Genomic DNA, 72,089 nt, shown 5'->3' with positions numbered 1-72,089 from the left:
ATTAGAAACAGCGGAAGACAAAGGAAAAATTGTCATTATTTTTTTAAAAATTAAATACTTGAATAAACCACTTAATGAGTTTTATTTTTATATACGACTTGTTTCGAAAACTTACAAATGTTTTCATCTTCTGGTAAAAATTAAAACAAACGAACAAAAAATACTAAGGGATATATATAGGTTAATAAATATAGGGAAGGGGAGGGTTAAGGAACAATTTTTTTTAAAGGAAACATAGATAATAATGGTGACGTATTTTGAAACAGTTTATTCTTAACGTTTTATCTGATTTTAATTTTTTATGTAGTAATTTTAACTAGTCGTATATATATAAATAAAACTCATTAGTAGTATATTCAAGAGTTAAATTTTTTTTAATAATCAACATGTCATTCCACAAAGTTAATACCGAATCAATAAATAAAAATTGTCATGATTAAGTATTTTAAATACTTTGACATGATAGCTAAGGAGTCGGAATAATCGGCAAATGTGTATGAGGAGATACATGAAAGTAGACCAGTCAATTGTTTGCAAAGACAGATAAGCATGGCGTTCTATTTTCTCTGCCTAAGTCAGCGGAAACAGGCGTGATGGTAAGTAAATTATTAAGTTTTGAGTCTGTAGACATATTGACAGTCGGAATTTTGCCATACCGTAAGTCGGGATTATGATAAGAATTTTAGCATTGTGATTTTTTACCATCTACTGTTCAGCTAAGATCTGACAAATTAACGATGAATTTCAAAAATAATTATCGCAAACCTGTCTTCGTGAGCCAGAATAATGTTTTAATTAATTATTACCAATACACTGACATATCGCTCACTCCTTTCAAGAACGTCATAAATCGAAATTCGTAAATTTTTAGTTGTACATGTTTTCGGAATGCCCAGAAAATGTACTATATCCCAGCAAAAGAGACATATTTTTAACTTAATATTTACCCGCCACAGGGCAGAAAGTGTTGTTTTTGCATTTTGAAGAAAAGGTATTGTTTAAGATTTTTTTTTAAATATACTAAATATTTTTCAAACGGAGAAAAAACATTCAGGTTTTACCTAAAAAGATCGGTTGCACAGTAAAAAGTTCAATGAGTGCCTTGATATTTATTTTTAATACATTGTATTATATTTTTAAACTTTAAAAACGTTCTCCTGAAAAATCAAGTTTTTTGATTTATGACGTTCTTGGAAGGAGTGAGCGATATAATGTACCAGCTAAGTTGGCTTCCATTATCTTTTGGACTAAGTACGTAGAGATGTTTATTCGCGTCAATTGTTTTTTTTTTAATGGTTAACTTCTAAAGCCTGATAGCTCTAATCAAAACGCGGTGGGTCTAAAAGGACCCAGTAGAAAAATCCCAATTTTCACTTTTTTCCTTTTTTTATTTATTTTTTGGTTAAAACAAAGTTATTTTATTTTATGAAGTTTAAAAGAAATTAAATTCAAATAACACATTTGTAAAATGTATAATTTCACTTTGATTTTGACGCCGAGTTGTAGTTGGGTGAACGCTCGACTGCGAAACGGGTTCGCAGGTACGATTCTCGCCAATTGCAAGATAAATTCAAGGATAAAAATTCAATAAGTCTGGATGTTTGTGATGTATTTTTAACATTTACCGTCCATATCCTTACTATCCTACCTGCAGAAAGGTTTTAAAAATTAGGGGCTTTTCGGGATAATCCTTTTTTTTAAGTAATAAAAATCATACTAAATTACAGCACCTGTCAAGAAGCACGCTGTTCACCATAAGCAATATTAATTATCAAGTGTATTGCTGTAACGTTCAACAGGTGTTACTGTCATCGTGATTAAATAAGATGTAAAAAACATGACACTATTTATTGCCAAATTCGTTATCTTCATATTCACATACCTCCGGGTCAAATCGTACCCATAATAGGAGAGTAAGAGTTAAACAAAATCAACACTTACGGCTGTATACAAAAAAAAGGTAGCTAGAAAAGCTAATTACTGACATTTCCTGCTCAAAAACACTTAATGCAAATCAAAAGCTTTGCTTATCACTTCACACTTTAAACCGTTATGGATTATTATAAAATCAATTACCCCTCACTTCTTCGAAGACTATAGCGCCCGTGTTACAAACCCCATTTGAATTAAGCACAATATACCATATAAAAAAAATACATTTGAGATCTTTAAGATTCTTCATATAAGCAAAAGCTGAACTGGCAGTACACAACGAAGCATTTTATGTGAATATTCAGATATAATTATTAAAGATATGGTATAGGGATATTATGCTTGATTGGAGTAAGCTTTTAATTTGGCAGAGATCCTTATTAAAGACACACTTAAAATGTTGCAAAAAACACGTATTTTTCACGTCTATAAGAATATTATGAGCAGATAATGAAAAAATATACCTTATCAACGAAGAATTAAGATAAAAGCATAATTAACACTGGTGTGAAAGGTATATAATGTGTGCAAGGAAAGTGATTTGCTGATGAATGTACAGCAATACCAAATGCATGGTTTTTGAAAGAGATTAATGTTTTATGATAGAGATGAACGTAGATCTGGATGTAAAATAGTAGTAAATGGGGAAATTTTGGAACAGGAAGATGATTTCGTTTATTTGAGAATTATATTTTCTAGCTATGGAAAAACTGATAAACAAATGGAAAAGAAAGTGAATGCTTGAAACATAGTAAATGACGCATTGAAATCAGTTATATGTATGTAGCACATGGTTTAAAAGCCTATCAGGGAAAGCTCAACTAGCAGTGCATAATGAAGTTCTGGACTAACTCCAATGTATAAAATGTGAAACATGTAGTTTGGAAACAAAGAACGGAAGTAAACTGAATCCAGTCAAAATGGTTTCTCTTAGACAACTATGCGGCAAAACGATGTATGGTAGATGTTCGAACAGCGAAAGAAGGAAAGATTGTAAGACTGAGATAAGCATAATCGATAAAATTATGTAAGGTGTGTTGAGATGGTTTGGGCATGAGAATTGAATAAGGGAAGAAAAAACAGTAAAAACAAATTTATGAGGCCATTGTAGTTGGTAATCAAAGGGTAGAAAGACTTGACATGATCAAGTATTACAAATACGTAAAAGTGTATTTTGGATATTAAAAGCATTGTTAACATTGTGGTATGGTAATATAACACTCTCCTTACATTTATCGTTCACTTTGTGTAACAATATTAATGATGAATGATAAGGAGAGTGTTACATTACTTAAAAATGTATTTTTGGAGTTAGTTGGTAGAATTACATTGAAAGTTTTTTGATCATGTATCCAAAATAAAACAAAATTATTGGCAACATTTTGAGTAAATAAATTATTAACACTCAAAATGTTGTAAATAAATTATCTGGTCAAATTATAAGCTAAATAATAAAAATTGAAATGATATTTTCTGGCATTTCTCATGTGTGTGATTATAATCCAGGATTCAGACCTCACATACTACATATAAGGGTTTCTGCTTATAAAAAGCTTCTTTACATCTCACCAATAGATGTCTCTAGTGAAGTTCTAGTGATTCAAGAACAAGGTTTCTAAATTGGTTCATATGTACAGAACTTCCAAGAATTTGAGTAGTGTCGTTGTCAATAATGGGTAGAATTGGTGAATGTTACACGTGTGTAAAGTGATCACTTAAACCAGCCTATGACGGTCGTCAGCCCCGTAAATGCCCAGACTTCCATATTCCTCTTCATCTTTGATGAGATGTTAAAAAATGAAATTATTGGATCGAATTCAACTTTAATTTTAATGTATACAATAATTTATTATGTGACGCGTTTCGTCATATCAAGACATTATCAAACTCAACTAGAAAGTGATAAGGTTAGAAGTACGTAGATACTAGCGGTAAAAGGATGTACAAACTTTTTTCAACTTCTTGTATGAAATATCACTTTGTTTTTTTTTTCTGTGTTTTTTTGGTTTAAATCAAACCAAAATCACAACCATCAAGATGGCCAGGATGTGCCCAGATTGATTATTATTATTGTCAACATCATCTTGTCCGATAACCTATTATTATGCGGGTCGTGTGAGGGCGAAGAATGGTCCGAGCCAACATAAGTTTAAGGGTTATGTGAAGATTGGGATCACAGGAGACGGAGGAGGTATAAAGAAACTTTACAACTATGGAGGGTCTAGGGTTGGTGTTTTATTTTTCTAATAATAGGCGTATATTGCGATGTTTTAGCGACTTTTAGCCGTAAAATGTAAAGTAAAAAGATAGAATCCGAATTGTCGCATTAAGAAGTAGTACTTTGTATAATGCTGGGGAAAATATATTATTATTATTATTATCATCATTTTATGCTTTAAGAAATTTACTATTTTATCCTTGTTTGTATTTTTCTATAAAACTTAAATTAATAGTACATAGTATGTCGGCATATCTAAAATATATCGCATCATTCGGATATGTAGTATTTTATTGTATCATAAACAATTTTCTTTCAAAACACTCTCCTTATCATTCATCGTTCACTTTGTGTAATACCACTTTTATTTCATAGCATTTTAATTTTTAAAAAAAATGTTTTGATAAATGTGCCCTCGGCACGGGAAAACTCAGTTTGTACGTAATAAATTACAAATTATAATACATATTATTGTAATTTGTATTTTTTTATTATATGTTTGAGAAAATAAATAAAAGTTCCTTATTTATTTCAAAACCGATAGATATAATTTGATATTCGTACATACTGGTACATTGATAACGAGAAATGTGTAATTTTACAAATGTTTAATAAAGGTTTCTGCAAATTAAAAAAGAAAACTAATTTCAACCACATATCTTATTGAAGAAGTAGTACTTTCAAAATGTTTTCAATTAAAGCACACATACCAAACCGTAGTTGTCAAAGGGATAATGTTAAATATTACACGTGCATAAAGTGATCACTTAAACCAACCAGCTCATAACAAGTCGTAAACCCCGTTAATACCCAGACTTTCATATTCTTCATGTATGTTGTTATACCAATATAATTAACACCTAAGTGGATAAGCCCAGATTTGTGGGCAATATTTGAGTACACAAAATATTGTGGATTGATTGTTTATTTAAGAGTGCTTTTATTCTAATATTTTGATTAAAAAAAACCACAATAATTATAAAAGTTTTTTCCACTTTTATTAATGACCAGTGACAGAATATTTGTAGTAATTGGTATCATTTCGCTTACTCCTTTCAAAAACGTCATAAATCTAAAAACTTGATTTTTCAGGAGAACGTTTTTTAAGTTAAAAAATATAATACAATGTATTAAAAATACATATCAAGCCACTTATTGAACTTTTTACTGTGCAACAGATCTTTTTAGGTAAAACCTGAAGGTTTTTTCTCCATTTGAAAGATATTTAGTATATTTAAAAAAAAAATTAAACAATACCTTTTCTTCAAAATGTAAAAACAACACTTTCTGCCCTGTAGCGGGTAAATATTAAGTTTAAAATATGCCGCTTTTGCTGGGATATAATACATTTTCTGGGCATTTCGAAAACATGCACAACTGAAAATTGTCGATTTTTTATTTATGACGTTCATGTTTAAGTGATCACTAGGTCAGGTATTATATGATAAATCGTAAGTCCTATAAATAAATATTGAGATAAATATCAATATAAATTATTCGATAAATCGTTCAAAAGGAATATCTCATTTGCAAAAGGTTCTGTAAAACCGCCTTCGGGGTACTTATACACATCATATCCGCGGCAGATTTCACGGTGAATTCGGTATCTGTAGTCGCTACATTCCTAGAGCAGTCTAGCCCGTTTTCAGTAAGTAATTAGGCCCAATTGACCGCGTCTCGACCATCGGACGTGACAACACAGCGCTGGAGCTGAAATGCCTCTCGGAATATCACAAAAAGCGATAAACGCTCGCGAATACCGCTTGCGCAATACCAGGGGAGCAGATGGCAGAAGAGGCTAACGAGACACGACTGCGGACGATAGATATGGCCACACAATCGTCAATGGCCACACAACCGCACGATGATGGGTAAATTACTGGTCGCCTAATAGCAAATACGCTTTCAATGCGGACAATTAATATAAGAAATTTGATTTAATAATATGAAGTAAAAAATGTAAGAAACGTGTGCTGCTTTAATGAATAAAAAAAATATTGCTTCATCCGTCTTAACTAACAATAAACACACTTTTTGAGTATACATAGATTTACAAGATGCGAAAGAAGATATAGAATTAAAAGATGGAATAAGAGTGATTCTCCTCTTCTGGATGTGATGGTAGTTCAAAATGTTTTATGATTCTGAATTGGCAAAATAATATCTCAAGTAATTGCATTGGAATGACGACAAAACGAGTGTGCGCGTATATACACACACGTATATATATATATATATATATATATATACATATATATATTTATATATATATATATATATATATATATATATATATATATATATATATATATATATATTTATATATATATATATATATATATATATTTATATATATATATATATATATATATATATATATATATATATATATATATATATATATATATATATATATATATATATATATATATATATATATATATATATATATATATATATATATATATATATATATATATATATATATATATATATATATATATATATATATATATATATATATATATATATATATATATATATATATATATATATATATATATATATATATATATATATATATATATATATATATATATATATATATATATATATATATATATATGTTTATGTATTAATTTTAAATCAAACACAGATTTTTTGAGTCTACTAAGTTGTATTTTATTAACAAAAAACACATAAAAAATCATATTGTGACAATTGTTTCGCCTTGTTAGGGCATTATCAAACGAATGACATTCGTTTGATAATGCCCTAACAAGGCTAACAATTGTCACAATATAATTTTTTATGTGTTTTTTGTTACTAAAATACAACTTAGTAGACTCAAAAAATCTGTGTTTGATTTAAAATTAATACATAAATTAAATTGGAGTTCTATAAATTAAACGCCAAGTCAATATATATATATATATATATATATATATATATATATATATATATATATATATATATATATATATATATATATATATATATATATATACATATATATATACATATATATATATGTATATATATATATATATATATATATATATAAATGTATATATATATATATATATATATATATATATATATATATACATACATATATTAACTATTCCAACAGAACTCAAAATACTTAGGAATCAAATGTTTCAATCACCAGGTTCAATCTTCAGTTAAAAAAAAGGTACAGGTAAAAAAGTATATTTATATAAGCATATTAATATTCTAAAAAATAAATTAAATGCTTTTTATTTATGACAAAAAACACCAAAAAAACGGAAAAATAATATTAAGCAAAGAACACTCTCCTTATCATTCATCGTTCACTTTGTGTAATTCCAGTTTAAAAAAAAAACTTTTTGAGTGGCATTACACAAAGTAAATGATGAATGGTAATAAAAGTGTTTTATTACGTTTACCATACCAAAACGTTAACAATGCTTTTAATATACAACGTTTTTAAATCACCTTTTCTGTTTCTATACAAAGAGATTGATCGGAAAATCAACTTTGTCGTATACGAGTAGGAATCGATCTCGCGACCCCTATTATGGCAGTTGACACGACCCCACGTTGCATGTTTTGCGCCCCAATTTTACAAACTCTCCCCCTCCAATAATGATGTTGATTTTATTCAACGGAAAACCAAAACAAGGCTTCATAATTCGTCGAGAAAGTTCTGAAAAACATAGAGCCACTCTGTCAGGATAACATTTATTTTGTTTGAACAAGCGGAAAGTTGAAAAGCAAACAAAGAACGGCCCCAGAATAGGATGTATCCGCAAGTCTTATGGCTAAAGTTTCAGGGATATAACTTGTGGGAGTTTATTATTTACATAAGAGAGAACTATAAATGAACATTTCCTTTCTAGACGGCTCTTGAAATAATGCTGTATCGATTCCATTCACAGGAGCACGAATAACATGTACATCAAATATATGAAAAAATGTTATTTTTTTATTTATATTTTACTTGGTAAATACAACTTTTTCTCCAAATCTATTTTGATACGTATTTCGATGCATTCCGCATAAATGAACATTTCCTTACTAAACACCTTTTGAAATAATACTGTATCGGTTCTTTTCACAGTTAATAATATAATAAAACCCTTAGCGCACCCCAATGGTGCATAGGGCACTGCTTCATATAAACGCAGTGTTATCTCGATCGATTACACATGAAGGAAAGGTGATCAGCCCTCCACTTCAGGTACCGTCCAGTGTAATATTGAATAAATATTAGAGTGAAAAAATCACTTATATTTATTAAACCCCCCTTTGGGAATCGAACCCGGAACCTCCAGAACGGTAGGAGAGTATGCTGACCATTACACTACGGAGACGGACAAGTTACACGAATAAATTCACAGTTACACGAATAAAATGTACATCAATTACTTGAAAAAGTGTTGCTTTTATTTGTTTTTTATTTAAGTTTTACTTGGTAAATACCACTATTTCTTAAAATCTATTGTAACACGTGTTTCGATGCATTCCGCATAATTTTTAAACACCTTTTCACACATTAACAAGTCTAAATTTTAGAATTGTGTGTAAATAAATTGAAAAGTAGAGATGAAGAGGGGATAGGAGATCTTTCTGGTGTATTTATATTAACTTTATCAATTATAATTTTTAAAAACATCAAAATACGTATTACAAGAGATTTTAAGAAATGGTGGTATTTACCAAGTAAAACTTAAATGGATATATATTACCATAAAGTGACATAAATAAGTATTTGTATATTTTTTATTCTTTACTTTTCAACAACTTTGCTTTTCAAAACCATATATTTCTTTCGAAGAAAAACTTATTTTATACAAAAAAAAATTAAGAAAAAAATTCAATTACGTTAAATGTTACCTGGGTTTGAACAAAGTTATGTTTCTTTTTCACGTATGTAGGGTTTTTATACATTTTGAGATATCGATAAAAATGATATTCAATGTTATCCTGGACTGGTACCTAAAGCTCAGGGCAGATCACCTTTCCTTCAAGTATTCAACGATCAAGATAACGCTGCTTTTACGATGCAGTACCCTATACACTAATGGTTGCATATCAAGGTAAGAACTAAGATATTAAATATGTCATTTTTTCATAAATGTATTTGGATAAGCAAAAAAACGTATTTACTCAAAGCATGCTGTATCCTCTATAAAACATCTTCCACTTCAAAATATTCCTTTACAATTTATTGTTATTTTAATGGTCGATTTTTTATGTGATTTTAATTAGTGGAATGATTTCTCGGTTTGAAATAAATAAAGCAATTACATCTTAAGGTGTTTTTAATGAGATTTACAAATTTATTATATGGTAAATGCTCCAAATAACTATCAAGACATTTGATTGGAATTCCAGATTATTATAATCCAATTAACGCCAACTTGTACGTCCTAATTTAACTGACAGCCTGGTATAAATTATTAGCGTTTTAAAGAAATAATATTTTATGAACTAAGCACATATAACAAAATGGTATCATAACTTTATTAAAATAAAATAGATTATCTGGAGGAACTAAAAACACTTATAAAATAATAATAAAAAATACATTTAATTTTTGACATCATTGCAATATATACTATGTAGATGAACGAATATGGAATACTCTCCTTATCATTCATCGTTCACTTTTTGAAATACAACTTTAAAACGCTGCTTCATGACTACCAGTTTCAGAATAACCATTCCATCGTCAGGTTGAATGTAGAAATGTAGACTCTAAATTTAACCTAATGATGGAATGATTATTTCAAAACCGCTAGTCATGAAGTAATGTTTTAAAGTGGTAATACACAAAGATGAATGATAAGGAGAGTGTGTTATTACCATACCAAAAAGTTAAAAAAAACATAAACGAATTTGGAATTTTGGATATTAACAGGACTTATAGGCTGATTAAGTGATCACTTTACATAAGTGTAATATTCACCATTCAATTCATAAAAGAGAACCACACCACTCAAATTTCTGGAATTCCTACATATATAATTTATCTCATGACACAGTTCATATGAGTTCGCAAGAGCCATCTTTGTTGAATTGAAAAAGCTTGTATATAGTGGAGACCCTTTTTTGGATGTATGCAAGTTCCGAACCCCAGATTATTTTTACATACTGGGAAACGTCTAAAAACACGATTTTGAATTTTATGCAGCTCTTAATTTTACCAGTTATTTTCATAAATTGGAGAACACCCAGATTTTTAAATAACTCCTTAGTGGAGAAACCCAGATTTGTGACCAAGTATTTTGACACACTCAAAATGCTGTAAATACTTATCATTTTTCACGGCTATAATTATAAATGTCAGATGATGCAGAGAGATATACCTAATTGTGTTTGATAATGTCCTAAGAAGACGAAACGCGTCACGTATTAACATATACATAAATAAATGTAGAATTCAATCCAACAAACCTTGTTTTATTTTAGATATATTACCCAACGATTAGATATACCTAATACTTGAAATTGGTAGGAGTCGGAATAATAGGCGGGTGTGTACATATAAAGAGATGCATGAATGTAGAAGAGGCAAAGATTGTTTGCCTAGACAGATTGGTGTGGCGTTCTATAATCTCAGCCTACCCCTGCGGGCATGATGGTAAGCTAGTTAGTTAGTTAGTTTAATTTGATAGCAATTTCAAATTACAATATTTTGATCTTACACCTCGGCGTTTTGATTGCTTATAGAGGGGCGGTTGAAAAGTCAACTCTATAGTTTATAACCTAAAATGATAGTAAATTTAAATAAAATAATATTGCCTGAGCGGCAACATCAAGGCTTTGATATTTTGGTTACGACGATCTTGGAATTTCTATGATAATTTTTTGACTATATTATTTTTAAACGTAGGTACAAATTAATTAAATGACAGCAAAAAATGACACAATTTGCCTCTTAACCATTTAAGAAAATATACAGGGTGTACATCTTAACATAGATGTTCAATCTAGGAGTTCCGAAAATTTGAGTAGTGTGGTTGACAATCATGGATAAAATTAAGAATGTTACACGAGTGTTAAGTAATCAAAAAGTAACCAGCCTTTGACAGGTCGTAAGCCCTGTAAATTCCCAGACTCTCATATTCTTATTCGTCTATGTTGAGATGTCAAAATGTAAAATAACTCTTAAGTTGAGAAACCCAGATTTGTAAACAAGTATTTGGACTCGCTCAAAATGTATTTTTTATAATTAGATTAATTTATTTTTTTCTTACTGAATTTCATATTCATATGGTACATATCGCTCACTCCTTTCAAGAACGTCATAAATCAAAAATCGTCAGTTTTCAGTTGTGCGTGTTTTCGGAATGCCCAGAAAATGTACTATATCCCAGCAAAAGAGGCATATTTTTAACTTAATATTTACCCGCTACAGGGCAGAAAGTGTTTTTTTTGCATTTTGAAGAAAAGGTATTGTTTGATTATTTTTTAAAATAAAGTAAATATTTTTCAAATGGAGAAAAAACCTTCAGGTTTTACCTAAAAAGATCTTTTTCACATTAAAAAGTTCACTATGTAGTTTGATATTTATTTTTAATAAATTGTATCATATTTTTAATCTTTAAAAACGTTCTCCTGAAAAATCAAGTTTATTTTATTTATGACGTTCTTGAAAGGAGTGAGCGATATGTGTAATTCTTTCGCAGTATATTATATTCATTTCGCATCGTTTAGACAATGAACTCGACGTTTTCATTGGGTTCAGCGAATTTGATGAAAAAAAAGGCCAGATAAGCTTTTTCCTTTGAATTTCAGCACAATGTTGGTAAAATCGATTGGAGCAAAAAACCACGAATACGCATACAACAATGCCTGCCGAAAGTTTATTTTTACAATCAAATAAAACAACTGTTTTTTGTTTTTTTTTACAAACAACTCAATGTTACTTCAACCACATATCGTAAAAATAAAAATATGTTTTCATTAATCAATTCGGCAGTCACTTTGTGGTAATATCTATCTATATTTAAGATATAAAAAATAGTGTTATTTACCGAGTTTAACTTAAATTAAAAATAATAGAGAAATCTGTTTATTTTTATTTTAAGATTTACTAAGAAATGGTAAAAATTTGAAGCAGATCTAACATATCGTAAGTATACTGGAAAAAAAACGTTAACACTAAAATCCCAGTTGTTTAAAATGTAAAAAATATAACTAACTAACTAACTAACTAACCATCACGCCGCTTCCCCGCAGGGGTAGGCAGAGAGAATTGAGCGCCACACCACTCTGTCCTTGCAAACATTCTTCGCCTCTTCCACGTTCATGCATCCCCTCATACATACCCGCCGATTGTTACGACTCCTAACCTGACCACTTTCAAGTATGTTACGACTCCTAACCTGACCACTTTCAAGTATTTGGCATACCTGATCGTGCCATGTTTTTCTCGGTCTTCCTCTGTTTCTTTTCCCACTAACATTCGCCTCATAAAATTGTTTTACCGTTCTTTCGTCACTCATTCGTTCCACATGTCCAAACCATCTCAACACACCTTTCTTAATTTTATCGATAATGCTTATCTCAGCTTTGCATTCCTTCCTTATTTCACTATTCGCACATCTATCATACATCGTTTTGTCGCACATTCTTCTGAGAGATCGCATTTCGACTGCATTCAGTCTACTTTCATCCTTCTTTTGCCAACTCCATGTTTCACTTCCATACATTAGAGTTGGAACCAGGACTCCGTTGTGCACTGCCAGTTGAGCTTCCGCTGATAGGTTCCGCTGTAAAAAAAAGATATATGTATATATATATATATATATATATATATATATATATATATATATATATATATATATATATATATATATATATATATATATATATATATATATATATATATATATATATATATATATATATATATATATATATATATATATATATATATATATATATATATATATATATATATATATATATATATATATATATATATATATATATATATATATATATATATATATATATATATATATATATATATATATATATATATATATATATATATATATATATATATATATATATATATATATATATATATATATATATATATATATATATATATATATGTATATATATATATATATATATATATATATATATATATATATATATATATATATATATATATATATATATATATATATATATATATATATATATATATATATATATATATATATATATATATATGACATTCAAACTACTTGTATTTGGCCAGTTTATAGAACGTCGAAAACTTTATAATATGCATCATTAAGTCAAAATTGCATATTTTCGTTTTTTGTCTGTACACCCATGATATGTACGTACACATACGTACTTCTATGATATTTTTGACGTGAAATGTACTGCCGCCAATCTTAGCGTGTTGGCCGCCTCTGATCAATTGTCACGTGTTCGCTTCTGTTGAGATATCTATAATATATGAGATATCTATAAATGTACACATCCTTTTCCAATAAAAAAAACTTCATACAGTATTAGTCAAAGCCCCCTTAAAAAAGGAATAACTTTTATTCCAATCCCGACGTGTGAAGAATGATGCTGATATACCATCTTCCCGAACACTTAGGGTAATTGTTCGTCTGTCAGGCATTGTAGCAAATGTTGGAGATGCAATCCGTTTCTCAGTATTCGATACGTCAGATAAGATTCTATCTTTGGATTGAAGATGGTATCTCTGCCTTGAAAATGACGCTGCAAATATCCAATTAAATGCACCGAATTAAAACGTACGATACCATGAAGATAACACATCAGAATTCATGATTTTAGATGTTCAATAATGGGCAGAGTAGTGAACGTTACACTGTCTAAAGTGATCACTCTGGCTCGTCTATAGTTTATCGTAAGCTCTATAATCGCCGAGTCGAATTGATGTGAAAATAATTATAAATGTATGTCGTTTCAAATGTTAAAATTATTTTGAATTTAAGTTTTATTTAGTAAATACCAATATTTAAGTAAAACTTTAATTAAAAATGGATAGATTTTATCACAAAATGACTGCCGAATCAATTAACGAATAAGAAAATCAATAAATAAACCAATTAATGAAAATGATTTTAAAGCACTCTTAGGGCGTTTGTCCACTACACGGAATCACACGGAATGTTACCGTCCGGCACGTCAGTTTACAACGACGATTGGCTATGATTGGTATGTGCTTTTGTGCATATTATTTCGAATCGGTGCTCTTAATCGGCGTGTGAACACGTTGCGCGTAAATTCGATCATGCTAAACTGTCGTAGTTGCTTTCATTTTTCAAAACCGGACTGCCGGACGGTCAAATTACGGGTAGTGGATAATCGCCCTTAAGGTGATTTTTCACGAAAATGTAAGTATTCAAATTGGCCATTATTATTATTTATATCGTTTCCATCAATTGACAAAAAAACGACCAAACACGATTTCAATCTTCTTTATAAAGAGTTGTCTTGTATCTGAAAAATCAATCTGTCAAATTTAGATCAATAATGTAATAAAAATTTCTTTTTATCGCTCAACATAAAGTCTTTGTTTGCAAAGAACCATATAAGTCTCAAAAGTACAATTATTTAAGTAATAAAAATGATATACGGATCGTGTGAATTATTTATTGTTGTGTAAAAATATTTTCAAATTTGATTGTTTTCTTTGAGTTGTTTTGTTTTTATTTGAAAAATCATTGTCGAAATTAAACTATAATTCAAAATATTTTGAGTGCGTTGGAATTTTCGTTTGTATATATTGTAGATTAAATCCACTCAAAATATTGGATACTCTTAAAATATAAGTGGGCTTAAAAATAAAAATAACTAAAAGTGCTATTTTCAGGCATTATTATTTTAAGTAAAATAATTGTAACATTTTGAGTGTGTCCAAATACTTGTTCACAAAATCTGGATTATCTCCAATTACACGAGTTATTTTCATATTATTTTTTGACATCTCATCAACGATGAAGAAGAATATGGAAATATAAGAGTTTCTGCTTAGTAAAAAGCTTCTTTACATCTTACCAATAGATGTCTCTAGTGAAGTTCTAGTGATTCAAGAACAAGGTTTCTAAATTTGTTCATATATATAGAACTTCCGAGAATTTGAGTAGTGTGGTAGTCAATAATGGGTAGAATTAGTGAATGTTACACATGTGTAAAGTGATCACTTAAACCAGTCTATGACGGTCGTCAGCCCCGTAAATGCCCAGACTTCCATATTCTTCTTCATCTTTGATGAGATGTCAAAAAATAATATGAAAATAATTGTATGTATACAAAATATATACAATTCATGAAGGTTTCTGGCCATAATACACTCACTTATTTAAACCATAGATGTTACATTCGAGTTTTTCATTCAGTTGTTATTTTTCTCAATCATGCATACAACCGAAATTTGAGAAGTGTGGCTGTTAATCGTATGCAGAAAGGTGACCAAATCCACACTCGATTTATTTATATTTTTATTGAAACTAATATGAAGATGTCGATAGAGATGAAAATATATAAATCTGGACATTTACAAGCCATACGATATGTCATTGACTGATATGAGAAATCACAATATATACTGTGCAACATTCACCATTCTTCCCATACATGTATAATATTTGCAGTAAAATAATTCGCAAAAAAATACCAACTTACGATTATTTCGTAAAAGTTTCTAATAACCTATAATTTTAAACCTAAATCTATAAATTTTCATTTTTTTTGTTTTTGTTTATAAAGTTTTGTCCGCCTTCGTAGTGTTATGGTCAGCACGCTCGGCTACCGTTCTGGAGGTCCCGGGTTCGATTCCCAGGGGGGTCAAATAATTATAAGTGATTGTTTCATAATAATATTTATTCAATATTACCCTGGACTGGTACTTGAAGCGGAGGGCTGATCACCTTTTCTTCATGTGTAAAACGATCAAGATAACACTGCGTTCATATGAAGCAGTGCCCTGTGCACCATTGGGGTGCGGATAAGGGTTTATTATTATTATTATAAAGTTTAAATAAAAAAATGTTACTGATATTTTCAATTGAAGCTCTTTCATACAATTTATTGATTCGGCATTAACTTGGTGAAACGTCATGTCGATTATTTAAAAATTAAACACTTGTATAATAGCACTTATTGAGCTTTTATACACTTGTTATGACGCCGTTAGCTGCGTGGGTAGGCATAGAAAATAGAATGCCCCTCTCGTCGTCATTTCAACCTAAAACTCAGAAAATTGTAAAGTATTTTACCATTCCTAGTTTCTTAGAGCGTAGATTTCACTTTGTAACAGTATAAACTTGGCAAAATATTTCAAGAGACCAAAGGAATTCTTTTTCCTTTTTTTTAACTAAGGCGAATTTCCCTGCATCTTTTAATTACTCGACGAAATCATGATAAACCTCCCCTATTTTCGCTACAGAAAGAAGCACTTATATGTTTATGGGGTTCTATTTAAATAAGCCACCGCTAAGCCAAAGGAACCTCACTTGATGAATTGCCTATAAAGCGGAAGATATAATTTATATGGGATTTTCCAACTCTCGTTTTTAGGGTGGCCCTTTTACGATACATTTTTTTTTTCAACAATACGAAAACTAAATTCAGCTTTTTGCGTGTCTTGATACCTTGATAAGGCCATTATTTATGGTTACTTAGATTTTTAGGTAGGTACAATTTTCAATTAAAATAAAATATTATTAAACAGTAAATACTTAATAATAATAATAATAAAACCCTTATTCGCACCCCAATGGTGCATAGGGCACTGCATCATATAAACGGAGTGTTATCTTAATCGTTTACACATGAAGGAAAGGTGATCAGCCCTCCGCTTCAGGTACCAGTCCAGGGTAATATTGAATAAATATGATAGTGAAAAAAATCACTTATATTTATTTTACCCCCCTTGGGAATCGAACCCGGGACCTCCAGAACGGTAGCCGAGCGTGCTGACCATTACACTACGGAGGCGGACGAACTTAATATAACAAATACTTAATACTCGTTTTATTAATAAAATATTTTTTCGTGGCTCTCTTTTTTATATAAAAATTTTCAAATAATTATTAGATATTGTACAGTTTGTCCGCCTTCATAGTATAATGGTCAACACGCACGTCTGGAGGTCACGGTTTCGATTCCCAGAGGGGGAGGGGGGCAAATAAATATATGTTATTCGTTCACTCTAATATTTGTTCAATATTACCCTGGACTGGTAATATTGAATAAATATACGAGTAAAAGGGTATGTACAATCAGGTAGAAAGTTGTGGAAATGGTATGTAACTCTATGATGTACCCTTATACATATGTATCTTCTTCAAACCCTTATCCGTACACCAATGGTGCATTAGGAACTGCATCATATAAACGCAGTATTATCTTGATCGTTAACACATGAAGGAAAAGTGATCAGCCCTCCGTTTCAGGTACCAGTCCAGGGTAATATTAAATAAATATTTGGGTGTAAAAATCCCTTATATTTATTTTACACCCCGGGATCAAACCCGGGACCTCTGGAACGGAAACCGAACGTGCTGACCATTACACTACGGAGGCGGAAATATGTATAATAATATTATATATCTTCTATATGCCACTATCAGCACTCAATAACAGAAAAGCTTTTTCATTTATGGTACGGTATTTTCAGTCTTCCCTTTCAGCTTCATTCAGTGAATTGGACGCTGAAATGCATTGACGAATACTAATTTTTGCGTTTTGTCTACGTTTTCAGAATAATTCAATAAGGAAGGGGAAAGTCGAGAAAAATAATAATTATTACTTACGACGTGATCGGAAATATGGAATATATATTTTGTACCAACATGTCTTGGTATAACTGCATTTAACTAAGTAACTAACCGTCACGACGAGAGAATAGAACGCTAAAACACTACGCCTTTATAAACATTTTACACCGTTTCCACATTCATGCATCTTCTCATACATACCCGCCGATTATTTTGACTCCTGGCCTGACCACTTTCTAATATTTGACATATCTGCATTTTATATATTGTATTGTATTAAAATAAACTCTATATAGTTTTTCCACGTTATTTTCTTTCACCAGTGATCGAGTTTTGTAGTTACCAATTTCATCAAACAGGTGGGAGGCTAGACAAAATTTTATGTTATATACATAACAAGGCTGTGGTTGAAAACCAGGATTTGAAGTAGTGTATTAAAATAATAATTACGTTTATGTTGAAGTAAGGGTGTCAAGTATGATTTTTACATAAAATGAATTATTTTATTCTTCTTCATTGATAAGAAAATATTTAAAATATTCTTTGCAAATACCTACACCTACTTAATAAACTAGTTGTACTTAGGTAGATCATTTCCCATCTTTTTATTTTCGTTAATGATAAGAAAATATTTAAAATGTTAAATGCAAGTACCTACCTTACTTAAAAAAAAATCAGAATTGATTCTTAAATACATATTTGAATTTTTCTTACTAATAAATAAGTTTAGTGCAGGTATTTAGGTAGAACATTTTAAATCTCTTCTCCCTTTTCTCATAATTGACAGTAAAATATTAAAATGTACTACTTATGTAAGTACCTAAACTTACCTAATAAATTACTTAGGTGCAGGTACCTACATTCTTCTTCAAACCCTCATCCGCACCCGATGGTGCATAGGGCACTGCATAATATAAATGCAATGTTATCTCGATCGTTAACACATGAAGGGAAAGTGATCAGCCCTCCGCTTTAGGTACCAGTCCAGGGTAATATTGAATAAACATTAGATTGAAAAAATTCCTTATATTTATTGGACCCCCCGGGGATCAAACCCGGAACCTCCAGTACGGTAGCTGAGCGAGCTGACCATTACACTACAGAGGCGGAGTCGTACTGAAATAGGACATTTCCAATCTTATCTTCCTAATAGTTAATACTAACATATTTTAAACGTTCTACATATTTAAATACCTACGTCAACTTAAAAAATTATTAAGGTGTAGGTACTAACATAAAACATATTAAATCGTTTCTTCCTTAACCTTTTCATAGCCGCAAATAAATTACGCCGCAGTGCTCAACAGGCCAAGTATTTTTTTTTTTTTGTTTTTATTGAATTATAATTTACTTACCAAATATTATATCCCGCATCGATTGTTGGAGTTTTATTCTTGAAGTTAAACCAGTTTCAAATTTTCAGGGTTGTCACACTAAGTCGCACACGAAAGTTTTTATTAAATTTAATATTAACACACAACTATTATTTATCAATGGAATATTTTAAAATAATAAGATAAACACAAAAAAATTGAGCAAAATAAAAACCCCTGGCGTTCAAAACAATCGATTAAAATAATCAATATTTCAAGTGGTTTGAGTGGTAGCCCTAATGACATCTGTCAACTGTCAGCTGAAAGTGATACCGATAAATCACTTAAAAGTATTTAAAAACTTTATAAAATATTTTGTGATAACTTCAACTGATGGCAATGTATGTTCCGTTTTTGACAGATTGTCAATATGAGTTAAAACTGCGGAGTAATACGTCATCAAAAGTACTGACGAGATATCTCGTCTCTGGCCATACGGGCACTCCGCCATTTGCCGAGATATCTCGTCTCTGGCAACCATCGGGTTAAAATTGAAAAGAAAATATCAAAAAAATCCATGTAAGTACCTACCTACGCCTTGCTTATAAATAAATAAGTTGCAGGTACTTACATAGAGCATTTCAAATCCATTCTTCTCTATAAAAAATAATCTAAAAACATTTTGGACTGTCACTGAACCCGATACAGCGGAAGGCGCTCATCTTCTCGTCCTATCAGTATACAAACATATCGATGAAGAATTTAATTTCAACTGATATCCATTCAAACTGGAGATCGGTTCGCTCATTGTCCGACGAACGAATCGCCGGAACGAATCTTTCTAAGAATCGGCTGACAGACGCGGTTGGTAAAGGAACAAAATAGTTTACACGGGTAACACGTTATGTGTGCATACAGGAGAAAAAAACTTAATAATTGATAAGTCAGACTGGCTTATCGTATAACTGGTCCGAAAATAATAAGAGTGGAATTTCGAAATTCGTCCGCATCGCTATTCGTCCAATCTATACTATAATACATAATGTAATACATTATAGTATAGATTGGACGTTAATTTGATAGATAGGATGATAATGTAGTTTATAACGATTATAGTATTTACTAAACAATATTTTGAGTGTGTTCAGTTCCTTGTTTGTTAATTTGGGTTCCTAACTAACTAACTAACTAACCATCACGCCGCTTCCCCGCAGGGGTAGGCGGAGGGAATCGAACGCCACACCACTCTGAATTTGCAAACATTCTTTCCCTATTCTACATTCATGCATCTCCTCATACATACCCGACGATTATTACGACTCCTGACCCGGCCGCTTTCAAGTATTTGACATACCTGATTGTGCCAAGTTTTCCTCGGTCATCCTCTGCTTCTTTGCCAAATACATTTGCCTCATAAATTTGTTTAACCGTTCTTTCTTCACTCATACGTTCCACATGTCCAAACCATCTCAATACACCTTTCTTAATTTGATCGATAATGCTTATCTCAGCCTTACATTCTTTCCTTATTTCATCATTCGAACATCTATCAAACATCGTATTACCACACATTCGTCTGAGGGATCGCATTTCGAGTGCATTCAGTCTGCTTTCATCCTTCTTTTGCCAACCCCATGCTTCGCTTCCATACATAAGGGTACTAATTCATTTTACTAATTCATTTTACTTTTTTTTATAAAACATGCCGTGAACTCAAGCATAAAGCGACTAGTGAATGAAATTTTTTTTAATTATCAATTTAACAATCATTTTGCGGTCCTAATCTTTATCGCCAAATAATGACAAAACTGTTCTACCATAAAACATTAGAACGCTCTCATTTGCTCGGTTCATATTTTGTATAAAATTAACGGTAAAATTGCTAATACCAAAAAACTCTTCTGTGAAATTCACGCCAGTAGAGAAATGATATTAGTTATTGATTCGGCATTAACTTTGTGGAATGACTTAAATTATTACACTCTGTTACAAATAAAGGTCAAGTCATAAATAATTTAGAAAATTTAGAAATACATAAAAATTTAAATTAAGATAAAACAATAATCAATAATATATTGTTTCAAAATACGTCACCATTATTATCAATGTTTCCTTTTACAAAAAATGTTGTTCCTTAACCCCCCTACCTATATTTATTAACCTAAATATATACACCTAAATATATTTTTATTCGTTAGTTTTAATTTGTACCAGAAGATGAAAACAATTGTCGTTTTCAAACTAGTCGTAAATACAAATAAAACTCGATTAAGTGGATTATTCAAGTGTTTAATTTTAATAAAATAAAATGATATTAGGTTATTAGTACCCTATCTGAAAATATCGTTTAGTTATTTCGTGTTTAATTACTTTTTTGTATATTTTTTAAAAATTACGGTACATAATTGTATATTTCGTCATTGAAATACAGTGAATGATTGTTTATTTTGTGTGTTTATATTGTATTGGAAATATAGTAAATAATTGTTGGTTTTTCCTTTGTTACAGGTAACTTATACAGTATAGTACTATATAAACCAAACAAACCGTGAAAGATGTAAAATACATTCATTTTTCGTACACCAGAATGGGTAAGTCTGTTTTTTTCGATACATTCGTGTTACTGTCCGGTACCCTGAGTTTTACTAAAGGCGCGTAATAAAAAAAAATTATCGCTTTTATTGTACTCAAACAAATAATGTATTAATAAATTTACTTGTTGAAGTCCACTGTTTATTAAAATCTCTTTAAAAATTATTGAAATTATAATTATGGTGTTTACCAAGTAATATTTTATTTTAAAATGGATATGTATCACCATACTGTGACTGCTGAATCAATTTATGAAAGAATTGTATCCATTTAAAAAAAAATACATTGGATTTAATTGATGAATTAAGATAAAACAAAAAAAAACGAATTTTCAGTTTTTTTTTTTAAATCTATTATTTTAAATGTACAAATATTTTATATTTATTTGAAATCTGTGGGAATCGTATGTACATCGCTTATACAAATTATTACCTTTTATGTTTATTTATTAATTTATTTTACAAAAATAGCCATAACAATAAAATATGGCCATGAGACTAATCATTTATGTATAATGCAAGAAAATCAATGTTTTCTACTATATAAATATACAATTGGAAAATATTAAATTGAATTTCTATAATAAGTTAAAAATTAAATTTCTTTAAGAAATTAAACAACCTTAGAAAATATTATCATATGATAAGTCTTGTCAAAACTCTCAACTTTAGTACCGCCCCCGACCGCCAGAGGGTGGCAAGTGAAAACGGCGGGAAAATCCCTTCGGGCGTTCCACATTCAAGCGCACACCTGTCGACAGCCGAATTACTGCCGATCTAGGCTTTATCACATCAGTCGCCCCGAAGCTTTCGCGCGGGACGCTGCGCGTGGAGTGTCCCGATTTCTGTAACGATCGCGAATTTCACGAATATTTTGCAAAGATTTCAAACCCATTTTGTGCGTGATTTTTTTAAGATCAAAGTGGCGTTTTGTTAAGACCAAATACCATATATTAAGTGCCCTAGAAGTGTGAATATCAATTTTAAAATTATTACAGTATTTTAAGTGAACTTAATGTGTAAATTTCTCTTCTTTTCTAATCCTTGTATGTACCCAATGGTGCATAGGGCACTGCATCGTATAGAAGCAGTGTTATCTTGTTCGTTAAATACAATAATAAAAGGTGATCAGGCTTCCGCTTCAGGTACCAGTCCAGGGTCATATTAAATAAATATAAAACTAAAAAATCACTGACATTTATTTTGATCCTCTCGGGACTCGAACCCGTGACTTCCAGTATCGTAACCTGGCGTACTGACCACTACACTATTAAGGCGGATATTTTTATTTACCAGTATTATTATTATTTAAACCTCAGTAGGTGTAGACTTTTTTTTATAAATAATGGCGTTGCATATATAATATATTGCTTTTGCCAATTTCAAGTCAGTTAAATAATATTAATTAGTTATAAATTTTGATTTTCAATCATGAAATTGATTCTGTTCAAATTAGAATATATATATATATATATATATATATATATATATATATATATATATATATATATATATATATATATATATATATATATATATATATATATATATACATATATATATATATATATATATGTATATATATATATATATATATATATATATATATATATATATATATATATATATATATATATATATATATATATATATATATATATATATATATATATATATATATATTTATATATATATATATATATATATATATATATATATATATATATATATATATATATATATATATATATATATATATATATATATATATATATATATATATATATATATATATATATATATATATATATATATATATATATATATATATATATATATATATATATATATATATATATCACTCAAAGATTGTATATTATTGGGTTCCTGCTAGCTAGGATGAGTCAAATTTTCTTTATGTAAAATACAATTCCAACATTTTGAGTGTGTCCAAATACTTGTTCACAAAATCTGGATTATCTCCAATTACAGGAGTTATTTTCATATTATTTTTTGACATCTCATCAAAGATGAATATAAGAGTTTCTGCTCAGTAAAAAAGCTTCTTTACATCTCACCAATAGATGTCTCTAGTGAAGTTCTAGTGATTCAAGAACAAAGTTTCTAAATTGGTTCATATATATAGAACTTCCAAGAATTTGAGTAGTGTGGTTGTCGATAATGGGTAGAATTGGTGAATGTTACACGTGTGTAAAGTGATCACTTAAACCAGCCTATGACGGTCGTAAGCCCCGTAAATGCCCAGACTTCCATATTCTTCTTCATCTTTGATGAGATGTCAAAAAATAATATAAAATACAATTTGTGAAATTTATTTTAAACTTTATAATATCTCATTCAAAATTAGAAGTTTTATTATTATTTTAAAAACTCAATAAGTGGAAAAAAAAATATTTAATTATAAAATACAAAAAGTAAAACTCTTCATAATTAAAAATTTAACATCATCGTATTATAATTTTATAAAAGTCCTTTTTTTAAATATCACCCTTATTCAAATTAATATTCATTTAATTTTCTGTGAATACAGTCCAGGTAATAAATATTTTTTACTATGAATTTATGAGGCGAATATGGTTGGTAATAGAAGCAGAAGAATACCCAATAGCAATCTCTCTGATGAATGACCGGCAAAACGATGTATTGAAGTTTATTGAATAGTGAAATTCGAAAGGTATGGAAAGCCGAGATAAGCATTATCGATAAAATTAAGAAAAATGTGTGGAGATGGATTGGACATGTGGAACGAATGAGTGAGGAAAAAATCGTGCAAACAATTTTTTGAGGCAAATTTAAATTGTTAGAGAAGTAGAGGAAGACCGAAAAAAAACTTGATTTATCAATAATTTCAAATACTTGAAAGTGGTCAGGTCATAAGTCGGAATAATAGGCGGGTATTTATGAGATTATGCTTGAATGTGCAAGAGGCAAAGATTGTTTGCAAAGACAGATCGGTGTTGCGTTCTATTCTCTCTGCCTACCCCTGCGGAAAGCGGCGTGATAGTTAGTTAGTAAGTTATTTAGTAAGCCAACAAATATGTTCACAATTTTTCTTCTGTGCGTGTCATGTCACCTCCCCCTGAATACTTGCATAGACAGCTTGGTGTGGCATTCTATTCTCTATGACCACCTCTGCGGAGAAGCAACGCGATGGTTAGGTAGTTCGTTAGTCAGTTAAATAAATAATAATTACTTTTTTATTTTTTTACAAAAATGATAATAATATTAGTTAATATTATAAATATTATCACTCACCGAGATTTTTATGTCTACCGGTTTCGAAACGTACCCGCCTCTTCGTCAGGACAATCACTACCACAGCATGCAAACAATACTACCCTTCACCACCATAGCACTATTTACACACTTGGTGGTGAAGGGTGGTATTGTTTGCATGCTGTAGTAGTAGTTATCCTGACGAAGAGACGGGTACGTCTCGAAACCGGTAGACATAAAAATCTCGGTGAATGGTTATATACTGATATTATTAACATTTTTGTAAAAAAATAAATCAGTAAAAATAACTAACTACAATGTTTATGCTTTAAATATTAATAATATTGAGAATTTTTTAAAGAAGAGTAAGTTTTTATATGTTTAAATTTGTGGTCTAAATAAATCAGATATGACAGAAATTCAATAAAACAAATACCACTTCTATTTATACTACTTTTTATAACATAAAGATGTCCACCGGCTGAAATGTAATAAAAAATATTTTAATTGCCGCTTAGTATATTAAAAATATATTTATAACGGATGTTTCAAGTTATCCAGAAAATGTGAAACACATGGCAAAACCACTTTAAGACCGTGTAAATTGCCAACAGATTCTCAGTATAATAGTGAAATATTTATACAATATAAGACCACTTTTAAAAAGTGGCCTTCTACAAATATTTTTGTTATATTTTAAATATTATGTTTAAAATAAAGGGCATTTAAGATTATAAGATCCTTCAGACAAAAATGTGGAAAATTGTGTTATGATAGAGTTAAAAATGAAATATTAGAAAAGAACGTGAAGCTCAACAAGGAATAATTGAAAAGATTAAGTTCTTTGCGATCGTATAGACATATGGAGTGAATGGATAACGATAGAATGTCTAAATAAGTATATTTGGCAATTGTAGAAGAGATAACAGATGGCCAAAAAAGAATTGGCAAGACCAGATCATTCAGAACCTAAAATTTAGTGGATTTAAAATTAAAAGTCTACGTAATCGTAGGGCATGTATGACTAGTGTGGCGTTCTATCCTCTCTGCTTATCCCTGCAGAGAAGCGGCGTGATGGGTAGTTAGTTCCTTAGTTAGTTCGTTAACACATCGCTCACTCCTTTCAACAACGTCATATATCAAAAAACTTGATTATTCAGGAGATCGTTTTTAAAGTTAAAGGATATAATGAAATGTATTGAAAATAAATATCAAGCCACTTTTTGAACTTCTTACTGTGCAACAAATCTTTTAAGGTAAAACCTGAAGGTTTTGGCTCCATTTGAAAAATATTTTGGTTATTTAAAAAAATAATTAAACAATACCTTTTCTTCAAAATGCAAAAACAGCACTTTCTGCCCTGTAGCGGATAAATATTAAGTTATTAATATGCCACTTTTGCTGGGATATAGTACATTTTCTGGGCATTTTGAAAACATGCACAACTGAAAATTAACTTTTTTTTATATAATACGTCGTCAAAAGTTGTGAGTGACATTAGTAACTGTGAAGTTTGTTTCAGAAAATTAATTTTACTCGGCCGTTATATAAAAATGTATACAGTTTTTTTCTGAGTACTCTATGTTCAATTCTATACGTAAAAACATACTCTTATTTAAACAATAAATAACGATAATAAAAATAACTAATAAGAGAGTTCTTCTATCCCTTTGTTAGTGCACTTTTCCAGACTTTTTACATTTCCCATAAAAGCACAGTGTGATAGTATAGACAATATTTGTGAGGACTGGAAATATCCAACTTTACACTACATCTCAATCACACTAAAACGTCTGAAAACGTAAGTTTCATCGTTCAGAAAGCATCATTATGATGTTACTATTTTAGAATGACGTTTGTAGACGTCGCGACGTCTTCTGGCTTTGAGAGATCTCTCAAGGAGATACATTAAACGATACATAATACTTTCTTTTAAAATCTCCTTTTTCTTCTTCTCTTTCAGTCGTCTCTCCACTGCTGGATGTAGGCCTTTCTACTCCATTTTTTCTAGAATTTTCTCATTTGGGCTTTTTCAATTCACTTACTACCCGTAAAATTGGTAATGATTCATATTTTCTTTAAAATTAACGATAAAAACTGCAAGTACAAAAAATCTCTCCTATGAAATTTACGCCAAAAGAGCGATGATATTAAGATTTTGTAATTTAGTACCAAATCTGAATATATCGCCCAGTATCACGGGCAAGCTTTAGTCGATTTAACATAAGCACTAAACAAAATTTAAACATTAAAAGCTCATTTTCTTACATTATAAATATTTATCATATTTTCGTCGGTAAAATTAATGTTGTGTTATGACTCTATGATGTCAGACTACTTTAATCCTTCTTTTACCAACTCCATGCTTGACTTCCAAACATTGTTTCATCCCAAATATCATTCATCATCTCATCATTCAAAAATATCTACTAATTGAAATGATAACTGTGCATTAACGCTCGCTACTTATCGGTATGTTAATTTTAAAATTTTAAAAAGTGTCATATCAAAATTTTTACATATTAATCAAGAACTGTTTTTTCTCCAGTAACGAATTGCGTAACACAGTGGGCCTCAACCTGGGAGGCGCTTCCAAAGGAAGGCGCCATTTTTTTCAAAAATAAAAATTATTTTTCCTCCAAAAAAAAATAATTCTTAACAGTTATGATATGAAATTTTATTTATTTAGTTTGCGACCGACTTAACGTTATACTTAAAAAAATGTGAAAGAATATTTTTAAAAAAATTAATTCGAAAACTCATGTAAAATGTAAAAAAAAGTAAAAATTAATTAAGAGAACCTAAGTTGAGAATACCCAGATTTGTTAGAAAGTATTTGAATACACCTTAAATTTCGTGGTTTTTTATTACGATTGATCTAAACGTGCCTATATCATTAAAACTTTTTAAAAATTTAAAAATAGGGAGGTCCGGTAAAAAAGTCGATTCTCAGAACCAAGGTTGGAAACCGCTGGCAAAATACGAATTAATCCGGTACCTTTTTTTTCAATTTCTCAACGTACATAATTGATTCAATAATCAAAATATGACTTACATATTCAGCGATGTCACCCATCGTAATGTCTTTCTCTCTGGGTCTCTATGCCCCTTACTAACTAACCTTCACGTCACCTCCCGAAGGTTTAGGCAGAGATAATATATCGCTTCACCACTCTGTCCTTGCAAACACACTTTACCTCATACACATTCGTGCGCCTCCTCATACATGCCCGCCGATTATCCCGATGATTGCCCGCGTTCTCATTTTTTAGTATAATTTTATACGTTTTACTTCCCTCTTCAAACCCTTACCCACACTCAATGGTGCATAGGGCACTGCAATGTATTGGCACAGTGTCATTTGTATCGTCAGTTGAATGAAGGAAAGGTGGTCAATGCAGCGCTTCTTGTAACAGTCCAGGGTAATATTGAATATATATGAAAGTGAAAATTACATATATTTTCACCCACTATATACTTCAGTCAATGATAGTTATTTATAGTAATTTTTGTTGTTGTATTATATCTTTAAATTTTATTTCTATTCTACACCAGTTTGATATTTAAACATTTGAATTGAATTTAAAATTCATTTAGCTTTCTTTCCATACATTGTATTTCAGGCATCTCACCATACATTTTTAACCATTTATATATCAAAGATTTAGCAAATATATTTTTTCTTACGTATAAATCTTATTATTTTATTCTTTCTAGTTTCATAAATGTGGATATCACTACTTTATCTGTGAAAAAAAAAACTTTTAATGCCCGAACATCCTCCCTAAATATAACAGTCACAGACGGCCGGTTGAATATTACAAAGACAAACGTTTTAATATAGTAATTTCCGGAAAACCCGCATACCGACGAGACCGTCCAAGCTTCCAAAACTGCGACAGGAAGTCGAAAAATAGACAACCATATTGTTCTCATGACGGCCCGACTCAAATCCTAGCCGGAAGTTTGCATCTATTTTTTGCCGGCTGAAATGTAACCAAACCTGTATGTTCCAGTTTCGCAATCCGGTGTTACTTTTTTTCCTTCTCGCCTTGTCGACTAATTATCATTTTATTATGTGTGAACTTCTACTGTTGCCTTATTTTATTTATCCACACTTAAAACGGTGTTTAAAACAACACGCAACTTGTAAGATTTAATCGTTATTCACATTTTACAACTCATAAATTGAACATACGTTAACTATTTATATTTGTATAACTTAATTATAATGTCGGCCGGTTTCGAAGTAAACGGTTTCATCCTTGCAACTTTTATAATATTTAATATTAATTTACTCTCTTGGATTTAATACCAAGAATCATAGAATATTAAAAATATTACAACTCACGAAATGAAGATATCGTAGTCATACAGGAGAAAGTAACCAAGTGCATTTTTGGCCGAAACGTGATCATTGACTATTTGATATTTTACTAGCTTAATATTGCCATGAAAAAAATCCCAAAGGATTTTTAACATGGATGTATAGTATATTGATTTCAGGAGGGCCATTTAAGTCACTATTGCTTGGCAAGAAAATAAACACCAATGCAGTTAGTCATTTTCAACTAGTCAATAATATTATACTTCCAAGTTAAAAATCCTTTGGGATGTTTTCAGGGCAATATTAAGCTAGTAAGATATCAAATAGTCAATGATCACGTTTTTGTAAAACAATGCACTTGGTCACTTTCTCCTGTATGACTACGATATATATATATATAAATATATATATATATATATATATATATATATATATACAGTATCTACTCAATGAATTAGGGCCACCCATTATTTTTTTGAATACTCTGAAATCTTTTGGATTATTATATTTATTTTACATAAATACTTTAAGTTTTCTATCGACATCTAATATCATGTATATTACCTTCAATAATATGTAAAATATACCTGGATTATTTAAGCCTTTACAAAATTTAAAACCCTTTTTCTGAGAAAGGTCCCTAATTAGCACAGGTAGACAGATAGTTGAAAGTTCAAAAATTAGTCCTATCTTATTTATTAGTGAAGTTTCTTGAGTTCTGGTTATTGTTTTGTTCAGAGAGGTTATATAGTTATCGTGTCTTGTGAAAAAAACTTAATTTTTAATTTTAGTTCATAAAGTATAATTTTTTTTTGTAAACACAAGTGTTTTTTTTGAAAAAGACAAAATGGGAAAAAGTAAAGACATTTCTGAGGAAAAAAAGTCTAGTGTTATAGTGCTACTGAAATTAGGAATACTATCTAATAGAGAAATTTCAAAAAAAGAAAACGTTTCTCATCAAACAGTGGACAGAATTTCAAAATCAATAAAAAATCAGTCACCCGCCTCCAGCAATCGGCGAAAGAACTGTCGTAGGATTAGAAAATCAACACCGAGGACTGATCGAAAAATCGTTCAAAGTGCGTTAAAAAACCGTAGTGCATCAGTTAAAACATTAAAAATAAAATTGGAAGAAGAGGGTATAAATATATCGGTATCAACACTGAGGCGACGTCTTTACGAAGTAAATCTGAAATGCAGGCGCCCTGTAAAAGTACCAAAATTGACACCACGAATGAAAGCGGATCGATTAAAATGGGCCAGGCTACATCGAAATTACTCGGTAGATGATTGGAAAAAGGTATTTATTTAAATTGAATTTTCAACATATCATTTTAGTAAATAAACTTATATATTTGAATTAAACTTAAATTTTCATTATTTTTCAGGTCATCTTTAGTGATGAGTGCCGGTTAGAAGCCGTGACAGAGAGCCGTCGATTCGTCAGGAGAGCACCAATGGAACGTTACAATGAGGCCTGTGTGGTAAAAGTTATCAAACACCCCCCTGCAACAATGATATGGTCATGTATTATTAACAATTTACTTGGGCCGTTGTTTTTCGTGGAAGGAACAATGAACCAAAATTCCTATAAGCAGGTCCTCGAACGAATTTTATTGCCCTTCTACCATACACTCGACCCAACAGAAGGTCCATACACCTTCATGCAGGATGGGGCACCTTGCCACCGGGCTAAATCAATAATAAAAATTTTGTCTAACAAAAATCTGCCTTTGCTCCCCTGGCCTGGAAATTCTCCGGACCTTAATCCTATAGAAAACGTATGGAGCATGTTAAAAAATAAGGTTTACTCATTTCCAAATCCGACAGTAGACTGTCAAAAAAAAAATATTCAAAAAAATTGGTCAGAAGACGAAGAAATAAAAAACATAATAAAACAGTGCATTTTAAGTATGCCAAAAAGAATTGAGGCAGTTATTTCTGCCAAAGGTGGAAATACTAAATACTAACTATATTCATATGAAAATATATGCATAATTTAAGCGTAATAAAGTGTTCATGTGTAAATAAAATTCAATGTTGTTTTATTTAAGGTTTTCTCTGAGTTATTCCTGTTTGAATTGAGAAATTGCGTGAAATTCTGCGTGGCCCTAATTCATTGAGTAGATACTGTATATATATATATATATATATATATATATATATATATATAAATATATATATATATATATATATATATATATATATATATATATATATATATATATATATATATATAAATATATATATATATATATATATATATATATATATATATATATATATATATATATATATATATATATATATATATATATATATATATATATATATATATATATATATATATATATATATATATATATATATATATATATATATATATATATATATATGTATATATATATATATATATATATATATATATATATATATATATATATATATATATATATATATATATATATATATATATATATATATATATATATATACATGTACTGTTTATTTCAAAAATATAAATGTTATAAAGATAATTAAGTAATTAAGGGTTATAAAATTTTCATAAATTTTTTTGTACATATATCACTCAATTTCGGGTGTTTTACCTACAGCAAAAAATACTTTATATGTAAAGTATATAAGATTATTCCCTAATCATTTAAGCAGTTTTTTTTTCGCAATATTTTGAGTGTGTCCAAACCTAGACAATCAAAATATTACCATGACATATTATATGTTGTGACTAAAAGCCATTCGTTAAATATTCCGCGATCTATTCTTTGTCGTATTACTTTTCGCCATGCCCCAAACGTGACTCAATTTTTTGCCTCATATATAAACATAAATTAGATTTGAGCGGACGGTAAATTATCGGGAAAACATTGTTCACAAATGGGTGGTAATTAAAATAAATGTCTTAGGCTAAGTTTGTCCTGCCTGAAGCCAACAATAAAACAATGTTTTCGTTTCTTAATAGCTGATGATCCTCTGTTTCGACATATCACTCACTCCTTTCAAGAACGTCATAAATCAAAAAACTTGATTTTTCAGGAGAACGTTTTTAAAGTTTAAAAATATAATACAATGTTTTAAAAATAAATATCAAGCCACTTATTAAACTATTTTCTGTGCAACATATCTTTTAAGGTAAAACCTAAAGGTTTTTTCTCCATTTGAAAAATATTGAGTATATTTAAAAAAATTAATTAAACAATACCTTTTCTTCAAAATGCAAAACCAACACTTTCTGCCCTGTAGCGGGTAAATATTAAGTTTAAAATATGCCGATTTTGCTGGGATACAGTACATTTTCTGGGCATTTCAAAAACACGCACAACTGAAAATTTACGATTTCTGATTTATGACGTTCTTGAAAAGAGTGGGCGATATGTATTATTTATTAACCGCTTATGTTGCAATTCTTTGTTTAGACAAAAACAAAGGATATATTTTGACAATCAGCGAGCTTACTTACATTATGTCTTTGAATTTTCTTTAATTAACTAACCATCACGCCACATCCTGCAGGGGTAGCCAGAAACCATAAAACGCCACATGTCATTGCAAAACAATCTTCACCTCTCACATGCATGAATTTCCTCATATCATACATAATAATAATAATAATAAAACCCTTATCCACACCCAATGGTGCATAGGGCACTGCGTCATATAAACGCAGTGTTATCTTGATCGTTTACACATGAAGGAAAGGTGATCAGCCCTCCGCTTCAGGTACCAGTACAGGGTAATATTAAATAAATATTACAGTGAAAAAATCACTTATATTTATTTTAGCCCCCTTGGGAATCGAACCCGGGACCTCCAGAACGGTAGCCGAGCGTGCTGACCATTACACTATGGAGGCGGACAAAATATACCGTACATACCCTTCGATTATTCCGACGTAACCCGACCAGGTATTTGAAATACCAAATTTGGCATGACAAGTTTTTTTCGATCTTTCTCTGCTTCAATTTTCTGGTTCTATTTATTTAAATATATTTTCTTTTAAAAATTGCGTCAGAGCTCGTCCGACCTCTAGCGCTGCCGTTTGCGTTCTGATTTAAAAGTTTGCGAGTTTCCCCTTAAAGAGGGATATTCGATAGTCCGCTACTTAATTTTCTTTAAACCCAGGTAATATTGAACCTAATCAAATATTTGGCTTAAAAACCTTTGTTGTTGGGTAATATATCCAAAATTAAACATGGTTATTGGATTGAATTCTACTTTTAATTACATGTATATATATGATAAAATGTGACGCGTTTCGTCTTAATAAGACAGTATTAAACACGTGTTTGACAATTTCTTAATAAGACGAAACGCGTCACATATTATCATTCATATGTAAATAAAAGTAGAATTCAATACAATAACCGTGTTTAATTTTGAATATTTAACCCAACAATTCAATATGAAAATCTACCAACTGTCTCCAATTACAATAAATACGTTTTTTGTAAAAAAATAAGTCTGTTTTTGAAATAAATGTATGGTTTAAAAAAGAAAAGAGTAATTGAAAGGAAATTTATAATTAAAATGTAACTTTGTTTCAAAACCACTAAAAATATTTTATTATAAATTAATTATAATGTCTACCGGTTTTGAAGCTAACCGCTTCTTTGTCAAGACTGATTAATACTAAAACACTATCTTCTTAAACGAAATTCAAAATATTCTGACGGTTAGGGAAAGAAGCTTGGGTAGATCTCAAATGGCTTTTTTTTTGTCTGTTAAAAAAAAAAATACATTTTTTTCCCTTTTCTAATAAAAAAAATTGCGTCGTGCCACGTATGGATCTTTGCGCAGCTGAATCTGATATTTGCGCATACTGAATCACATATTCGCGAGTTACCTCTTAAGAAGGAAGGTTAACGTAACGCTTGACCCAATAAAGCTCATGGCGAATAAACTTTAAAGATCTGCGAAATTCGCCAAATTGCCGAACCTTTGAACGTTTCGTGCCCAAACGTGTAATTTACTCTCTCCTAAACCACACTAACATATCATTACCCACAATGTTTCTAATGAAAGTTTGTAAACAATTTGACCTTAGTGATGGAATGGATACGAGCGATTATGCTATTGGTCAGATGATGGCTGTAAGAATGCTTACATTTTTGGTCTGTCACGACGAGACATGGAAAGATAATAGCCATTTCTAGTAAATCATTTTTTATTATTTTTTTAAAGAGAGAGAACATTTTAAAATTGATTTTAAAACTGTTATTACTATTTAATTATTTTTACATATATGAAAAATAAAATTGTTGGGTAATATGTCCAAAATAAAACATGTTTTTTGTTGTATTGAATTCTACATTTATTTACATTGAATTCTACATTTATGTATATCTTAATACGTGACGCGTTTCGTCTTCTGAAGACATTATCAAACACTCAAAACAAAACAATTTGAGTGTTTGATATTGTCCTAAGAAGACGAAACGCGTCAAGTATTAAGATATACATAAATATATGTAGAATTCAATCCAACAAATATATTGTTTTATTTTGGATATATTACCCAACAATTTAATATGGAATTCTACCAACTGTCTGCAGTTACAATAAATAATATAAAAAATACACTGTTATGTTTTGCACTTATTTTTGTTATGATATAATATTTACAGAGCATTGCTAAGTTTAAATATTTACTTTGTTTTAAAAAGCAAAAAAAAGAGTGATTTAAATTTAAGGTTATATTTGTTTTAAAAACTTACTTTATAACCATTTAAAAAATTATTTTGTTTATTAAAAGCTTTATGTTTGTGGTTTGGTAATATAACACTTTCTTTATCATTCATCGTAAATTTTGTGGTATTACACAAAGTGAACGATGAATGATAAGTAGAGTGTTATTTAAAAACATACTTGACTTTATTTTAAATATACTTCACTTTATTTTGAATGTCAATTATTTTTCTACTTTTTATTTTGAGGTTATATTAATGTGAGATTCTTTGGGTTTGAAAATTTCACCTCTTGACATTAATAACTAATACTCAGATGTTAAAAGACATGAAGCAAGTATAAAATTTTAAAAATACTGAATAGTAAAAAAAAACTGCTTTATAGTTTATTAATGTGAGTACAACTAGTTCGAGAACTAGAGATGTTCTCATCGACAGGTGATAATATGAGCCTTATATTTTAATTGTTAATTCAGCTTTAATTTCCACCTATTGCTGAAAACATCTGTATTACTTGAAACTAGTCGTGTTACTTTAATTAAATAATAAAAGGGCATTTGCAAGTTTATTATTTTTATATTAAATTCATCATTTTATCCCATAAAGCTAATACTAGATTAATAAATAATAAATTTATGCATAAGGATAATTGAAAATATTATTTGAAGGGATATGGACACGTGGAGCAACTGTATAATGAGAGAATGACATAGAAAGTATTTGGCAAATAGCAAAGTATGTGAGCGGGAGAACAGAACGTGGACGGTCAAAAAAGACTTGGCACGACCAGATCAATTGGAACCTTAAATCTAGTGATGTCAAAAGTCTAGGCAATCGGAAGGCATATATGACTAGATGTATGCATGGAAAGGAAGCTAGGAGTGTATGTGTCGGGACAGAATAGTGTGGCGTTTCATCTTCTTTGCCTACCTTTGCAGAGAAATTATTATCTCCATCTTAGAAAAAATAATCTAATGTTATTTTAAAACATAATCTTTTTTACATTTTTATTTTCAAACTTTACAAATATGTCGCCTTCTTTCAAAATCCGCCAGAGCCATGTAAGTCAATTTTCTAAAAAAATCAAAATTCTCCAAGTAACATTTATGTTGAAAAGATTTGTCTATCTTTAGATAAAATATTATGAAATAAAGAATTTAAAATTCTTTTTAGATTTTTTTTCAGTATTTAAAAAAAACACACGAGACACAAACCGATAATGACGTCATCTTAATTAATGACCTATCCCCGCTCTCTGGTTGGCCGATATGGGTCAGAAAGCAAGTTCCATGAATATAGCGAAATTTGAAATACAAAGCTGTTTTTATGTATTTTTAGCAGGGTTTTCAAGTATATAAATATTTAAACAACATTAACCACAATTGGTATTCAGATAGAGTATTTATTTTAAAATCTTATAAAAGTGGATCTGGCGGATTTTGAAAGTAGGCGACACAGATATCACGTTTTTCACTCTCATTGAAAACAGAATTCCATTTTGTACCCAAAACTTGCAAGATAAGCAATCCTCGCAAGTTATCAAATACGGGCGAAATTATGTATGCAACAAAAACCTTTTCAATTCTTTCATCTAGATTATCTCCTATCTACCATGTGGAAAACCCATCAACGAAATAAGGGAAGGCAAACATATACGACGCGTGCCAATACATGTCCAATATTTGAAACCGATTATCAAATATTTTGAACATGAAACCAGAGTTTGCCAAGGTCAGAAGCTGTCTGCAAAGTGCTTCAATACAAATAATGGGAAAAGATTATTATTATTTTATGTATTAATTTTAAATCAAACACAGATTTTTTGAGTCTACTAAGTTGTATTTTATTAACAAAAAACACATAAAAAATTATATTGTGACAATTGTTTCGCCTTGTTAGGGCATTATCAAACGAACATTCGTTTGATAATGCCCTAACAAGGCGAAACAATTGTCACAATATAATTTTTTATGTGTTTTTTGTTAATAAAATACAACTTAGTAGACTCAAAAAATCTGTGTTGGATTTAAAATTAATACATAAATTAAAATGGAGTTCTACAAATTAAACGCCAAGTCAATAAATAAATTATTATTATTCTCAATATTATTAATATTTAAAGCATTTACTTTGTGGTTGGTCATTTTTACTTATTTATTTTTTTACAAAAATGTTAATAATATTATGTTGTATATAACCACTCACCGAGATATTTATGTGTACCGGTTTTGAGACGTAACCGTCTCTTCGTCAGGACAATCACTACTACAGCATGCAAACAATACCACCCTTTACCACCATAGCACCATTTACACACTTAAACCTACACAAAATGTTTAACACATGCGATTTTTGGTCGACCCGAAGACCAACATGCGCTAAAGGTTTCAGCACAAACATGCGCTTTGAGCCGAAGTTAAACATGCACTAGATTCTCTTAGCTTGAAAAGCTTTTGATAATTAAAAGTTTCATGCAAATATTAATCTTTATTTAACGTTCTTTTACTTCCTGGCTCCATCCCAACTTATCGTCTTTGCAGACTGTTGAGGTCAGTTCTTCTCGTCCTCAGGTTGTAGGTCCTTCTATCATATACAACGTCACCAGGTCATACCTTTAAATCATGTTTTCTTTCTGTAGCATCCATGATTTTTTTGGTCTTCCTCTAGATATCTTTCGAGGAAGATCCATAGCTATCGTCTGAATTATAATACCTTCGGGTTCTCTGCTCCCTATGTACCCATACCATCTCAATTGCCTTTCCTCTACCTTATTATTGATCAGATACACTCAGGGTTCTTTCTCTCTTTATTTTCATTTATTGATTTGGCTTTTAATTTGTAGAACTCCATTTTAATTCATGTATTAATTGTATGTATGATAGATGTGCGAATAGTGAAATAAGGAAGGAATGCAAAGCTGAGATAATCATTATCGATAAAATTAAGAAAGGTGTGTTGAGATGGTTTGGACATGTAGAACGAATGAGTGAGGAAAGAACGGTAAAACAAATTTATGAGGCGAATGTTAGCTGGAAAAGAAGCAGAGGAAGACCGAGAAAAACATGGCACGATCAGGTATGCCAAATACTTGAAAGTGGTCAGGTTAGGAGTCGTAACAATCGGCGGGTATATATGAGGAGATGCATGAACGTAGAGTGGTGTGGCGCTCTATTCTCTCTGCCTACCCCTGCGGGGAAGCGGCGTGATGGTTAGTTAGTTAGTTAGTTAATTATTTATTGTAAAATCAAACACTGATCATTTGAGTCCACTAATTTGTATTTTATTGTAAAAACACATAAAAATTAACTTAATTTTGAGCAGTTTCTAGTTGCCTATAGTTGCCAATATTTACATACCGACATAAAATATGACGCACCCAGTACATAAATTAAAAGTTGTTTTTCAGTAAAACCACGATTGAATCAACGCATAGTACCTGCATTATTGAAAAGAAACTCGCAGACGTATAAATTCTCCCTAATCTCATACATGGATGTGCCAGACGGGAGATAGGTACACGAATTCACTCATAGGGAGAAAGTTCAAACGTATAAGAAAACTCAGCGAATTCAAAGGATTTTGTAAATTATGTTACATTCTGCTTACGAATGCTAATACAAAGTGTACCATACCACGTCCTTTATTTTATTTTTTTCATAAATTAACGTGAAAACTTTCAATTCTATAAAAACTGTTTATTTAACCTGATTTATATTTATGAATATGGACAGTCGGAAAATCGGTGGGTATGGAGATATACATATATACTTATGGATATATATTTTTTTCAAACCCTTACCCGCACCCCAATGGTGCATAGGGCACAGTATCATATAAGCGCAGTGTTATCTTGATCGTTAACACATGAAGGAAAGGTGATCAGCCCTCCGCTTTAGGTACCAGTCCAGGGTAATATTGAATTTATATTAGAGTGAAAAAAATCACTTATATTAAATCACTTATGTCCGCCTCCGTAGTGTATATATATATATATATATATATATATATATATATATATATATATATATATATATATATATATATATATATATATATATATATATATATATATATATATATATATATATATATATATATATATATATATATATATATATATATATATATATATATATATATATATATATATATATATATATATATATATATATATATATATATATATATATATGTGTGTGTGTGTGTGTTTGTAGATCAAGTTTTTGAGTCGAATTAAGTTGGAAATAGAAATAGAAGAAATCCAAGAAAAATTTGGAACGATAAAGCATTTCAAATTCTTGGGCGTGGACAGGTCAGAACAATCGATGGGCATGTAGAGGGAGATGCATGAATGTGAAAGAGGCGAAGATTCTTTGCAAATACAGATTGGTGCGGCGTTCTTCTCTCTTTGCCTGCCTCTGCTGAGAATCAACGTATTACATACAACAAAATAATAAAGCAGCGGTAGTCACAGAAAAAAACACTCCAAACAATTTTAGTATTCTGAATTTATGTATATTAATATCTCAACTATCTGTCGAATCAAAGTTTGGTCGGTGCCCTATGCACCATTGGGTGCGAATATGGGTAAAAATATATATTTTTTACAAATAAAATTGAAAAGTACGTGCCTCACTGTATTTCAATTAAGACCTTGGATTTTATCCCTTCAAAATACTAATCAGATATATCGCAAGTGATAAATATATCTATTTGAATATCTGCAAGAACTAATGTTCGATAAACATATATAATATCTACATGGGATAATATGAGCGTGAACATATTGAGAAAATTAATATAATTGCATATTGGTTAGTAGTACTAGGTGGGTACTTGTACAGTGCGAGATATCGAACCTAGAAATCAGTATCCCGAGGCACTCAAGTCTGCAGCCAACCGTTAATCCAGTTTCTGCGATGTTGCTTTAAGTGGCTGCCATTACACATAAGTTGAATATGTTTATTTTTTTAAAGTATTTATAAAGTTTTACCTTCTTAATCTAATTAATTGATTCGGCAGTCGCTTTGCGGTAATATCTACACATTTTTAATTTAAGTTACAACATTTCATTTTCTTATAATTTACTTACAACATTTTGAATATGTTCAAATACTTGTCCACAAATCTGGATTATCTCCAATTATAGCAGTTATTTTTCAAATTATTTATTGACATCTCAACATGAATGAGGAAGAACATGGAAGTCAAATCAAAGAGTTTCCGATCAATAAAAAAGCTTCTTAATCTCACCAATAGATGTCTCTATTGAAAATTACACTGATTGAATTACAATGTTTCGAAATAGGATCATATGTACAGATCTTCCAAGAATTTGAGTAGTGTGGTTGTCAATCATGGGTAGAATTAGTGAATGTTAAATGTGTGTAAAGTGGTCACTTATACCAGCCTCTGACGGTCGTCAGCCCCATAAAAGCCCAGACTTCCATATTCTTATTCATCTATGAGATGTGAAAAAATAATACATGATTTACTTGGTAAATACCACTATTTCTTAAAATCCATTATGACACGTGTTTAGATGCGTTCCATTCTCAAAAACCGTATTTGAAAATGTTGCGAAATGCATCAAAGTACGTGTTAGAATAGATTTTAACAAATACTAGTATTTACTTAGCAAAATTTAAATTAAAAGTAATATATTATTATTTCTAAGAATCTCGCAAAGTCGGTCAAAAATTAATATACGTTGCATTGCGCTTAAGATTTTCTCCACAGTAGGAAAATATTGTTTTTTTGTTGTTTTTATTGTATGAATCATTTTCCGCATTGCGCATCATTTTCAAACGCCGTACGTTGTTTGAAAATGCTGTGGATCATAGCCTATGCCAGGTTTTAAACCCTGTAAATATCCAGACTTCCTTCTTCAGCTTTGTTAAAATATTGATATTTTTTTTTGCACTGAGATTTTGTTATAAGGTAAAACTTCCAACAGGAATATATATAGAAAACCGCCATATAAACATAGTAACTAAACATAGTAATAAAATTAATAGTGGTTATAAAGAATAGACCCCACTGGTCGAAAGGAGTACAGTGATGCCTCGCATAACGTAGTTAATTCGTTCTAGAAGCAAGTTCGTAACGTGAAACGCGTTTTCCTATAACAATACATTTTTTAAAAAGTCATGAAAATGTGGTAAATAAAATATGGATATATTGAAAACAGGACCACACAAGACGGACCCCTAAAATTTGAGATAAAGATCTTGGTACGAGTAGAATAAAAAGAGGCGTTGGAAGACCTCAAAAAAGATAGTCCGATGACATAGCCGCCGTGGAAGGTGGAAACTGACTGCATACAGCAACAGACCGAAAAAAATAAAAGGATACGGAAATGGCTAAATCCAGCAAGAGGACGTTATCAAATTAAAGAAGAAGAATAAAAAGAGAAGAAATACCAGAGTGAGCTGAGTTTGGATAGTGAGTGTTGGTAAACTCATAAAGCTCTCCCCATTTGACTAGAATCGGTTGGTTTGGTTGCTTTCCTCGTTGTCAGATCTCTCTTTGAGCAGTCATCTCTTTGAGCTTTATCATGTTGCTGGACTAGAAGCTGTTGTAGCTCTCCAGTTACCAGCTCTTTACTACGACGCAGTCCATTGTTCGAAATGAGGTTCGTTGTATGAGTCGCGTAATGGACGAACAGAAAATTCGTTGTGCGAGGCTATACTCTATTTGGCAACAACCCGTCAAAATCCAAATGCTACCGATTGTACCAAAAAAAACGTAATAAATTAATTGTTAATTGTTGGTTTCTTTTGTCAGATTTACATCACACCAATTTTATGGCCATATTTGTTTCTTTTTTACCATATGTCGGTGATTGGCGATAGCCATTTTTCTCTTTTTCTTTTTTCATAATTTAATTTCACGAAGAGATTACCATCTTCAACTTTCAAGTGCGATTACAAAATACCATACTATTTACAGTCCTCAAATATCGCTTAAAGGCAGAGCTTCGTAATAATTTTACCTCAAACAAATTCCAAATAAGGCGAGATGAAACGAAGCAGAGAATATAATATCATGTACAGGTTGTATAAAAAGTGTACCGTTGTTTGCTGTCACAATATTTCATATAATAAAACAACAATTTTTTTTTATTTTTTATTTACTAACCATTACGCCCCATCGCCGCGGGGGTAAGTAAATAGGATAGAACGCCACCTCTTAGCCTCTTCCACATTCATGCATCTTCTCTGATTATTCGCCTACTCCTAACCTGGTCACGCTCAAATATTCCATATTCGTCTCATAAATTTAATATATTTTTATATATTTATTGATTTGGCGTTTAATTTGTAGAATTCCATTTTAATTGATGTATTAATTTTAAATCAAACACAGATTTTTTGAGTCTACTAAGTTGTATTTTATTAACAAAAATACATAAAAAATTATATTGAGACAATTGTTTCGCCTTGTTAGGGCATTATTTTTTATGTGTTTTGTTAGTAAAATACAACTTAGTTGACTCAAAAAATCTGTGTTTGATTTAAAATTAATACTTAATATTGTTATATTTTCACATTTTCGATTCATATGCCCAAACCATCTCAACACACCTTTTTTAACCTATCCGGGAATATTGCCGTACTAGTACGGCCCTACCAAACTTTCCTAGGAGTATGGCCGTACACGTACGGCCGCGCTTGTAATTAAAGCCCGGTGACATTTATATTTAAAATGCCGCTTGTACTGCCATCTGTGTATATATATAAACAAAATAATCACAAATGAAATCATGGTGTAAATATCTTGTTTAAAATAAAAATAGTGTAAATATTTTAAAAAAAATTAAATATGTTGCTTATAGCATTAAATAAGTTATAAAATTAAAAAAAGGAAAAAAAAATCACTCCCCAGATACAGTTTTGTCCGCAGAAACTTACTCCCGGACTGGTTAGATATTTGAAGAATGTCATGAGTATTTTTTGCACATCCTGTAGGTGTGTATATTTTTCGTTGTTTGTACGTTCGTGTAATATGTATGGTCGACATGGAAATACTGGTTTGTGAACGCTTCCAAATGACACGCCCATACTTTTAACACAAGCAATTTTAATTGATATAATTATAACACCCAATTAAATTTCGAATGAATGTCAGTTAAACTAAGTGATCCCGTAACGGCACATTATTTTCATATGGCAATTCTTTTTTTCAATTGTTTTACAAAATTGGTGTCCATTTTGCTGATGGCAAAAGTGTACGTGTGCGAGGAAAGTGTTAAACAGGCATGTGCAATGTCACCGTGGCTGTTTAATCTATACGAGCTTATTGTAGGCTCTTAAAGAGACTTTAAGAGAGGATAACGCAACAAAAGATAACTCTTTTCTTTTTTGGTATGTTGGTATCAACATCATTCTGAGTGTGTCCAAATACTTATTCACAATTTTGGATTATCACCAATTATACGAGTTATTTTTCAAATATTTATTGACAAATCAACAAAGATGAAGAAGAATATGGAAGTCTTGGCATTTACGGTGCGTACCTATGATCGTAACGGTCGTTGGCCCCGAAAATGCCCAGACCTCTACATTTTTCTTCATCAATGTTGAGATGTAAAAAAATAATATGAATGCTATCAATTGTTTTTTTTTTGACTAGTAAAGGTGAATTGTTTATAACGTCACATGTAAGCTAACTCAACAGAACGTTTTCATAATGTCATTCTAAGTAGATACTAAGTCTTCAAAAATCGCCCAGTATTTTGAAAATCATAGTGAATGAACTGCCACGGGGTACTGATTTTTATTTTATCATTAGTTTCTAAAAAATTGGTGCCCATTTTCGTTGGTGAAAACAGTGCATAATGTGTACAAGGAAAGTGTTAAATAGGGATGCGCAATGTCACCGTGGCTGTTAAATCTATACATGGACAGTTGCATGCAAGAATTGAAAGTGTTTAATAGAGATGTCGCGCACCAGATGTCGCGCATGCGTCGCACTGGGAAAAACAAGAGACGTCAGATGAAAAAGTATGGTGTTTGGTGAACGTGTCATATTATATGTGAATTTTAAAATATTATTATAGAATAAACTTTTACTGTCGTCTCTTTAATTACAAATAAGCAACCCATTGTTTATTTTATTATTTTATACTAACTTAATTACAAAGTATAATATTATCACGTTATATATATATATATATATATATATATATATATATATATATATATATATATATATATATATATATATATATATGTATATATATAAATATATATATATATATATATATATATATATATGTGTATATATATATATATATATATATATATATATATATATTTATATATATTTATATATATATATATATATATATATTTATATGTGTATATATATATATTTATTTTATATATAAATATATATATATATATATATATATATATATATATATATATATATATATATATATATATATATATATATATATATATATATATATATTAATATATATATATATATATATATATATATATATATATATATATATATATAAATATATATATATATATATATATATATGGGACGTAACGTTCGACAAGTATAAAAAAAACGTTATATATATATATATATATATATATATATATATATATATATATATATATATATATATATATATATATGTGTATATATATATATATATATATATATATATATATATATATATATATATATATATATATATATATATATATTAATATATATATATATATATATATATATATATATATATATATATATATATATATATATAAATATATATATGTATATATATATATATGGGACGTAACGTTCGACAAGTATAAAAAAAAACAAGTTTTAATCTACTATAATATCAAATAATTATTTGACGCAGTAAATTAATGAAACATTACTTATTACTGATATTATTCATCAAATTTATTACTAATGTTTGTAACCGTTAGCTATAAACATAATTTATTATTGATTTAATCAATCGATTACTATCATATCGTTGACCTTTTATGGGCATCGCAATCCACTAAATTATTTACCATAATTGATATTTTCATGCAAATCGATTATGATCTAACCATTCGGTTATTTTACATAAACGATTATCTTTATTCGAACACCATTAAAATCAATTCCCATGATAAATAAGCCATTTCAAACAAGCATTAATTTACAACATTTTGAGTGTGTCAAAATACTGTTCACAAATATGGATTATCTCCGCTTAGGATCTATTTTAAACATTTTTGATGAAGAAGAATATGGAAGTCTAGGCATTTACAGGGCGTGCGACCGTCATAGGTTTGGTGGTTAGTGATCACTTCCACATGTGCGACATTCGCCATTCTACCCATGATTGACAACCAGACTACTCAAATTTTTTGAACTCCTAGAAATATGATCTTTTTTTCAAATTACCTAAAGTCCAAGTGACTCTGAAATCTTGATACTGCTTATGCAACACCACTTATCATGACCCTACTTAGGCTTCAACTTCTTAAGTTTTACAGCCTATGCCTACTCGTGAGTGGATCTACTATTAATTTCTAAAGTGACTATAATTTCATATAATTCATTAGTGAAAATTTTAGGCAAGAATACTCACAGATACATAATCAAGCTCATGACAGTTTGGCTGTCCAAACTTAAAATACAGTAAGGAACATTATTTGTAGTACTTTTTTTTACATTTTTGGACTAATTAGAAACTACTTAGTCTGAAAATGCAAAAAAATCTCTCCTACTACAAAAAAATGTCCCTTACTGGGTTTTAAGTTTAGACAGCCGAGGTATCGATACCCAGTTGCTAGTAAAATAAAATTAATATGGAAAAACTTCATTGTTATATTATTCTATAAAATGAAGTTCCACCAAGAAACGTCAATACAAAACATACATCTTTAAGTATTTTAAGTACTTAATCTTAGCAAGTTTTTCTCGTTCTTCCTCTGCTTCTATTGTAGAAAGATATGAAGAGAGGAATGGACCGACCTATTACATTCCTCATGTCCACACCATATAATTCTGGATTCTAGAACTAAACTGTGTAGAAAAAGCTTCATCGTATTATTTTTTGACATCTCATCAAAAACGAAGAAGAATATGGAAGTCTAGGCATTTGTGGAGCTGACGACCGTCACAGGCTGGTTTAAGTGATCATTTTACACACGTTTAACATTCATCAATTCTAATTATTGACAACCATACTACTCAAATTCTTGGAAGTTCTATATAAATGAACCAATTTCGAATCGTTGTTCTTAAATCACTAGAACTTCACTAGAGACATCTATTGAAATACTATGAAATAATATGAAAATAACTACTATAAATTGAGATAATCTAGATTTGTGAACAAGTATTTGGACACACTCAAAATGCTGTAAAGCTTTATCGATTCATTGTAATGCCAATATTTGTATGCGCTTGGTCTTCCTTAACTTGTTAGCCAATAATAATTGTATGCGATGAAAAATTACCGTGATACACGATACTTGTTCTATGTAATAATATGCGTTTTGATACATCCGATACTAAAAAATAGGACCTAAGATTGATGGTTACGTGCAAAATGTTGAATGATTCGTCTCGTACTAATAGCAACATATTATGCAAACATTCTACTAACCTCTTCAGTCCCTACATCAATAAGTAATCGATTAATGCTAATAGAGGCGAGGACTGTATGTCGGGACAGAAGAGTGTGGCGTTTCACCCTCTCTGCCTACCCCTACAGGGAAACGGCGTGATGGTAGAAGTAGTAGTAGATATCGTAGTCATACGTGAGAAAGTGACCAAGTGCATTTTTTTTACAAAAAACGTGATCATTGACTATTTGATATCTTACTAGCTTAATATTTACAACATTTTGAGTGTGTCCAAATACTTGTTCACAAATCTGGATTATCTCCAAATTGCACATAATCCAGATTTGTGAACAAGTATTTGACACACTCAAATGCTGTGAATAAATTAACTGGTCAAATTATAAGCTAAAATAATAAAAATGAAAATGATATTTTCTGGCGTTTCTCATGTGTGTGATTATAATCCAGGATTCGAACCTCACATACTATTGTCATATAAGAGTTTCTGCTTAATAAAAAGCTTCTTTACATCTCATCAATAGATGTCTCTAGTTAAGTTCTAGTGATTCAAGAACAAGGTTTCTTTAAATTGATTCATATATATAGAACTTCCAAGAATTTGAGTAGTGTGGTTGTCAATAATGGGTAGAATTGGTGAATGTTACACGTATATAAAGTGATCACTTAAACCAGCCTATGACGGTCGTCAGCTCCTTTAATGCCCAGACTCCACATTCTTCTTCATCTTTGGTAAGATCTCAAAAAATTATATGAAGCTTAATATTTCCCTGAAAAAAATCCCAAAGGATTTTAAACTTGGAAATATAATATATTGACTTGTTAAAAATGACTAATCGCATTGATGTTTATTTTCTTGCCAAGCAAAAGTGACTTAAATGGCCCTCCTAAGCATTTTACGTTTTGTTAGTTGATCGCTTTCTCCTGTATGACTACAATATGTTTCTTTCTGCATTTTGACATTTCAAGGTATTTTTTTTAAAAAGGAATAACCCGCAAAGCCTCTTACTTTAAGAGGCTTGTCTGAATGTAGGACAACATAAATGTGAAAAACATATCACAAACACCCAGACCAATTAAAAATAAATATTTCTTTAATTTATTTCGCAATTGGCGGAAATCGAACCCCCGACGCCAGTTTTGCAGTCGAGCATCTACCCAACTACGCCTTGGTGCCTGTAGATGGAAAAGAATATTGCAGTATGGATTGCAAGGCTTCTAATCCGTCATAGGCTGGTTTAAATGATAATCCTGTCTGAAAACTTCGGTACGCATCGCGCGCACAGCTACAGGTATGCTACATATACCGTCAGTGTGAAAACCTGCCCACATCTTTCATTTTCAAGACAAGCAAGTGCGTTAGTCGTCAAGTTGGCAAGCCTGCGCGGCGCGCTGTCATAGTCTGGGCGCGCGATGTGAACTCAAGTATTCAGACAAGATTTTCAATACTTCTTTGAATCATGATTACTACTGTGATTGCATTTTTTTAAATTGTATTTTTTTAATGAAATGCAATATAACATCCAATTTGTATTGTGAAACGTCCAATTTAAAATGAAAGACATAAAATTACAATAACTGAGAATTGATGTTGGAGGTGGAAGGGAGGATTATAAATGCGGTTCAAGCAGGAATAAGGGAAGGAAAAAGGGTAAGAAGAATAATTTCCTGAATGTTGCATTATATTTCATAATTTCAAATTTTATGGATGGAGAATTTTAAGATAAGTTTCATGTTTTTCAGTCATAATTAACAATATTCTCGTATCCGTTATATTTTGTTCAAGTAATTGTTTCAGCCAAAACTTTATGGAAGTTTTTACTCAATTCCGTACTTAAAAAATTAATTTTCACAGCTTTCAAAATTACTTTATTTCGTAATAAAATTTAATATTTCGGTTATTTGGGACAAAGCTAAAATAGAAACGGGTAGTACAATATATAGAGTCCTGGTTCCAACCGAATGTAAGATATTGAGTAAGTAGATTGAATTCAGTCGAAATGCAATCTCTCAGACGAATGTGCGGCACAACTATGTATGATAGATACTGAATGGTGATATAAAAAAAGAAAGCAAGGCTGAGATGAGTTAAACATCATCGGTAAAAATTTCAAAAAGGTGTTTTTAGATGGATTGGACGCGTGGAACAAACAACTAAGGATGAAAACAAAGTATGGAACAGTAAATCAAATTACGAATTGAATTTGGTACGTAATAGAAGCAGAGAAAGACCGCAGAAAACTTGGCATGATCAAGTATTTCAAATACCTGAAAGTAGTCAGATCAGCAGTCAGAATAATCGGCGGGTATATATAAGGGTCCGCCTCCGTAGTGTAATGATCAGCGCAGTCGGCTACCAATTCTGGAGGTCCCGGGTTCGATTCCCAGAGGGGGGTCTAACAAATATAAGTGATTTTGTTCACCCTAATATTTATTCAATATTACCCTGGACTGGATATTACCTGAAGCTGAGGGCTGATCACCTTTCCTTCATGTGTAAATGATCAAGATAACACTGCGTTTTTATGAAGCAGTGCCCAATGCACCATTGGGGAGCGGATAAGGGTTTATTATTGTTATTTTTATTATATATTATAAGATGGGATGCATGAATGTGTAAGAAGCCAAGATTATGCAAAGACAGATTGGTGCGGCGTTCTATTCTCTCAGCCTACACCTACGGGGAAGCGGCGTGGTGGTTAGTAAGTTAGGTTATTTAATTTAAGACGCGACGTTTTATTTATTTTTTGTATAAGCATACTGTCAAAATTCATTTCCCTAAGGCGCCATTCGCATTTAATACCGTATCGCGGTCTTTGTAACAAACTTAGAAATCTTTTAGTGGAATATATTTCATACAGATGACCGAGTGAGGTACAATACTTCTGTATGGGAAAAGAAATAGAGGAGGAAAACAGTAGACACTAGAAGAAAGGAAAATGACAATAGTAGTGATAATATTTTTTTTTACATTTTTGACATCTCATATCGCGCATTCCTTTCAAGAACGTCATAAATAAAAAAAAACTTGATTTTTCAGGAGAACGTTTTTAAAGTTTAAAAAGAAATCACAATGTATTAAAAATAAACATCAAGCCACTTATTGAACTTTTTACTGTGCAACAGATCTTTTTAGGTAAAACCTGAAGGTTTTTTTTCCATTTGAAAAATATTTAGTATATTTAAAAAAATAATTAAACAATACCTTTTCATCAAAATGCAAAAACCACATTTGCTGCCCTGTAGCGGGTAAATATTAGGTTAAAAATATGCTTCTTTTGCTGGGATGTAGTACATTTTATGGGCATTCCGAAAACATGCACAACTGAAAATTGTCGATTTTTGATTTATGACGTTCTTGAAAGGAGTGAGCGATATATGAATATGGACGTCTTGGTACTAACATGGCTTATGGCCTGTTAAAGGCTGGTGTAGTTATCACTTTACACACTGTTGCACTGTTGTAAAGTGATCACACAACCTATGAGAGGTCATTAGCCCTGTAAATATGCACACTTCCATATTCTTCTTCTATATTAAGGCCCCGTTTTTGTTAAATCGCAGCTTAATTTTTTCTTAACCTAGGTAACATTTGTGGTATTTTTTTTCTTCATAAAACACTGTTTTCGTATTAAAGAAATAAAAGCCTTGAACGCGACCGAGCGTATTGAATGGTTGAAATCTAAGCCTCAAGATTTCAAAAAAAATATATATTAAAATTAAAACAACATTTAATTCCTGATATCGCTCATTCCTTTCAAGAACGTCATAAATCAAAAATCGTCAATTTTCAGTTGTGCATGTTTTCAGAATGCCCAGAAAATGTACTAAATCCCAACAAAAGTGGCATATTTTTAACTTAATATTTACCCGCTACCAGGCAGAAAGTTTTGTTTTTTGCATTTTGAAGAATATGTATTGTTTAATTATTTTTTTGAATTAACTTAATATTTTTCAAATAGAGAAAAAACATTTAGGTTTTACCTAAAAAGATCTGTTGCACGGTAAAAAGTTCAAAAAGTGGCTTGATATTTAATTTTAAAACATTATATCATATTTTTAAACTTTAAAAATGATATCCTGAAAAATGTTGTTTTTTTTTATATATTACGTTGTTGAAAGGAGGGAATGATATGTGTTTTATTTTTATATTCAAAGTATCAATTGAATATCACATCGGGGCTGAAGGGGTCACAATGTATAACATTCTAGTTGTGTGATTAGCATCATGTAGTACGTGCCTCAGTCATCCATTTATGAATATTATATCGCGCACGATATTTTAATTTTAAATATCTAAAATACCATTAAATTTAATGGAGTTGTAAAGTCACTGAAATTTATTCATCTTTAACGTCGGTAAAGATTCGTTACGACAATTTTTATTGACTTTTTAACGTGTCCGATCCTATTTTATTATACGAACCCAGTAATTTCATTCAAATTTGTAGAGAAAAAAAAAATAAAAAATACTCTTTTTTATATTCTAGATATTTTTGAAGGTGTCTTAATTTTTATTCAACAATTCTGGATTCGTTCCAGTTAGGAGCTATTTATATAAAGATTTTTAATTGAATTTTTTAATAATAATAATAATGAAACCCTTATCCGCACCACAATGGTGCATAGGGCACTGCTTCATATAAACGCAGTGTTATCTTGATCGTTTATACACGAAGGAAAGTTGATCAGCCCTCCACTTCAGGTACCAGTCCAGGGTAATATTGAATAAATATTACAGTGAAAAAATCACTTGTATTTATTTGACTCCCCCTGGGAATCAAACCCGGGACCTCCAGAACGGTAGCCGAGCGTGCTGACCATAACGCTACGGAGGTGGACATATATATATATATATATATATATATATATATATATATATATATATATATATATATATATATATATATATATATATATATATATATATATATATATATATATATATATATATATATATATATATATATATATATATATATATATATATGTATATATATATATATATATATATATATATATATATATATATATATATATATATATATATATATATATATATATATATATTTATATATATATATATATATATATATATATATATATATATATATATATATATATATATATATATATATATATATATATATATATATATATATATATATATATATATATATATATATATATATATATATATATATATATATATATATATATATATATATATATATATATATATATATATATATATATATATATATATATATATATATATATATATATATATATATATATATATATATATATATATATATATATATATATATATATATATATATATATATATATACAAATAATAAAAATGTAAAATATAAAATGCTGAAATATAACTCAATTACTTTTATTAATAATTAAAATATTTTTTTATTTTATAAAACCACTGCAGGTGATTTAAAACAATTTCGTGAAATACGTTATCCATAAAAAAAACTTCTTTTTATATATGAGCATACATCTTAGTTATTTTCTTTTTAAAATAATAAAGTTACATCCTTGAATCATAATAAAACTGTCGGATTCCCAGAAATATATATTAAAATTAACGGATATTATTTTTTAAATAATAATTAATCACACAAAAGCATGAGAATCGGATATATCTTCCGCTCACATAACTATTAGTCTTTTAAATTTGTCATCTTTACGATTACTGAGCTTGTCTATGTGGTTATAATCTTACCGAAAAATAAAGAAAAAAACAAATGTGTCTAGATTTTATGTAAATTATTACTTTTTCTGTTTCTATTTATTTTCTTTTTTTATATTTTTTATGTCTCAATTACCTTGTTTAAAATCGAGTTGATGCTTATTTCAGGCCACAATTTTACCTTTTCAAAAACTAACTAACTAACTAACCACCACGCCGCTTCCCCGCAGGGGTAGGCAGAGAGAATAGAGCGCCACACCACTCTGTCCCTGCGAACATTCTTCGCCTCTTCCACGTTCATGCATCTCCTCATACATACCCGCCGATTGTTACGACTCCTAAACTGACCACTTTCAAGTATTTGGCATACCTGATCGTGCCACGTTTTTCTCGGTCTTCCTCTGCTTCTTTTCCCACTAACGTTCGCCTCATAAATTTGTTTTACCGTTCTTTCCTCACTCATTCGTTCTACATGTCCAAACCATCTCAACACACCTTTCTTAATTTTATCGATAATGCTTATCTCAGCTTTGCATTCCTTCCTTATTTCACTATTCGCACATCTATCATACATCGTTTTGTTACACATTCTTCTGAGAGATCGCATTTCGACTGCATTCAGTCTACTTTCATTTTTTCTTTTGCCAACTCCATGTTTCACTTCCATACATTAGAGTTGGAACCAGGACTCCGTTGTGCACTGCCAGTTTAGCTTCCGCTGATAGGTTTTTATTTGCTATAACTGATTTCAGGCACCATTCACTTTGTTCCCAGCATTCACTCTCCTTTCTATGTCTTTATCAATCTTTCCATCCCTAGAAAACATACCCAAATACACGAAATCATCTACCTGTTCCAAAATCTCTCCGTTTACCAATATTTCACATTCAGATCAAAATAATTTAATATATTTGAAATATTTTTGAATTTGAATTAATTGAATTATACGGGATTTGAAATACCCATGATCAAAATAATTTATTTGACTGTAAGCCTTCTTCATCAATTTGTTAAATTGTTTATGGTCATTACGAGGTTGTTTTTAAAAACAAGAATGAATAAACAATAACTCACAGCCAACGTGGTGGATGGCTCGCAATGCATCAACACAAGACACTTCACTCGGGAATGTGTCGCACGCTGTGATACATGGCATGGAGCATGAAAGAAAGATGAAATTAGTACCCACATTAATATTTGTATTTGTATCCGCCTCAGTAGTGTAATGGTCAGCATGCTCGGCTACCGTTCTGGAGGTCCCGGGTTCGATTCCAGGGGGGGTCAAATAAATATAAGTGATTTTTTCACTGTAATATTTATTCAATATTACCCTGGACTGGTACCTGAAGCGGAGGGCTGATCACCTTTCCTTCATGTGTAAACGATCGAGATAACACTGCGTTTATATGAAGCAGTGCCCTATGCACCATTGGGGTGCGGATAAGGGTTTTATTATTATTTTATTATTATAATCATTTTTTCGAGTAGTCCCAGTGCGTATACACGCTGTGTCAAAACTCACGGCCTGCAAAAAAATATTTAAAAATGCTCTAAGGCAACTAGCCGTAACTCAAGTTGCGGCTGTTTGGCTTTACATTCTTTGCATTATTAGCATTTTTATAACTGGCATATATAATATACAATCACAGATTTTGCTCTGTCTCTTTCCTTTACAGAGATACACAATATCCAAGTAGCCGCAAAATTGTATTAATTTGATATATGTTTTGGCAAAATCCATCATTTTAAGATAAACTCGTTTATCTCAAAACTACTGCTTTTTAACTTGCAGCTATTTGCCTTTGCACATTAGTGCTATCAAAATTAATCTTCCTTAGCGGCGATTCGATTCGATTCTATATATATGATTCAAATTCGATACATAGTGCTTGAATCACTAAAATTTCACTAGAGACATCTATGGGCGAGATAACTTCACCCTAGAAATTATTTTTGCTTATTGAAAATGTGAATTGAACTAGTGTCGGGTTGTGGTACCGTGGTTAGTGTCCCGGACTCTTAAATCAGAGTTTTTTGGTTCGAACCCACTCTACCACAATTTGATACCTATTTCTAATAATGAGCCGCTTAGGCTCACAGAAATAGTATGAAATAGAAATATTTGTGTAAATAATAAAAACACAAATATTACTCTTTTTATTTAAAAAAGTGGTATTTTCAAATCATTCTTTTAATTCTTGCATTTAAAAAAAAAAAAAAATATATATATATATATATATATATATATATATATATATATATATATATATATATATATATATATATATATATATATATATATATATATATATATATATATATATATATATATATATATATATATATATATATATATATATATATATATATATATATATATATATATTTTTTTTTTTTTTTTTTTTTTTAATGAAATATCTTTTGGATTACCGTGTGTTTTTTGTTCTTATAGTATGTTCCGTATCCGACCGGTCCGGCCATCTTTTGAATTCAATTTTATGATTGAAACACTTTTGTTTACTTTGTTGCACGGATGATAGATTGGATTCTTTGTTTAAGAATGCGGATCTAGAACGTAAGAAACTTGATCTATTATGGTACAATTATAACTATCAACGACAAATACCAAAAAAATATTATCGCACTAATCTGAATATATAGGGTTGCACAATAGTGCACTTAAAATATCCGAAAACTTGCCCGTCAATTTTTGTTAGGTGCAAATATCGCTCACTCCTTTCAAGAACGTCATGAATCAAACATCGTTAATTTTCAGTTGTGCATGTTTTCGAAATGCCCAGAAAATGTACTATATCCCAGCAAAAGCGGCATATTTTTAACTTAATATTTACCCGCTACAGGGCAGAAAATGTTGTTTTTGCATTTTGAAAAAAAGGTATTATTTAATTATTTTTTTAAAAATACTAAATATTTTTCAAATGGAGAAAAAACCTTCAGGTTTTACCTAAAAAGATCTGTTGCGCAGTAAAAAGTTCAATAAGTGGGTTGATATTTATTTTTAATACATTGTGTAAACTTTAAAAACGTTCTCCTGAAAAAACAAGTTTTTTTATTTATGACGTTCTTGAAAGGAGTGAGCAATATGCTTTATTGTTACAATCGCTTCTAGAACTGACACATACTTCTGACATCTGTTGAGATTTTATTGTGAAGTAAATAGTTTTCTCAGTTTCTTAAAAATTATCAGAGAAGGTGCATTTTTTATTTGTATTATGTATGGCCGCTTGTACAGATAAGGAATAACTGAAGAATGGTGTGTTATGGCGAGGAACGGAAATTAAAAAGGTGTTCAAGAAGGTTACGAAAAAGTGATAGTTTCAAAGTTTTTTTTTTGTTTTTTTTTTTTTTAATTATTGCATTATAAAAATGGATTTTTAAAGAAATCGATAATTTCAAATAAATATACTTGCACCTCAAAAAATATTTTGCTTCTTTTTCTAAATAAAAAACTAACTAACCATCACGCTGCTTCCCCGCAGGGGTAGGCAGAGAGAATCGAACGCCACACCACTCTGTCCTTGCAAACATTCTTTGCCTCTTCTACATTCATGCATCTCCTCATACATACCCGACGATTATTACGACTCCTGACCCGGCCGCTTTCAAGTATTTGACATACCTGATTGTGCCAAGTTTTCCTCGGTCGTCCTCTGCTTCTTTTTCCAACTACATTCGCCTCATAAATTTGTTTAACCGTTCTTTCTTCGCTCATACGCTCCACATGTCCAAACCATCTCAACACACCTTTCTTAATTTTATCTTTTTCTAAATTCCTAAATAAATTCTACACTAGAGATTATTTGTTCATAATATTAGAGAGAAAAAAAAAGTTTTTTTTTGTAATTCTTGCAGCTTTACAAATTAAGCGCTTAATCTATAAATAAATATTTAAAAAAATTATGGATAATGTGAAATGAGCGAATATTGTTTAAAAAGTCCAAACTGTGCAAGAGGGTTTGAACTGAAAAGTGTCCGACATCGCGTCAGGGATGAGTGTCGCGAAAAACATTGCCAAGATGAACTTTGACGTGGTCGCAAAGTCCTGAGTCCGGGGCCGAAAGCCTCGCATGTCTTCGCTGTCCAGGGCCCAGTCGTGGCCTCAGCTGCAGCAGGCCGGCAGCCTGCCCGAGCGGGCGCGCGAGGAGAAGGCCAAGGATGCGGCGCCCACGCCGGCCGCCATCCAGCTCACGGCGCAGGCCATCGCGCGCCGCCTGCTCTGCCGCCACTACTACCCCGAGGGCGGCTGGGGCTGGACCGTGGTCGTGTGCGCGACCCTCGCGCAGATACTCGTCCACGGCCTGCAGTACGGGTACGCGGTCATGGTGTACACGGCGCAGCGGAAGTACTCGGTCACCCCGCTACAGGCGTCAGGTAACGACACTGTCTGCTAAATCTAACCCAACCTAACCATACCTAACCTAACATTACACGGGATAAAGGAGAAAGTACTCGGTCACCCCGCTACAGGCGTCAAGTAACAACACCCCATGTTATATCTAACCTAACCTAACCATATATGGTGTATACGTGGCAGAGGAAGTACTCGGTCACCCCGTTACAGGCATCAGGTATGAACATCCTATGTTGTATGTATCCTAACCCGGCCATATATGGTGTAAACCTGTACATGGTGCATAAGAAGTACTCGGTCACCCCGCTACAGGCGTGATCACTTAAATCAGTGTAGTGACCTAGGTAAGGATTAAGGTATTGCCCATGACAGAAGGGTCTCTCCACTTAAAATAACTCCTCAGTGGAGAAACATATATCACACATTTATCCTGATCATATTAGTACCAGGCAATCACCATTGATCTTTCTCGAAAGACATCTAGAAGAAAATCGAATTATTCATGGTTATTGCCGAAAGAAAACATGATTTGAAAGCATGGTCTCGGTGACGTTGCCCGAGACAAAAGGACCTACAACCTAAGGACGAGGAATGTTGACCCCGATAGTCAACAAAGATGATAAATTGGGATGGTACCAGAAAGAAAAGGGAACAGAAGTATAGAAACATAAAATTAATCAAAGTGGTAATTTTTGTAAATAAAAAACATGCGTATAATTAAAATGTAACTTTGTTTTAAAATCACTTTAAATATTTTATTATAACTTAATTTTGATGTCTACCGGTTTCGAAGCTAACCGACTCTTTATCAAGACTTTATCAGTCTTGATAAAGAAGCGGTTAGCTTCGAAACCGGTAGACATTATAATTAAGTTTAAATAAAAAATTTATAGTAATTTTAAAACAAAGTTTCATTTTAATTATAAAATGGAAAATCACAAAGTTAGTGCTTCAAATATAAACTATAAAAAACATGTTGCTTCATGCGTAATAATCGGTTGAAATCGTGTCGTTAGTAAAGTGTTCAAATACAAAATAATCGTCATTAGGGCGTTTTAAAATTCATCTGCTAAATCGGGATACGTTTAATTTTGGATACCATTTGTATATTTGATTAAAATCCTTGGAAAATAATAAATATTCCCCTATTTTTTTCTTGTCTAGTGTGAACGCACAGGACAAAACTCGATAATTTTGGTACGAAATTGTAAGACATCGTTTGACGCCAGGATGAACCAAGGACGTGCTTTGAATATTAAATGGCTAGCCTCTCTACACAGGGGAAATTTCGTTTTATTCCTAGATCCTGCTATTTCACCCTTATCGCCAAATATCGGTACTTATATAAGTTGATTACCAATCAAGTTGTTTCATACATTTTGCGAATAAAAAAAAACAGTTTTTTTGAACAATTTTTTTATGGGGTATCAGTTTCTGCAGCTGAAATATAATATCGGAACGGTACTATGCATATTTTTTCCTTAAAAATACGTTTTTTTTAAAAAAACAAATAAAAAAAGAAAAACAAAACAAGATTTTTTGCTGATGTTTTGTGGTATATTAAAAAAAATATATATAAAAAATATCTCATCACAGACAAAGAAGAGTAAATAAGTTTGGGTATTTATAGTGCTAACGAGTCGTTATAGGTTGATGTAAGTGATCACTTTTTCACGCGATCTTAATGTAACACAATTCATTATTTTTATAAAATATATTTAAAAAGTTATGTTGATTTCTTAATATAGATGACGAATAATAAAAGAAATGGGTCTGGGATCACTTTTTACACATGTAACATCAACTATTCTACCCACGATTGACAATCACACCACTCAAAGTTTGCATAAAAAGGAGGTGTGAATTCTAGCAAAAATAAAACTTTTTCGGAAATTCCAATAATGTATTTCCAAGTGTTTTATTTATTTATTTAAACTTTACGTACAGAAAAGAAATAAGTACAATGGTGAGCTTATTGCTAGAAAGCAATATCTTCCAACCAACCAAAAACAGACTAGTGATATTGGTCAAAATATGTATATATATATATATATATATATATATATATATATATATATATATATATATATATATATATATATATATATATATATATATATATATATATATATATATATATATATATATATATATATATATATATATATATATATATATATATATATATATATATATATATATATATATATATATATATATATATATATATATATATATATATATATATATATATATATATATATATATATATATATATATATATATATATATATATATATATATATATATATATATATATATATATATATATATATATATATATATATATATATATATATATATATATATATATATATATATATATATATATATATATATATATATATATATATATATATATATATATATATATATATATATATATATATATATATATATATATATATATATATATATATATATATATATATATATATATATATATATATATATATATATATATATATATATATATATATATATATATATATATATATATATATATATATATATATATATATATATATATATATGAACTCATATGACTCCTTTTTCAAGCGAAACATAATGAAATTCCTTATGGGTATCAGATTAAGAACGAGGACCTCTCTTTGTCTTGTATAATATTACGAAGTTGAACCGCTAACCCGGCTTTAAGTGACGTCATAATTTATATAGCGTTCCTGGTACTTGAATGTTTACCGGACATTGAATAAGTGAGCCTTAAAACTAAGTTATGGTTTAAACTTTGAAGGACTAATGTACCGAAAGTCTTCGTACTATCGTACCAACTACTGATAATATTAATATTAATATCTGTAATATTCTCCAGTATATGTATCCGTAATACTGAAGGTCCCGGGTTCGATTCCCAGGGGAGGGTCATATAAATATTTTACTTTTTTTATGTTAATAATATTACTTTATTACCACTCACCGAGATTTTTATGTCTACCGGTTTCGAGACGTACACGTCTCTTCGTCGGGACAATCACTACCACAGCATGCAAACAATACCACCCTTCACCACCATAGCACAATTTACACACTACAAAACTACACAAAATGTTTAACACATGCGATTTTTGGTCGACCCGAAGATCAACATGCACCATAGGTTTCAGCACTAGAATTAAACATATCAATGAATCAGCTTATAAACTCGTAGGATGAAAGGAGTGGGTGGGGTTTGAATTGGATATTGACGAATCTTGCTTAACCGATGTTGAATCAAATAATGGATTATAAGTAAAATATTTTTATTTATTTTTCACTCTAATATTTATTCAATATTACCATGGACTGGTACCTGAGGCGGAGGGGTGATTACCTTTCTTTCATGTGTTAATGATCAAGATAACTGCGCTCATATGATGCAACAGAAAGATAACATGATTTGAAAGCATGACCTAGGTGACGTTGTAAATGATACAAGGACTTACAGCCTGAGAACGAGGAGAGCTGTCCTTAACAGCCTACAAAGACGATAAGTTGGGATCTAGCCAGAAAGAAGAAGATGATCAAATGTTTCTTTTATTCAGTCAGTGAATTCTTGTACATTTTTTCGTGTTGAAGTTCAAAAATAGATACTCGAAATGTATCGTTGAACGGATTCGGTGTTCTCTATTCTGTAAATACAGTAATAATACCCGAATTACAGTTTTATTATGGGCAATAATAATGGAGCAATTTCTCTTAATTATTTCCGTGTCATGAGTTGATACGGCCGTAAGTGCGTGTATGATGTGTTAACATGATATGTAGTTACGTTGTTACGTCACGACAATACGCATGAAAAAGTACATTTCAACGGTAGCTACGTTTCTAGATTTGAAAAAAAAAGAGATTTCTACGTCTAATTTTCGAAAAAAATCTCAACCTTCTCCTTATCGTATATTGAAAATGTAACTTTGTTTTAAAATCACAAAAAATATTTTATTGTAACTTAATTATAACGACTGCCGGTTTCGAAGCTGACCGCTTCTTTATCAAGACTGATTAAAAATAAAGTAACATTTTAATTATAACATATGAAATAATAAATTATGAATTAGACATCAATAATGTTTCTTTTAAAACGTTTAAGAGTATTGTTGATGTCTATTTGACTAGTTGATAAAGAAAATTTCTATTATTTCATAAAAACATGTAACAGAAGTTTATATAGTTATACTTTTATGTACATGACAGTTAATTTTTATTTTTAGGTCACTTAAGTGGAAAACTCTTATCGGAATGTTTTTTTTTTTACTTTTCGTTAAGTCAATTTTCTGTTGGTTTTTCAATAAATAAAAAAATAAAAATAAAATAAAATAAAAACTTGGAAAGTTAGTGATTCAAATATAAATATGCTCTCCTTATCATTCATCGTTCACTTTGTGTAATACTACTTCAACTCTTTTTTTAAGTGGTATTACACAAAGTGAACTATGAATGATAAGGAGAGTGTTATTTTACCATACCACAAAGTTAACTTTTTTTTAATTTCCAGCAAAGTACGTACGCACATGCTACTAGGTAGCTGTTGGTAAATTTTATATATAGTTCATAATAAAGCATGATTTCGTACTAATAAGGAGCATGTATATCTAGAACATTGATCGCAATAGTGTGGCTTGCTAGGCGCATATGGCTCTTTGACCTTTTAAGTGCGACTCCGGCACAAATTTCCAAGGGAAGGCTCTTCGACTCAGCGTATTCATGCGAACAATCCTTTTGCAGCATGAACCATATTAAAAGCAAACTGAGAAATCGTTTTATTGGCGAGAACCTGGAAACGTGCTGAAAATAACGACATACAAACCTGACTACTTTTAAAGGAGATGAAAGGACATTATTCGCCATGAGTAGTGTCATTATGAATACCTTACTTTCCAAAGATTTTTTGTTAATGGATAAATTATGTTAAGTGTAAAATATTTTTATAGGGTGAACCAGTAATTTGATATTGGTCTAAAATTATAGTAAAGGTGTTTTAGAATTGCTTACAGATTTGGCTATAAAGATAAATATTTTCATATTATTTTTTGACATCTCATCAAAGATGAAGAAGAATATGGAAGTCTGGGCATTTACGGGGCTTACGACCGTCATAGGCTGGTTTAAGTGATCACTTTACACACGTGTAACATTCACCAATTCTACCCATTATTGACAACCACACTACTCAAATTCTTGGAAGTTCTATATATATGAACCAATTTAGAAACCTTGTTCATGAATCACTAGAACTTCACTAGAGACATCTAGAGACATCTATTGGTGAGATCCTGTAATTGGAGATAATCCAGATTTTGTGAACAAGTATTTGGACACACTCAAAATGTTGTTATTATGAATACCTTACTTTCCAAAGATTTTTTGTTAATGAAAAAATTATTTTAATTGTAAAATATTTTTATAGGATGAACCAGTAATTTGATATTGGTCTAAAATTATAGTAAAGATGTTTTAGAATTGCTTACAGATTTGGCTATAAAGATAAATATTTAATCGTAGTGGCTCTTTGGCTAATAAGTTACCGTAGAACGGGGCTACTTCAATTTTAATGTGTTACTTGAGCCCAGTACAAAAAAAAATAGACCGTGGTATCGATCGAAGTATCGTGACAATAAATGTAACCTGTCAGGGAAGCAATGAATAATGTCGATACGTTTATTATTGTAGACCAATACATATTTAATTTTTTTTGTACTAGGCTCAAGTAACACATCAAAGTTCAAGTAGCCCCGTTCTACGGTACTGCCTTAATGAAACTGTACATTGATGGAAACAAGAAAGATAAAGGAAGAGGTATCAAAGAAAGAGAAATAAAAGGATATACATATCCACAAACTGACTACCGAATCGATTTACAACATTTGAACACACTCAAAATGTTGTAAATAAATTAAATGGTCAAATTTTAAGCCTAGATAATAAAAATGAAGATGATATTTTCTGGAGTTTCTCATGTATGTGATTACAATCCAGGATTTGGACCTAACATACTAATAAAATAGTTTCAGCTCAAATAAAAGCTTATTTTCTATACTCACCAATAGGTCTCTAGTGAAGTTCTAGTGATTCAAGAACAACGTTTCGAAATTGGTTTTTCCATATATATATAAAAAATTTAAGTCGTTTGGTTATTAATAATGGATAGTCGGTGAATGTTACACGTGTGTAAAGTGATTAGTTAAACAAACCCATGACGGTCGTCAGCCCCTTTAATGCCCAGACTTCCATATTCTTCTTCATCTTTGCTGAGATGTCAAAAAATATTATGAAAAATCGAATCGTTTAATGAAAATAACTAATTCTTAGCATTCCTTCTAAATAAAACCTCTTCATTCAGAATCTCCCAGGAAATCGTTTCGTCCATCCAAAAATCCGCAGAATTTTCACCATTTTGGAAACGTTTCTCTCTTCCGGCTTCCGCGCGAATTGATATGAGGAAATTTAATATAAAGAGGGTCTCATTGAACTGTCCGAAAATAAATTTGTGGGCTCCCACCCCTCCCTTGGCAGGGAGCATTCCATATGAACTTGATTTATCGCGGACAGGATACGGCCCTGCTAGAATCCTATGCTACTCGGACCCACGAAAATTAATTCGCGACAGTTACTACTTAATTAAATACTTCTTATAATCTCGTTCAATTTGTCCGGTTCAACCGCCGTATCTAGACAGCTGTGAAATGTAGACTGTCGGAAATTTGACCTGACCTAAGCCAATAAAGTAACCAACGATCAGGCTGTTTCTCCGCAGGGGCAGGCAGAGAGAACAAAACACCACACCAGTCTGTCTTTGCAAAAAACAATCATTCAAGTAAAAGAGAATTGAAACATTGTACATTCTATTAGGTCTTAATAGATCGTGTTTTTCTTAAATAAATATTTCTTGATAAACTTTCATTTCTCAAGAAATTTTTCTTTTTTTTTCTTTTTTTTTATAAAAAAGAAAATAAAAAGTCTATTATACCATTACATAATCAGAAAAAAACAATAAATTTTGAGTGTAAGTCCCTCTCCAAGCACAAGAGCTCAGTCTCTTTTTTGGAGAGGCACAGCGAAACTAAAATTAAAAGATTGCCATATCGCTAACTCCTTTCAAGAAAGCCATAAATCAAAAAACTTGATTTTTCAGGAGAACGTTTTTAAAGTTTAAAAATATAATACAATGTATTAAAAATAAATATCAAGCCACTTATTGAACTTTTTACTGTGCAAAACATCTTTTTAGGTAAAACCTGAAGGTTCTTTCTCTATTTGAAAAATATTTAGTATATTTAAAAAAACAATACCTTTTCTTCAAAAAGCAAAAACAACACCTTCTGCCCTGTAGCGGGTAAACATTAAGTTAAAAATATCCCGCTTTTGCTGGGATATAAAACATTTTCTGGGCATTCCTAAAACATGCACAACTGAAAATTTACGATTTTTGATTTATGACGTTCTTGAAAAGAAGTGAGCGATATGTATAAATGTATAGAAATTGTAACAAACTGTATTTTTTTTTTAAATGTTACTATATTAAATAAATAACAACATTTTGAGTGTGTCCAAATACTTGTTCACAAATTACTCCTATAATTGGATTATCTCCAATTAAAGGAGTTATTTTTCATATTAATATAAGAGTTTCTGCTCAATAAAAAGCTTATTTTCATCTCACCAAGAGATGTCTCTAGTGAAGTTCTAGTGATTCAAGAACAAGGTTTCTTAATCGGTTCATTTATATAGAACTTCCAAGAATTTGAGTAGTATGATTGTCAATAATGGGTAGAATTGGTGAATATTACACGTGTGTAAAGTGATCACTTAAACCAGCCTATGACGGTCGTCAGCCAAGTAAATGCCCAGACTTCCATATTCTTCTTCATCTTTGATGAGATGTCAAAAAATAATATGAAGCTTAATATTTCCCTGAAAAAAATCTCAAAGGATTTTAAACTTGGAAATATAATTCATTGACTTGTTAAAAATGACTAATTGCTTTGATGTTCATTTATGTTAAAAATAATTTTAAATAAATAAATGAAATATTAAAATATTTTTAAATGTCATGAATAAGTCATCCAAAAGGATGTCTGGCACTCGTTTTACACTCAAAGGGACTTGAAGGAAGGGGATGAGTTGACAGGACCAGGAATGGAGGGGGAATTTGTCCAACTTTCTGGAGATATCTGTTAAAGACATGATTATATAATAGAGAAGTTTTAAGTGTTCATTATTAATTTACTCTGACGCCATCTTCAGTTATTCAAATGAATATTTTGGATAACTATTTCTCCGATTCGCGTTGATAATTGAGAATTTATAATTTTTTGTCGAAACCAACAGATTGGAGAACAATCATTAAAACACTCTCCTAATCATTCATAATCGTTCACTTTGTGTAATACCACTTTGATTTCACAAAATGAACGATGAATGATAAGGAGAGTCTTATATTACCATACCACAAATTTAACAATGCTTTTAATAAACCAAATATAAAAATCATTAATGTCATTGAAAAATGAAAAAACAAACCTATCCAACAAATTTATTATTTTTAACATTTGAAGTCACAAAAGTAGAAAAATTAAACAAAAAAAACAAATCTTTGACTACTTTAGGATGAAAAATACTTGAATATAAACAAAAGTTCTTCTTCGAGATACGAAAATGACTTTATAACCAATATGCACTACCAAACAATTCCAACAGAACTTTAAATATTTGTGAATCAAATCCTTCGATAACCTTCCTGCAGTTTTAAAAAAATATTCTTCAAACCGTAACAAACGATGGTGCATAGGGCACTGCATCATATAATCGCAGTGTTATCTTGATCTTTGACACAGTAAAGAAAGGTGTGATCAGCCCTCCGCTTCAGGTACCAGTCCAGGGTAATATTGAATAAATATTAGAGGGAAAACATCACATATATTTATTTGCCCCCCATGGGTATCGAACCCGGGACCACCAGAACGCTGGTCAAGCGTTTCGGGTACCAGGGTAATATTGAATAAACATAAGAGTGAAAAAATATCTCATAAACAAGTACATAAAATAAAAACGGTTTTACAATTTTCATAGAATTAACTCTTGATCATTTACCCATTACATTATTTTGTCTTTGTTTCATATTTTATTTTGACCCTGGACCTGAAGTGAAGGGCTGATCACCTTTCCTTCGTGTGTTAACGATTAAGATAACACTGCGTTTATATGATGCCGTGCCCTATGCACCATTGGGGTGCGGATAAGGGTTCGAATGATATCAAATAAGTCGAATCATTAAAAAAGTGTTTTTTTGTTGCATTGTACTAAAAAGTGATTGAATTCACTATGAAGTATTTCGGAACTGGACTATCCAAATCAAACCTCGATATTAGAACGTACCATAAGAGGGTGATTGCCTACCAAATACGAGGGTTTGTTGGGAGTGAAATAAGGGTCGCCACCACTAAGGTCATAGGTCGGGTACAATAGATTGAGGTTTACAATTTCATCATTTTTCACGAAAGCAAACGAACCGAACTCCTGAAACTTCCTGAAATAAAATAAGACGTCATTTTCCGTAAAAATAACCGTTTAAATAATTGTTTTCGATCATTTTTAACGATATCGCCAAAGACACTTTTTTATACATTCAACATTATTGACTTACCTTTAATTTTTATGCTATTTTTTTTATAACTGTACGCTTCCATAGTTTGCTCGTTAGCACAATTGGCTATCCATAGTTAGCCATGCTGGAGGTCCCAGGCTCATTTCCCGGAAGATCAAAATTAATTTAATTGCTAATTTTTTTACTATAATGTATATTCAATACATTATAGTCGTGACAAGACTAATACCTGAAGCGCAAGATTGATCGCCTTACCTTCATGTAAGTAAAGATCTAGATAACACTACTTCGATACGATGCAGTGCCCTTAGCACCATTGAGTGCTGATTCGGGTTAGAAGAGTTGAAACTTATCATTAAATCACCAAAAACTATTAGTATTTATTAATAAGGGGATAAATTACTAAATGTGTTTACCCACATTAAAATGCTTGCGTATCGAATTAATATCGATTGCAACGTAAATCTCATATGAAACTTATCAATTCATCCTCTTTCTCACATTAAGATACCAGCGAGAAATACAAAAATTAAAAACGAACTGAAAACATTGTACATGTTTTACCAAACTTATCAATCCGTCATAGATACCACATCAAAACGCCAGCGAAAAATGTAATAAATTAAAATATACCGAGTACATTGTAAATGTTTTACAAACCAAATACACAATTCTTTTTTTTAAACCCTCATCTGCATCCGATGGTGCATAGGGCACTGCATCATATAAACGCAGTATTATCTTGATCGTTAACACATGAGAGAAAGGTAAACAGCCCTCCACTTCAGGTACCAGTCCAGTGTAATATTGAATAAATATTTGAGTGAAAAAATCACCTATATTTATTTGATCCCTCTTTGAGAAGCGAACCCGGGACCTCCAGAACGGTAGCCAACCATTACACTACGGAGGCGGACAATACACAAATAATAAAATTAAACCGAGTAGGTACGTTGGAAATGTTTTACAAACCAAATAGACAATTAATAAAATTAAACCGAGTACGTTGTAAATGTTTTACAAACCAAATACATAAATAATAAAATTAAAGCGAGTACGTTGTAAATGTTTTACAAAACCAAATACACAAATAATAAAATTAAACCGAGAACTTTGTAAAAGTTGTACCAAACTCACCAGCCCGCCCTTATCTTCGCATTAAAATACCTGTGCAATACACAAGAAACAAAAATATACCGACTTAATTTGTAAATGTGTTTCCGAACCCATTAAAATGCCCGAATGCTGCCAGATGTCAGGTTAAATCATTCAATCCTTAAATAAAAATAATATTTAAAAAATAACTGAAATTAATTTGAGTCATAAATTTCTCTTATTACGGGGCCATCTCGAGAGAGAAGCGATTCCCACGAAAGGAGGTAAGCTTCTATATATGGAAGTGCTATTTATTGGTGTATCGTTATTGAAGGGTCATCATATTTTCGACTTGTGCGATTATTATCACATCGGAATCACGTATTAATAATATGACCGGGCCGAAAATAATTTGAGAAGATAATCGATGATATAAAAATAACATACGGTTAACCGATTGATTTTTTTCGACGATGCTGTGCGTTTATGTAGCTGGTTCTAAATATTAATTAAAAAAATATTTTATTAGAATAATTAATGCACGTTGGCATATTTTTTTTTACCCTATCAGAATATGTTATAATTTAGGCAAATGTCGTGGCACTTTTAATATTTGCCATTTGTGAACTAGACAGCTGCAGTATATAAACAGAGTGATAAAACGGGCTCAAATGTGTATCATCACTGGTGGCAGCCACATGACGGATATCATATTTTGTTTTGTTCTTGTTTATTTTACTTTTTATTTTTATTTTTTTAGTTAGCTTATATTACATTTAATACAAACTTTTATTTACACAAGATTTCTGTTAACTGAACAAAAAAATACATAGGTTCAAATAAAGATTTTCATAACTAATTTTTATTTTATTTAGTAAAAAAGTTATTTAAAAACAAAATTAAATTATTCATTTTTCGCCACCTTAAATTCGTTTGTATACTCTTTCTTTTGTGTTTACAATTCGCTCACTGTTTTCAAGAACGTCATAAATAAAAAAAACTTGATTTTTCAGGAGAGCGTTTTTAAAGTTTAAAAATATAACACAATGTTTTAAAAATCAAGCCACTTATTGAACTTTTTACTGTGAAACAAATCTTTTTAGGTAAAACCTGAAGGTTTTTTCTCCATTTGAAAAATATTTAGTTTATTTAAAAAAAATAATAAAACAATACCTTTTCTTCAAAATGCAAAAACAACACTTTCTGCCCTGTAGCGGGTAAATATTAAGTTAAAAATATGCCTCTTTTGCTGGGATATAGTACATTTTCTGAGCATTCTGAAAACATGCACAACTGAAAATTGTCGATTTTTGATTTATGACGTTCTTGAAAGGAGTGAGCGAATTGTCAAATAAGATCGACAGACAACGCCATTTGCAAAAAATATAGCATCTTCTGATAGGGTGTTTAATTTTACGCCACCTGTATAACTTCAAAGGTTAATTCACTAGAATGCACTGCCTACCAAAGCACACAAATCACAATTAACACACTTTATGGAGTCGTACATATAATTACAAGATCTAAAACACAGAAATACATGAAACCATACCTAACATATGCCTTTTTTGGTCAAAAAAACTTTTATTATTATTATATAAACTTTTAACAACCTACTTCAAAATACAAATGGACACAGACACTTTCAAAATAATGCTAGCAAGAAAAACTGCTACCTAAAAATCAATTATTTGTTTCCTAGTATATTTTACAATCCGAAAAATGAACCTCACTTTATCATGTAGGTTTGTTACACAATGTCTAAAGTTACATTTTTTATTTTTTTATTTTTTTTATTTATTGACTTGGCGTTTAATTTTTAGAACTCCATTTTAATTTATGTATTAATTTTAAATCAAACACAGATTTTTTGAGTCTACTAAGTTGTATTTTATTGACGAAAAACACATAAAAAATTATATTGTGACAATTGTTTCGCCTTGTTAGGGCATTATCAAACGAATGTGAAGATCAAATGGACTACGGTCCTTAGCTATACAATTCTAAGTGACAGTTTAAACACGTGCAGCAGTAATTTATGGGAGACAACAGTAGCTAATGGGGGATGTAGGTATGTACCCTTATATTTGTTTTCTGGGAAAGGAAGAATTTCACATTCGTTTGATAATGCCCTAACAAGGCGAAACAATTGTCACAATATAATTTTTTATGTGTTTTTTGTTAATAAAATACAACTTAGTAGACTCAAAAAATCTGTGTTTGATTTAAAATTAATACATAAATCTAAAGTTACATTTTTCGACCATATATGGCGACTCTGAAGTTCGTATTGGACGATATGAAGAGTATTTGTTAGGTACTTATATATATATATATAAATATATATATATATATATATATATATATATATATATAAATATATATATATATATATTTATATATATATATATATATATATATATATATATATATATATATATATATATATATATATATATATATATATATATATATTTATATATATATATATATATATATATATATATATATATATATATATATATATATATATATATATATATATATATATATATATATCTTAACTTTTTCATTGTCGTTATGTTGGGATATTAATAATTAAATAAAAAATTGATTCGACATCAACATTTTGAAATAACATGATGATGTAAATATAAAAATAAAATACATGTAAAACACCACTCTTTTGAGTTTATTTATGTAAACGACTAGTTTCGAGAACATCTATAGTTCTCGAAACTTGTCATGTTTAAAATTGATATGAAGTGATATTTTCAGACTTATTGAAACCTTGAACATACTTATATAGGGTTATGACTTCATGGATAGTGTCGCCTTAATATTAATTTCTAGATTCAATTCTGAATTCTACCCCAATGACTGATGTTTAAAAAATGTAAACCGTTTAAGCTTACCGAAAAATAGTATTGATTTGAAATATGTATGTATGTTTGTACAACATAAAAAAATATTTATTTTTATTAAAAGAAAACCTTAATAAAAATTTTCACAAGAAAAATCTTTTCTAGCTAGCGTAACGTTCGTGGGCCGACTCTCTTAATATGCGTGAAAATTTTCTACAAAAAAACAATATTGATATATCACTTGACCCAATAAATAACGTTGTATCTAAATAATCATTAAGAAATTATATAATTCTCTTAGATGATCTTTTCCGTACGTTTTTATAGAAAAATGTAACATTATTTTAATTTTTTCATAAAGAGAAATATTGGTGTTTTTATTATTTACACAGATATTTCAATTTCATACTATTTATGTGAGCCTAGGTGGCTCATTATTAGAAATAGTTATCAAATTGTGGTAGAGTGGGTTCGAACCGAGGAACTCTGATTTACTCTGAGTTCACGACATTAACCACGGGACTACAACCCGACAAAAATAATGATATTTATCGTACGTTTTATTTTATGAAAACATTAAACTTACATACAATATTGTAATTTTCACTAACCACGCAGCACGTGTGTCCTTTAACAACTAAATTATAATTTCTACCAGTTTCGAAGCCAACACATTTTATCTTTAAACTTATTTATGATACCATTAATATGTCCTAATAATAATACAATAATAAAACCTTTATCCGCACCCCAATGGTGCATAGGGCACTGCGTCATATAAACGCAGTGTTATCTTGATCGTTTACACATGAAGGAAAGGTGATTAGCCCTCCGCTTCAGGTACCAGTCCAGGGTAAAATTGAATAAATATGACAGTGAAAAATCACTTATATTTATTTTACCCCCCTTGGGAATCGAACCCGGGACCTCCAGAGCGGTAGCCGAGCGTACTGACCATTACACTTACGGAGGCGGACAAGACAAGACGGAAAGGAGTATGTCCTAAGGAAAAAGATTTTCTTCCTTTGATTTAAAAGCCAGTGGACGGTATAATTAAATTTCATTAATCAAAAGTGTTATATTGTTTATTTTAAAATTAATTTGAAAAAAAAAACAATTCTTGAAATATCGATTCAAAACATTTATTTACTTCAAACGTGGGTCATTAACCTGTCTTTTGAAGTATTGTACAAATAAAGCTTAATCCAATCGAACATCGGAGAAATTAAACCAGTCAAATACTAAAATTGATTTCGTAAACCCTGAAATACTAAATCTCATCTTCTTTTGCATAAAAACGAAAGATGTTTATTCTCTAGCTGAGACACCTATAATAAAAACTATAAACTTCAAACTTCAAAGCTTTTTTCACCAATTTATACGCAATCTTTGACCAGGTGAGTTTAATTTTTCATTCTAACTGGATAGATACGCACTTTATGTCAATGTTTTGGTTGGCCCATCTGTTTTTATAACTCTGTAAAATACACGGGCAGTGACAAGTGACAGTAACTGTACCAATATACTGCTGGAATGCGTATTTTACATACTAAGTCGACCAGTTATGTCATAACGATGTATCAATTTAACAACAGCTCTTTGTACAGGATGGCGCAAAATTGATCACCCTATCGGAAGATGTAATGATTTTTGTAAATGGCGTCGCACGCTAATCAT

The 72,089-nt window shown here is 30.4% G+C and overlaps 1 long non-coding RNA gene across 1 annotated transcript; it reads left to right on the top strand.

Annotated features, from left to right (window-relative positions):
* Positions 1 to 19,955: 19,955 nt before the first annotated feature.
* On the top strand, positions 19,956 to 42,128 carry LOC148301782 (uncharacterized). The gene is made up of 3 exons (XR_015838751.1): positions 19,956 to 20,102; positions 21,747 to 21,829; positions 41,993 to 42,128. It is a non-coding gene; the product is annotated as an uncharacterized LOC148301782 (long non-coding RNA).
* The last annotated feature ends 29,961 nt before the right edge of the window (positions 42,129 to 72,089 follow it).

This window comes from Brachycentrus maculatus, unplaced genomic scaffold, assembly GCF_059751285.1.
Source record: "Brachycentrus maculatus isolate JH-2025_06_01 unplaced genomic scaffold, ASM5975128v1 h1tg000517l, whole genome shotgun sequence".
In the NCBI taxonomy this organism is placed as follows: domain Eukaryota; kingdom Metazoa; phylum Arthropoda; class Insecta; order Trichoptera; family Brachycentridae; genus Brachycentrus; species Brachycentrus maculatus.
Note: the sequence above shows the minus strand (reverse complement) of the source record. Positions and strands in the feature narration are given on the sequence as shown.